The sequence below is a fragment of the Rhopalosiphum maidis genome, chromosome 3 (genome assembly GCF_003676215.2).
Source record: "Rhopalosiphum maidis isolate BTI-1 chromosome 3, ASM367621v3, whole genome shotgun sequence".
Taxonomy (NCBI): domain Eukaryota; kingdom Metazoa; phylum Arthropoda; class Insecta; order Hemiptera; family Aphididae; genus Rhopalosiphum; species Rhopalosiphum maidis.
In genome coordinates this window covers 25,026,893-25,087,840 of record NC_040879.1, presented here as the reverse complement: position 1 = coordinate 25,087,840, position 60,948 = coordinate 25,026,893, and the positions used below count along the sequence as shown (strand labels likewise).

The following is a 60,948-nucleotide window of genomic DNA, read 5'->3' as shown; positions in this document are numbered from 1 at the left end:
TTTAGATTTGTACAAGGTTTTCCCGTTGTAAGAATATGTATTCGAACAATCGTCGCAATTTAGACGATGATTAAAATGTTCAATTGTTCAATGCAACAAATACAATTTATTTAACTACATATATGTATTTTTTTTTTTTTGGTTGTAAAATAACTTAATAAATTATAATAATTGTAATTAAATAAAAATAATAAATATTCAATAGTATAATAATATAAAACAAATTTTTATCTATGCATATTTTTGTTGTTTTTTTTTTTTGTGCATATTTTGCCAATTTTATCTCCTATAACTTCTCATCTCTAATAATAATAATATTTAAACATAATAAGTAGGTAGACAACTACATTATAATTTTTGAAAATAATTGCGTTAATCACCTGTTGTATCCATATTGCCCTAGATCTAAAATAAAAATAAAATGTTCCATTATTGTTTTATAATTATAATTACAATAGTTTATTATAAATTTATAACTAAAAAAATATAATTACAAATAAATATAAATATTATTACTTTTATGCTAAATTAAAACCCATTCTCTTTTTACAACTTATATAAAACTTTAGAACAAACTACTAAAAACTAAAAATGTTTAACAATTTTGATGTTCTATAAATTATATTATATATTAGCTATATTTTACCTTTAAGATACTGTTCTTTCCTCAAGAGTTGTTGTACCCAAGTTATCGGATCAAATTCTAAATCGCCACCATAATATGTTGGCAAAATATTTGGTGCAATATATTTATGCAAGGAATTGAAATTGTTTCCGTGAAAATGAATCTTTAAAAAAACTTTCAATATTATAAAGAATAAAATTACAAGAGAAAAAAAAACTAACCCGACATCGTAATTTTTCTTTCAAAAATGGTTTAATGATTGAATATACAGTGTATAAGTATAATGGTTCATTGATAAAATGAAATCCTTGAAACCTTAATGGGAAGCTATCCTTAAAAAATGAATCAATCTTAATATTAATAAATATTATATGACGACAAAAAAATATTTTTGAGGTGACTTAGTAAATATGAGCCATTGGTAGGAAAAATTAGGGCTATAATAGCTTTATTATTTTGAGTGAATTATACAATGTCATTATAATATTAAGAGAATAGTTATTAAATACTTAATAATCATTTTATTTCTAAGTCTTCGTTTTCGATATTCATCCTTCAACCAAGAATACAATTGTATATAGGATTTTAGAGCCCTCTACCGGTCCTATTAGTTGTCTCTTAAGACAAGTTTAGAGTATTCCAAGTCTATGATTATTCCATTATTGTTTCAAGAAAGGGATTCTACATTGTTAACAGTAAAATCTGGTTATAAGCTACCATCACCGTCAAAAATAATTAATTAGACATATATTTCTTCTACAGATTATTATACTTACTTCATCATGACTATATATAAATAAATAATTAAAAATAAATTTCAACATTAAATAAAGTACACGTTAGTCGGTTGTTTGGACTAAACACTCAAAAAGCTAAAGTACAATATTACTAGAGAAAGTAATATAAAAAATAATAATAGTAATATAATATAAACTGTTTCTTACTTGCACAACTTCAGCAGATTTTTTAGCATAATAAGGTGATAAATATTGATAATGTTTCAGCCACTTAAATCCTGTAAAATCAGCAATTGCAACCATACCAGCAAGTTGAGTTTTTGGATGTTCAGATATGACTTCCAAAATCATCAAGTTTATTTTAAAAACATCTTCTATGCTCATTCCAGATAAAACCTTTTCTAAATAATAATATTATGATATTATAATCATTGTACTACCTATATTATTATATTTATTATAATACGCGCTACCTATGCACATTAGTATACAATATTATTAATTGGTCCCAGAATAATATATTTATTGAAAATGTAATAAATAGGCATGCGTTATGCACTTGTTATCATTAAAATTTACAAAATATGCAAAAAAAAATGTTAATGTTTATTAAATTAAGACAACAAATTCTAAAAATATATCAAACAAATAAATTGTACATTAAACTTGTATAACCAACCCATTGGTTCATTATAATTTATAATATTTCAAGTATTCATCGTTATCAAAAACACATTTTTAAATAATATATATATTTTTATAGTATTTGTTATGTATCACATAAAAAGTTACAGTAAACTAGTAAAGATATGTATATACAGTTTCGAATAAAAACTCACGCCGGTTTTCGGAAAATATGTTCTTGAATCAAGAAAAGCTTAATTCTATATTATCCATCAAAAAGTCGAAGCTATCAAATCAGACTTAAAGTATACTAAGCCACTACATAGATTTCTAGGTAGTTTTTTGTTATTGGAATTACATTCAACATAATAATTATGTTATCTAGAGCTAAATATATTTTGGTTAAGCTATAGGTCTATCAATAAGAAAGTATTGATCGACTATTAAATAGATATTGAACTGTTGATAATAATTAGCCAAAAGGTAAACGAGTCGATATACGAGTATAAATAAATTTAAAAATATTCTAAATGTGCAAATAATATTATCTTAAGTTAGGTAAAAGTACTATAAGACTTCATTTTTTAAACTAATATAGCTAATATAATGTCTTACTTAAAATACATTAACATTAACTTCACTAATATTATAAATATAACCTACCCATTCTAAAAACATATATTTCTCGTCCGTGCTGATCCCTATGAGGTAACATAAAAACTGTCCCGCTTTCCAAAAAAAGGATATAATTGGATGGAACAATTAAATTGAATAATTTCGGATTCTTTTCTTTTGCCTCAAAATAATTTTGAACCTATTATTTTTCATAAAAAATAAAGCAATTTATTTACATTTTAATATTTCCGCAAACAAAATATTTAAAATATTTTAATTTTATAATTGATAATTTAGTTAAAAATCACAATTGTTGTCGTACGATAACTATTAATAAAGAAATAGTAAAAAATATTTTAAATAAAATTACATAAAATCTCATATTATGTAGACATACAGTCAATATGTACAATGTACATATATTAAAATGATAAGTAAATATTATAAAACCAATATCATGTACTGTACTGGTATGTCACTAAAATATTTATCATACAACAATAATATTATAAATAAGATAAAATATAAATATTTTCAGCAAAGATCAAAGAATCATGTTTAACTGTAAATAATCATGTTTTTCGCATAAATACCTAGATATATAACCACTGAATTTTAATAAAATTGATTTTAAAAAATATTTATTATATTATGTACTTTGATTTTTAGAATATTATGAATCATAATATAATTTATGACTAATAATAACTTACCAATTTAAATGCTTTGTTTACTTGAAATTTTCTAGCTCTTAAAAATTTAAGCATAAATGCATCATCCATTCTTGATTTCAATAAAATATCACCTTTCAAAATTAAACAGGCTATTTTAACAATCATATAATAATGATAGGTAATGTATACCTACATGTACTTATATTGCATACATTCAACTATTTGTATAAGTAATAAATACTATCTAATACTTAAATCTTAATAAAGTATAATATCTATTATTATATTTTATTGAAAGCAATGTAAACATTTTGGTACATATTGTATTGTATTTCATACCAAACAATACATAAACATAAATACCGAAGTAGGTACTTTAACTATATAAGTTAGTGTCTGCGATTAATTTCGGTTTCATGTTGAAATTTCATATGTACACTTTATATTATGTGAGTTTATATTTTCTATTAAAAGACTAATATTTTAGCTTTAACATAACCTCAATATAGATATCAATCTGTCAATCATAATAGCATTTGGGCACTATGGAAAATCAAGCCAATAAAATAATGATTGCAGTAAATTAATTAGATTTAATACTATATACCTTATTTGAAATTATAAAATGTTTTGAATTATTAAAAGTTGCCTTGTTTTGACTGATTGAATGATTTCAATCAAGTAAGTAATAATAATATTTATTTTCAAAACACTGCCTATTTAAAATCGCAATAATAAAATCATGTCACATTTGATTTTATTCAACAGTAATATTAACTTTTGATGACTTAGTTACTTTTAGAATACTCAAAAATATCAAATAATTAGTATTAAAACATGATAAATAGTTACCTTTTGTTTTAATTTTATACCTATAACACAACAAGATATTTATTATATAGATGTTATTAGTATAATTTTTCCTTATATTCAACTTATTGTAATAAATAAACAATTATGTAAAACATCTTATTACATACCTACCTGCTTATACAATAAAAATAATTTATTTTTAAATTTGTATATAAAAGGCAAAATAATAAAATTATCATGGTTATTTCCATAACCACTATAAAATTATAATTTACCACTTTTTTGAATTGTTAGGTAACGCAACCAATTACAATGTACTATATTTATTAACATGTTTAATTATTATATAGGTTTTGCATACCTTTAATTAATGTACGCAATTCATCAATGGCTAAATTTGGATCTGACGGCTCATTAAGTTCTTTTTGTAATTTAAATTTCATTTCGGATGAATTAATTTGGTTTTCTGACATTTCGTAGGTATTTAATAAAAGTAAATAAGTTTCACAATTGTATGAATTTTCAAAAACTCACTAAGTACAGTGCAAATTGAATGAAAAAATATGTAAAAGAAATATTCAATAATATTATAAACTGATCTTCAATCATACATTTTTGCAAAAATATAACACCGGAAATTGATGTGTATCTGTACGTCCTGTAAGTACCAATTAAATAAATACACGAGTATTATGTTTTTTTTTTCTAAAACTACTTTTTGATACATGAAGATTAAAAAATAGTCCATAATTAGTCTATAACAATTATTATTGAAAAATGTATTGAAACACACTACAATGCAATGTATATTATTATAAATGCACACTAAAAAATTAACATAACAGTAATAATAAACAATAAAATATTTCATAGAATTTTCGTATTTGGGACCCATGTTATAGTATTATACTATTAAACAAGATATTTTTTGATGAAATTATTATTAAAATAAAGAATAAAACATTATAAATATCATGATTGGTGTATTTGAGATTGAACAGTTAGGGCCCCTAAAAAATAAAACATACTCTAAAAAAACGTGTTAATAAATATTTGTAACGATTAAAAACATAAATTTTAAAATGTTATGTCGGTGGGTTACGTGAAAAATGGCCCTGTATCAAACGGATACACTGTAATATAATAAAATAATATAACGTTGTATCACGCATAACCCTCATTCTTAATTTGTATGTGCAGCGCTCTATTTTCACCACAGCTGGTATAGAGTCTGAAACATAATTCATTATAAATACAGGAGAGTTAACATTGTGTCGAATAAATATATTCTTGATTTTTTTTTTCGGAAAAAAAATGAAAAAAGTAAAAAAAAGTTTTTAAATTAGGTACAGGGATTTATTATTTCTTTTAAATTTAAAAACAGCCTTCTTTGTGACCCATCTGTCTACCAAAGTATCCGCAATGTTAGATTTTATAGAATATTTTATTGGGTTATTTTTTGTATTCAATTAATGTTCATGTATGATATAAAATACATAAACAGTGTTCAATCAAAGTTCATTCAGTCTCCTTTCTTGTTTGGTAAATTGACTATTGATGAAATACAAAAACGTCTTTGACAATTTGTAAATAAAAGCTGGTCAAAAGAGGAAAATGAAGGGATTGATTTGAATAGTACTGAAAAAAACGAATGGCTTAATAATTTTATTACTCTTAAAATTATTTTCAAAGTTATTCATTAGTGGTAGGTACTAGATACGTATTATTTGAATGCAATACATGTGACATACGTGTATTATAATTAACCGAGTTAATATCTATAGGCTGTTACAATCACGAAATTAAATTTTTTAATATTGTTTTTTCCTCGAAAATGCATAGAAAATATATTTGGATTTTTTTAAATCTTTACAAATATTTTGAATTATTTTATATGTATACTCGTAAATAATATTGTATTCTTAACATTATGCTCGGGATTGGACTAGCTGTATAAAATACCATTGAAAAAATTTATTTTAGCAACCTAAATGAATATATTATAAGCTAAATTATATTTTACTAAACATTTGTTTTCATTCGTACCTACTTCCAAAAAGTGATAAAAAGTGTATTTGAATAGGTTCTTTAAGTAATTTATAGCTATACCTTCTAACAACACGAAAATATTCGTCCAAGCCCTATACGTAAATATAACTATTGAAATCTAGATTAAATATAAGTATTAGGTAGGTATATAAGTACTAGGTACACTATAATATTATATTCATTCGTACTGTGAATACAATTTATTGTGTAAAAGACGATTTCAATTTAGGAGTTCACTTGTGTCATATGACGTTCTAACTCGTATAGATTAAATACACCGTTTAACGCCCTCCCTCCTTCTTATTAGGACGAGACCACTTAATTGACCCTTTCAGAGCAAACCGATTCCGCTCTACAACCAACAACCATCGAGTACGTCGTTAGTCGTCGTCGTGCGCGTTCTATTAATGTAATATTAGCGACTACCGGTAGGTAGGTATATTCTCCCGGCGCTCGATCGATTTATACAAACGTGTACGTAATTCTATAATATACATGGCCCTTATTTTTGTCGTCTAATCATCTATTCACGTCTTTTGCGAGGATACATATTTAATATATATGACACGCTTGAGTATAACTATATCAGATACCCGGTGGCCGGTGTAGTGTTGTATCTAGATATTTATTGTAATAATGCGCCAAACGACGTCGTATTTGAACGCTGCTGTTTTGTTTGCGTTCCTGTGGGTAACGATCCCGTCGAAACCGTGTCTATGCTACAGCACTGATTGTGATTTTACTGAGAGGTAGGTACATTTTTAAAAACGGTGACGCATATTAAGCGTTACGAGGGTGTCAGCTATAAAACGAGCTTTGTTTTATGGCGAAATATGCCTTATTTCAATCATTATAGTAAAGTGAAAACATATTTTGGGCCTATCGAAAGAATAAGTACTGGGTGGTGGGTATGATGTGCTTTTCAACAAATGGGCTTCACACTACCGAAGCCTAGGAAAAAACAAAGTTGCGCTACTCCACATAAATAATATACGATATTAACGAAGCAAAATCCAGTTATGACAGTTATGTATATTATGTGTTTAAAGTTACGATGAGGTCATCACAGTCAGCATCAATGAACCTGTGCAAGTTACTAAGTATAAATGGTGCTTGGACATACCACCCAGATGTCCAGACAATAAGCGAGAGTTTAGGACCGTACTCAGAAATATTGTTAGTAACCGGTAAACGGCGTTTTTGCATTTTAATTCCGTATTAAATTTCGTATTTTTTTTTTTTTTTTTAGACAGTGCCTAAAATGCGTAAAGTGAAGAGATGTTGCAAGGATCAAATTCAGTTATACGACAGTTGTGTTTCGAGATGTGCTGAAGACCAGTGTCCGAATATTCAATGTACACCAGGCACTGACAGATGTAAATGCAAATCAGGATACACGGGTCATTTATGCAAGCAAAGTTAGTATTTAATATTAGCAACAATTTTCAGTGGTCTTAATATACTGTTACGAGTCCATGGCTATACGGTATAGAAACTCTTATATAAATATTATATTATTTGGTGACACATATTCCGTTTTATAAAATTAATAACACAGGCGTGTGAAGGTCATGACGAATAGAAAACGATATATACCTACTATTTAATTCGAACATTTGGAGATGTTCACACGTCGCTCATTTCTTAGAAAAGTCGAAACTCGCGAAGACGGATATCGATACGAACGACGAGAAAGTTAATATTGATACGAGGCACCTTGTGTCAACGGAGTCACCACCACTATAACCATATCACTCTATTGCAAGTCGATCGTATATAAGGGTGACAGAGGCGAGAGCTCTGCAGATGGTTAGGGATATCTAAGATGACATTCCGAGGCAGGTCGTACACCACTCACAGTTTTATTTATCAGTCAGGTCGTAACACCGATCAGCGCTCTCCAACACCTTATTTTCACATATATTTGTATTATTGAATCAAGTTAAACGTATTATAAATATTTTACAAACACTTATACAAGTTTTCATTCCTACATTGATGCATGAATATTGACCTAAGTCGGGAAGTAACAATACTAAAAAACAATAATGCACGCGGTATTTTTTGAAATGTAAGAATGTACTTGATTATTTTGTAAGAACATTTCTAAAAATGTCCACACACAAATGATAATTTAAAATATTCATCATAACAATATAAAATACCTTTATATAAATATTTTTTTGCTTAGTTATAAGTTATAATTTTAATTTATACTATTCAAATATTTTCTTAATATAGGTAATAATTAATGTTGCATAATGAAATAATATAGGTAGCACTGTTGATATAATACTGCTATAATTAATATTATATTAATTATTATTTTTTTACGTACTGCAGCGTACTTTGCACTTTGTACAATTTAATTAGAATTTGGAACAATAACTTATTACAGCCTGTGGTTAGGCAATAATTACACTCTTAAAATCAATATAATAATCAAGACATTTATTAACAAAGTAAATATTATTTATATTATTTAAGTATAAAAACAAAATAATTTTAATTAATATAATGTCTTATTAACATGCCTATTACAGATCAGAAACGCTCAGCTTTATTTAAACAATTTTAAAATGATTGTCTTAACATGTTAAAGTACAATTTAAAGTGATCCTTTAGATTTAGACATTATTTCATATCTCTAATAACGTTAATTTTTAAAACATATTATGTATATAGGTACATATATTATAAGTATTCTTTTATGATATTTTGATTCAGACACACATAAAATATACAATAAATATTTGACTAAAAAAAATTATATTTATACAATAATCATAAAACTAAAAAATATTATTAACAATTCTGGTGTTTTTTTTAAATTTAAAAACATATAATACATAAAAACAATTGTATTTTATACAAAAATTATCAATATAGGTGAAAACAAAACAACTTTCAATCTTGAAGTTCATAAATTAATAAAATGTTATATAATAGAGATATCATAAAGTACACTATTATTTATGTTTAATAAAAAACTCCTTTTTTTGGGAAATTTGTGCATTTTAATGCCTAAGTTATAGCTAAGTCTACTAAACGCCGTATTTATTGGCTTTAAAACTTTTAATACAATTGTCTATCGTAATTCAATATAGTACATTCATATTTATATAAATATTTGTATGGTACTGCTTAAAAATAAATCGAAGGATAAAAAAAAAATTAAAAAATTAAAAATTAAAATTAAAATTTAAAATTTTATTATTAAATATAATAGATATGGAAAATATTTTTTTAAAGGTTAATATCAACAGAAATTACTTGTTGGTTAGATTACTGTTCATCAAAATCAATAAAGAAATATATAAAAAGAGAAAAACTAAACATCAGAAATAAAATAATATGTTACCATAGAGCAAAACCGTCGAAACCGTTTGGTCAAAATTGAACCATATTTTTAACGAACTCGGTGAAATTGTCTAGAGATGCAGTTAAAAGTTATAAAAAATATTATTTTAAAAATGAACATCAACATTAATATATTATACATTTATACAAATGTTCACAGTCACTTTATAATAAGCTGCAATTTTATAAATGTACATACAATTATTAAATTTATTTTTAGGATTTTAATTTTCCTAGCCAAGTGCCACAGTTAATTTAAAAAAAAATGGATGAACATCTAATATACGTTATATGAATAATTATCACAAATCATTTAAATTGTAATCGACGTGTACACGTTGAAATACACGAAATATTTAAAACCCACGGCATCTGCGAATTCGCGTGTTTCAGTGTGCGACGTCGGACGCTGGGGCCTGGGCTGTGCGAACTCTTGTGACAAGACCTGTCCGGATTGCGACCACCGCACCGGATGCTGCAAGACGGCCGCCACTGGATCGTCAATTTTCTGTGGCGGCGGCAGCGGCGCCGGTCGGTTGCCCGCCCGGCAAGCGGCCGGTGTAGGCGGCCGCAACAGCACCGTACGCAAAACTGACGAGGCGACGCCGGCGGTGGACCGTTCGGCGCGATTCCGGATGCTGAGCACTACCATACGACTCCAGACGGCCACGTGGGAACCCGCGGCCGTGGACGAGGCCAACGGGACGAGGATCGAAAGCGGCATCGTGGACGCGGGCACGCGAAAACCAGCGGCGGCGGCCCAAAACCATTCGGCTGCGGCGGCGGCGGCGGCGGCGGCTGAGACGGCGTGGACCCCTCTGGAGGCGACGGCGCTCAAGTACGACGAGCTGGTGACGAGGCTCATATGGATATTCGCCATGACGTTGGTGGCCATCGCCATGGTGTTCGTCATCATGTTCGTCGTGTTCTTCAACTGCTACGGGACGACGTCCAAACCGCGAGACGCTGACTCCGGGGCCGCCCGAAACCCGTGGCCGCAGCAGAGCACCGGCAAAGTTCACGGTATGCGCAATGGCCACACAGCCACAGAAGTGATGAGCACGGCGGCAAAGATAATATTATTCCCTAAAACTCGAAAGTTATTTATTGAAGATTTGGGTGCATAGAGGCGTTGATGATTTTTTTTTTTATACATTGTTTTTAGCGTGCGGATTGGTCAAAGCTTTAACAGTTTGCATTGTTTGCAATACCTTTTATTATATTATATAATATTTTATACGATGTTACCATTTACCACATAACACGAATGAAAATCCTATTCAATATTATATATTATAGTGATGAGTAACGGCAAATTATAAATTTATAAAAAAACACCACGATACGTGCAGCCGATGTCATAGCCTCTACTATACCCAGCGCCTGATTTACCAATTCATATAGGTCTAGTAAAATTTACAATTTTGGGCCCCAAATCATTCATTTCTATTTGCTTCAATAAAATTTAAGCATAATACATTATTTTTAGATTAATTTTAAATGTAATTAGTTACTTATAAATGAGTGATTGGATTATAGAATAACATTTTAAAAATATGATTATTTAATATAAAAAAAACACTTAACACTTTAATTGTTTTCAATTAATGCCTAATATGTATTTAACTAAGTAGGTATACAGATTAGAAAGTAACCTTTTTTTTAAATAAAAATTAGTATTTTGATTATTATTTATTACATTTATATATCAAACTAAATGTTTTTAAGTGTAATGTTTTAAGTCAAATTTGATTTCAGCTTTAAGGCCGTTGTTAAAAGCCATTATACTTTTTAACCCACTAAAATATTTAAGAAAAATCCAAACCTATTTTGTTTTCCTAACGTATGATAAAAGTATACGATTAATTATTGTAATACTATATACCTGGAGTTGATGGGCCCCTCTTATGAATGGACCTAGTACAATTGTCCTTGCTTAAATATGGCTATACCTATAAAACTAGAAGAACTTGTAAAATTATGTACCAAGAAGTAAGAACCAATTGAAAATGTAGGAAACCATGCTATTAAAAATTAAATTAAATGTAAAACATCTCTGATTAGGTATAAATATGAAATAAACTATATCACTATTAAACATAAATAACTATATAAAAAAACATATCATGAAATTACTTAGTGATATTACCTAATGATATATTATACATCAGTAGTACATATTTTATAAATTATATTTGTAATAAATAAATATTACTAACATAATAAATACAATGTTTTCGACTAAAATTAAAATCAATCTGCTGTAATACCTACTAAAAATACAATTAATTACTTTAATAGCAATATCAAAAAACATATTTCGTGAAATATATGTATAGTTAAATAAGCTACCCCTTACCTACCTTTTTTTTTTTAACTTGCTTATCTATGTGCGAGTAAAGTGACTGTATAAACGGCAACACCATCAATGGCGTTTTGCTCTCACTTACAATAGGTACTATCAGTCATACATTTTTTTTTTCTTTAAATAGAGTGCTATTCAAATATCAATAAAACTTTCTCGAGTATAAATGCAAAAATATCAAAAAACATTTTACTCATTGAAAACATGCTGCAGCCCTCCTCCTATGATTGCTGTACGTTTTTCGTTATATATTCTAAGTCAAGTTTTAAATTATTATTCGTTTTCATTAATCATTCCTGTTTAAATAGCGCTCGCTGTTACAGCATCGTTTTGCGTTTTCTCGGGATTTTTTTTTCTGTTATCTCTGTTGTGCACCACCGTGTACATTATTACTTAATAGTATTTAATTAATTTATTATTACCCTGTCTGGTTTTTCTTTTAAGCGTGTCAACTTTAGTCGTCTGCTCCAATATCGTTGATTATACTTTAAAAGTTGAAACACATTAATTTTCTTTTATACTATCTTTCTCCTTTATCGTTACCTCATTAAACATCTTCTATGTCTTCGATAACTATACCTATATACGCCCTTTGTTCGATTTTCCTCTTCGCTGCACAACGTTCGTAAATTATTATAATGTTCATTATTTTGTATTATCCTTAAAGACACCGGTTATCATAACATTTTAATTTATATATTTTATAGAGACATGTATCACAACACAAAACCTATGTCATGTGCCACCAGTTAGATATACAAAAACTCCTACACTATATACATGTAAGTAATAATTATTTAATATAATAAATATATCTTAAACCTAATACATGTAGGGCAGAGTGGCCCATCTGGAAATCTGGAATTTTCCAGATAGGCCGGTACTAACGGATACTATACTGGCCGGACTCCTGACATTAAAAAAAAAAAAATATTTATTTCATTAAATAGGTAACAAAATGAGTATATATTTTAATGAGCTTTATTACAAATAGTCTTAAAATGAAGTTTACGTGATATTAACGTATAAATTTAAAATTATGAATTATGATTTATGAAATATCGAATGTCGATAATTATTGTTATCTATGGCAGTGTTTCCCAACTTATTTTACTCGCGGAACCTTTGCAGAAGCTTGAACGTTTTGTGGAACCCCCAGTATAATTTTTGGAGCTATTCAATGTTAGAATAACAATTTAAATATTATTAATTAATTTATATTTTCCCAAATTTCTCACGAAACCCTTGACACTGGCTGACGGAACTCTTAGGTTCCGCGAACACCAGTTGGGTAATACTGATCCATGGTACCTATTTCCACTTCTTCGTAAATACGACTGCACGAATAGTGAGTACAGCGCATATACTATGGTATATCTATCGGTCTATTGTGTCAATTTTAAATTCTAATTATTATTATTATTTTATTTATTTACTAAATATTATTTTTTGATTCATTTTAGCTACCAATGTTGATTTACCAACTCATCCAGAAATATTTTGTCCAGTTTTTTCAGCTCCTCATTACACAGGTAATAATATTTAACTTTAAATTAATAAACGGTACCGACCCACCATATTTGATGTTATAAGTACCGCTACTAAAAAAAATAATGTTTTAAAGAATCGAAACGAAACTAACTTTTTTTCAAGAATTTGTATTTAAGTCCTAAACGTTTTTAAAAAAACATATAAGTTAAACAATTTAAAACACAATACGTATCTGTAACCGTTGATAGTTTATAGTTACTAACAAAAAATTATATAAGTTTATTTTAATAAAAAAATATTTATTTTGAATAATTTTGATCTCGGACTTTTTTTTACGGTTTATCATAATCTATTTGTACTTAAAATTCATAATAATTTAATTAAATCTTTGTTTAATGTTTTTAGGTGGATCGTCACTATATGATTCCCCACAACCATTGTACGAAATTTTATATTGAGCAATAAGTAAAAAAATAGATACCTATTATTTATAATTAATTTCTAAGAATTATGTATAAATAAGTAAGTAGTTTTCTATAATAGTGCAATAAAAAATCAAAATATTACATTAAAGATTTGTTGATATATATAAATTCAAATTTTAAAATTACTACCTTCCTAAATACCTAATACAATAGGAAAAATGTAATACTGTTTAAAAAAAAGTATGTTGCAACTTATAACGTATTGTTACTATGTGACATACATATGACCTAATCATTTTTTAAAAAACATTATAATATAATGGTAAAAATGTGTTTATTATATATTAAATGGAAAGAATTTAAATTATTTTCATTTTCAAACCTACACTATAAGGTACCTACTTACAAGATTAAATTTATCAATACATAATGTGTAAGTATGAGTATAAAACTAACAGTTTTGTTCAAAAATTATTACTTTTTAAATGTATGATGTAATATAAAGTTAATCAATATAATTTTTTATAGAAATGTCCTAATGTATAATATTATGAATCATTAATTCATGATACATGTACAATATACATTTTATATATTTATAATAAAATATCTATGTTCTATATATTATATTATATAAATGTGAAAATGGAAATATTTTTAAGGCATGTTCTCTGAAACTATTCATTCAAATATCTTGATTTTTTTTAATGAAAGAGTGCATCACAGAGCAGGTTTAACCCTATTTCTGATTCTATAAAATAATGAAAAATCGAGTTATTAATTTTTTAAATAATCGGAAAATACGGACATAAAGATTTGTCTTTCATTCGTGTTACAAATTATTAGTTATTATTATAAAAAAATTAACATTTTAGTAAATAGTTTATGTAGTATAATAGTATAAAACTTTTTCGTTGTTTTTTGTTTAAATTATTGAAATTTTATAAGTTGTTGGTTTTTTAGTCCAAAATAAAAAAGAAATAAAATATGAGTTATTCGAAAAAAAAATAATTTTAAAAATGCTGTTGTTAAATGGTAAAAAAGCAAACTTTGTACGCTATAAATAAACCGGGAAATATATTTTACAAGTGAAGATTAAATTTAATTACTCAACATTTTAGATCGTGAATCGTGATTGCAGTATGAGACAAGAGTTTGGTGACACAGACACAGTAAAGCATAACCTATACACTCTGAAATACACCAAAACTAAACTAAACTGTTTTATACGTTCATTATAATCATTTAGAATTAGCGAAAACTTTTAAATTTTTAAATAACCTTTAACTTTTCAAAATCTAAATTTTTTAAAAAACCTCAGTGTCTTGCCCCTTTCCCTCCGAAATATTGTCATCTTTTAATTTTATAATAGGTACTCTAGAACCAAAATTAAGTGAGTTCTACTTGGGCATGGACCAATTGCGTCTAACACAAAATGTTTGTTTAAGCCTTTAATGTCAGTATACCAATTGCGCTTGTATAACACATACTAAAATGCTTGAAAATTAAAACTTATTTATTAGTCAATTGATTACCTAGCTAATACCTACTGATTGTGACTGGGTATAATACATTTGATAACAGTATCGGGAATTTTATGAAACGAATTATAATGTATACATTATATGGTATTTAATTTTGAATAATCGACGATGAAAAGATAACTTGTAAAATATGAAAAAAAATTATTTATTTATTTCTGTTATATTATGTATTAATACTAATAGTTGGTCTATCGATCCTAAAATGTATAGAGCGCAATCTTATTATATAGGTACAATGTAAGTATCGAGATCCGCTGGAGGCGCTCTGAATTGGTATATAAAACAGTAATTAGGCGCAATTGGTAAACTGCCTTCTACTCAGATTGCGTAAACGTGTTATTCGTGTCGTACGTATGTAAGACGAAGACAACACATGCGGGTGCGACGTCTTCTTAAAAAAAAATTTAAATTTAATTAATGTGAATATTATATATTATTAATTGTTATTATTTATTTTTTTTCTATATAATTGGGGTGTGCCTTAGCACACCTGTAGATTCGCCTAATGTTAGCAGACTTATTGCTAAATTTAATAATTTGTAATAATATTCACATTTCGAAGCGAGATGTCCGTTCTATCTAGTACGGAAATGAATGAAGTCAGTTGGTGTAAAAAAAAAAAATGTATATCGACATATCGTCAGTGTTGGTCACACATTCACACCAGTAGATCAAAATTTGCAACGCATTCCTTATCAATCATATCCTCCTCAAAAACGTCTATTATATTATCGACTATAAAAGTAAAAACGGTCATTATGTATGGCACTAAAGCAGCTCTGTTGACTGTTAGTAACAACATCACATTTTTAAGATGATAAGACAGGCCAAAATTTTGGACGATCCATGTACCATAGGGCATAAAAAACTATAATATTATAGGAGATTGTGTGAATAGACCTTGAAGCGTGATTTGGCATGTATTCGTTGTCAACCTAGAAAAATGTTTAATATGTCACCGGACGTTAATTTATGTCGGTCAATCCAATTTATCTTGACGATGGACGGATCCTTTAAGTCTTATAGCTGACACTTAAACATATGCGTACAGACCGCACAATGTGTTCAAGTGTGCCCTTAGTCTATTATTATTACACGTTAAAAAAAATAAAAAAATAAATGTATTTAATAAATTATAAATTGTAATACTATACGTTTATACAGCAATTAGTCGTACAGATTTAGACAGGTATACAATTCGATAAATATTATAAATTGGCGTTTTTATTAAATATAATTATTAATATATAATTACATTATACTTTTTATGCAAAGTAATTGCATATTATGTCGTTACTTTTTTTTATACATGCAAAAACACTCGTACTTTATAGTATACTTAGGTGGTATTCACTATCACTAAAATATTAAATGAATAAAATAAACGAGCTTAATATATAACGGTTCTTAAAACATGATTTAGCCACTTATGTTGGGCACTTTCTGTGCACAGTAATATTTTTATCAATCCGACTTTAAAGTTTTACAATAAAAAAAAAGACAAGTAGGTAATCTTAACATCTTAACATCATTCAGACATTGCCGAGTACTATACCTACCCCGATTATTGTCATTTAGATGCCTATGTGCCTACGACCCATACGAGTCATCAAATAACGTTAAACATAACGCATTAGGTCGTTCATACAAATATAGGTTGATTATACATTTTAAAAGTATAATACGATTACAACCGCGTCGATTGAAATAAAAATTACGTAAACGTAATGAAATCAATAGGCACCTGCAACTATCACCTTTTAAAACGTATAATTTTGTTCAATAAGTACGTGTATTAATTAATAACTGGCGACGCGAGTTACTACTCTCGATTGGGGCAGTGCTCTCTATGACTCGTGATTCGTACCAGCCGTATGATCGGCGCCCGCACTATATATTGTCGAGAGCCGCGGTCATGTCGTCGCGGAAATCGATCGGAACGGCGGCCAGGCGGTCATCATCGCCGCCGCCGTTGGAACACCGTGTCGTAGTCGGCAGTATTATAGTTACCTACCTCTACCTCTACCGACTATCCCGTTTGATATTATATATTTTTATATTTTAATACGTTCGTCAGTTGTACTACTCAGTATTAATCGAAAGCCGAAGTCGTACGACAGTGACAACAATAATAATAAATAATACATATTATATCGTAGGTATAGGTTAGGTTAGGTACCCGTTTATACTTATATGACCCGCCGCACCGACTCGCCGACCGACAGACAAGCGTCGCGCTTCATTTACTAAGTAAATTATAATATTACATCGGTATTTCAGTAGTGATCCTAACAGAGCGAATGCATATTTCATAAAATCGTATAGTTCTGCGGTACTTACGACGTGTCAACAATAAGCATTTTACATAGGCATAAGACGTTAATATATTGTTATTCACCGCGAGTACTTGTGCATATAGCTAAGGTGGTGATCGAGGGCATACACCTATAATATCTACCGTATAAAACATCATATCCGCCTATTTAAAGCAATAAAATAATTTAACCGCAAATAATAGGTGTACATACACATATATTTCGTATTCGGGTGACCTAGCTCGGGGCAGGATAATTTAATATAAATAATATAGTCACGTGCGGCTTTCGTCTTAATATAATATTTATACGTCATTATTATACCTACTACACGACATTATTATTATTATTATTATTATTGTTACTGTCGTCGATTATTTAATGTAATATTACCGATGGTCTACAGTGTCTATACACGCGTGCGAATAATACTGTGGACCGGCGAAACGACATCGTAGAAAACAGTAGTAAATTATTTTAAGGTATAATATTTACTATACTCTGCGACAGTAGGTACACCTACTATATCTATCCATCTACAGTACAGCAGTCATGTGGCGGTAAGTGAAATATTTATAAACATTTTTTTTTTGTCCCTCTCCCTGCTGTATAGTTAAACAGGACACGGGTATTAACTATACGTTCGTACATATCATACGATTTATTATAACTCTGTCTGTGCCGCTCGTCACCAACACAGATTTCTATGACATATAATAACATGACGTACTTGGCGTACGAGTGAACAGCGTGTGTTATTCGGTATAGTATGAGAAGAAATCTGTGGTCGGAAGCAGGCGTCATCAACTGTCCGATTATCAATATAATAATAATAATAATCATATATTATTCGTCGTTCACGAGGTCGCGTCTCGGCCATTGCCTATCGTACACACATTATCGTATAATATTTATTACAATTCGACCGCGAACCACGGCACACTGAGCACACCTATAATATTATAATATATCATACATATTATTGTATTATATACCTAACAACACAAATACACAATATCATATTATACATTTGTACCAAATTATATTGCTTTGATGATGATGATGATGATGATGACGACGATGATAATAATATTAATATTATATACCTAAACGCTAACTAAATAATACTACTCGACTAGGAATGACGTATTGACGTCGTATTTTATACCGAAGCACCTTGCATGGTGATACATTATTATGTGTATATATATATTTATGCATTATTACAATAATAAATTGTTATCCGTGTCCATCCCACTCCCGCGTGTGCGGCGTGCGCGTGCGTGCGTGCTGCGTTCGCGTGTAATTGATAGTGTGCAGTACGTTTGTTTGAAAATCATTATCACCGAGTCGACCCGTGATACCAGTCGAGCCGTATTCTTATTTTTTAACAATGTTATTATTATTTACCGTTTTACTGTTTACCGCCGTCGTTCATTCCTGAAGATTCGTCGTCATCATCGCCGTCGTCGTGGTAGTAGTATTATCGCAACGTCGACGACTGGAACACACGTCTCCTTTGTCATTGCTTACCCGCCGCACGTTTGTGCGGACATTGGTGTACCGTCCCAAGACCTCCACTGTCGTTTTCCAACACTTCGCCATGTATTGTCTCTAGACACTACGATATAATCATAATATAAGGTGCATACATAAATATATATATTGTTGCCCAGTCGCCGCTATACCACATCGTCCTTGCACACCTTACAAGTGAGTACAACGAACGATACACATTATTTGGTACCTCTTGTATTATGTATTATAAACGGAAAAAGGCACCGTGTATCGACACTTTTCTCTTGTAACCTTAAACTTCATACACACCCTGTGCCATGCTATTCCTGTTTTTACTCGGTACGCTGTTTCATTTAAGTTGTTATCGATTTATTGTTCCACTGACATTGAAATTCATATCTACTAAGTGTATTCATCTTGCTTATTTTATCCTAATTTTGCCAATGACTTGCCATCGTTGGTGTTTATAAATTTTTCATTTGATAATTATTTTACTGGCGAAAGAATATTATATTTTAGTATCTTATTTATTTTTCAATAATAAAAAAAATGTCACCAAGCTGTTGTCACTATGATATTCATGTTTTATATACTTAGTAAATGATGTTAAACCAACTATTTATTACAATCAAAATTATCCAATAGCTTATTATGTAGGTAAATTCAACCATGCCCATGCATTGAAATACCTATTCATAGAAATATTGATTCCCATGCTAGATATTGTAGTTTATATTTAATTTTATAATTAAACCTATTTGTCAATAATGTTAAATTTTTCCATTAATTTCATATTATTCATGATCATCGAAAATATTAAAAATGAAAGTTTCATACTTAAATTCTGTACCTAGTAAATGAATAAAATGTTTTAATTGGAAAGTATTATCATACTAAAAAAATATTTCTTGCATCAAAGTCCATGCTTTAATAATTATCATAGTTACTAGTGTTATTTTTAAAACAGCAAATTATGCAGGTACCACACAATAAATAATGATTTTAACTATTTTTTAAATTCACCTAAAAAATAAATAGTATTGTTTTGTAAATACTTAATATTTATCAGTTTAGTGTCTTTGTACTTTGTAAAGTGTTTACCTATTTTTTCTTTAAAAATTAATAAAATAATACTTAATATTAAACAAAGTCAAACATTGATTTATAATTATAGTATTTCTACTTCTAAATAAATATAATTAGGTAGGTTACCGAATCATTTTTATGATTGGTCTTTCATAATGATATGAAGGTTAAAGTGAATAATAATAGCCGATACATCATTAAAATAATAATAATAATAATAATAATTAATTGTTTGGTAGTTACCTAATTAATAAACATTTTTTTTTTTTTTTTGTAAAGTTGTATTATTTATAAAAATATATAAGTAAAACCAACAAGTAATTATAATTAATAATACCAAGTAGCTTATACTTATATATAAAAATAAAAATTATAATTAATTTTTTTATTTATAGTGCCTAAAATATTAAATTATTTGTTATAAGCCTATATTAAATTGGCAAATAATTTGTTGGTTGGCTATATGTTGATATAGCTAATAAATAAATATATTATAGTTATGTACTAGATAAATACCTATTAATAAATCAATATACTAAAAAAATAAATCTATTAACATCATATAAATTAATTTGTGAAGTTTTATTTTTTGTGTTTTATCAAAATACGCCTCCAAAGGTTCATAGTCTAATTATTGTGTTACTGATGTTTATTATTACGATAATAACATTAAATGATATATAATATGTTTATTTTTATGTTAGCTTTTTCTACACATTTAGTACATAGTGTACATTCGGCACATATATAAATTTAGTTAAATATAATTGAATTATATTATATGTATATTATATAAAAGTAGGTAAAGCTACATATATATATATAGTTTTTATAAAACATTTGTAATGCATTCTTGTATTATATAAGTTTAAATTCAATTGTCAGTAAATAATATAAAATTAATTGCTTATTTTGCATAATATTTTTAGTTATTTTAAATTACTATTACTAAAAAATGCATCATAACGGTTATTTTTTTAGTATTTTTGGTATTAATAAACCTAAAATGACTTATTCATATGATAAAGTAATTTTTTACATTTACTTAATTACCTATCATTTTTTTTTTAGTATCTAACTTAATTTTTAAAAAGGTATAATTTAGATTTAAATAACACCTAAAAAAAAAAAGAAAAAAAGTATATTAGGTATAGCAAATTTTTCTTTTAATAATTGAATAAATATCTTGCAGTGAAGTGTATTTTTGTGTCTTAAGTTCTTTAATATAATATATTGAATTAATATTTTTTTTCAGTATGGAAAATGCTTATTTATTGTCTGCTTTCAAGACAATATCTTTATATATGACGTCATAACATATCCTGTATACTTAATATTACAACATCCATGGAATAAGAAGCATAAGTCCAAGCAAATAAAAGTATGTTTATCTTTTAAAATATATTAATATTAATATTTGTAATTTATTTTAATTTTTGTAATATTAAGTGTTTTTATTTACTAATATTTAATCATATTTGAAAGTACGGTTTACTACTCACGTCCCATCAAGTTTAATGTTATAATATCACTTATAATTGTTTTGTTAGTTTGGACTTTAAAAATATATTTTACAATTAAATACTTACTGACAAGGCCAAAACTGAAAAAAAATCAGTAGGGGGTCCTACATTTTTTTAAAAATATAAATGCTAAAAAATTCATAGTTACTAAACTATATTCACCACTAAAATATTTCTACTTTTAAAAATTTTGGGGGGAGGGGAGGGCTGGACCTTCCCTCAGTTATGGCCTTGCCTACTGAACACTGATGAATACAATTGTAATAGTCAAATCAAGTCAGTAATTATATTTTAACATTTATAAATCAATGACAATTTTAACCGTAGCCATCCAAATATCTTTATATTTATAGATACATTAAAGAATATTCAAACAGAAATTAACATAAAATTACTATGTATGCATAAATTAAATAGTTGCTTAGTAAAAAAATTAAAAAAAACTACTGTAATTATTAAATTAGCTAATACAAAATTACAAAGAACAAAAATTACTACATTTCATTCATTTTTTCATAAATTACTACATTTCATAATTATCACGTTATTACTCAATAAAAAAAAATAACCATCATGACGTAACCAATAATAATAATTTTAATAAAACTAGCATGACAAAATATTTTTTATACATATATATTATTTATTATAAATTAAAAATACAGATATTTTCAAAGGATAATTTAAATAGCCTTTACACGGTTGTCCTCTAGGTTACGCCAAACAGTTCTAATTTTTTTTATAAAATATTTTTTGGGGAATTAACAGTGAGTGTAATATAGAAGCAAAATTATTTTAGGTAAAATTACTATATTATTTTTTAGGATTTTACATTTGCCCTTAATACTATCATAAATATATAAACATATTAAATAATAATTATTAGGTTAGTTTTTACATTAAGTAAATTTAATAGAATTTTAAAGTAATATTCATTTTTAATATAAAATTATTTTCATTTTTTTCAGTCTGATATTACCAAATTTGATGATCACACAATTATCATTAAAACCTTAAGTAAACCTACATCTAATCATCTTACTCTAGTTAAAGATAAGATAGATACATTACAAAAAGTATTTCAGTATGCTGTACATAAATATAGTGATTCGTATTGCCTTGGAACTAGAGATGTACTTGCTGAAGAAGATGAAGTGCAAACAAATGGAAGAATTTTCAAAAAAGTTAGAATCTACTTATATTATGATTATGATTTTGTAAACTTTAATTTTGTAAAAAATAAATTTAATTAAAATACCTATACTTAATACAATTAATTCGTAAAAATCTAATTGATAATTATCTTCACAAATTTCTCAAAGGGAATAAATAATAAAATGTACATAAACAAATTTTAAATTTCTAAGTACAAGTATTCAATTTTTTTGATAGAATATGTTAATAACCTATTTGTTTTTTATTGCTTATTTAAAATTGTATATTTTATTTTATTTTTCTTAGAAACTCATTTTGTATATTTTATATTCTCTAGTCTATACCTATGTTACATATCAAACTAGCTTCAATCATGCTATTGCTCAATCAATATTTTTTCAATTTAAAATCATACTTGATGTTTCTTATATTATAATATAGACTCGAAAGCTTAGCTTATTTTAAAAATTTTAGTTTTGCAAAATGTCGTTTGCTTTTATAATTATTAATTATCATATCAAATCAAATTATCAAATAGAATTTTTTTTTTTTTATTATTATAATTACAAAAATAATAATAAAAAAATATTTTTAAAATATTTAATTATGACATTATGAGGTTACTTTGTATATAATATGTAAAAATAAAATTTTTTTTATAGTTTATTTATTTGATATAATCAAAATTTAAGATTTAACTTAAAAGTACCTTTAATTTTTTTTTAGTATGTCATGGGAGATTATAGATGGATGACATTTACAGAAGTAGATGAAGCATCTGATAATTTTGGAAATGCTTTAATTTCCTTAGGTCAAAAACCTAAAGAAAATATAGCAATATTCGCTGAAACAAGAGCAGAATGGATGATATCTGTCCAAGGTTGTTTTAAACAAAACATACCTGGTAAGTTATATATTTTAGCTAACAAAATTCTCGTTAATAATAATTTTAAGATATGTGAGTATAAATAGGTTAGGTTATATTATAAGACTATTTTTTTTCTATTTTAAATATAGTAAATAATATCAGTTATTATCATGCTTGTAACACAAATCATTTTTATATTCTTATTCTCAGTTATTAATGGTTTTTGTAAAATCTGTACAGCCAAAATAGCAAATAATTTTTATAGTAACTTTATATTTGATCTAAAAGTGTTAAATTTCATCTATATAACATGTGTTGTAAAAATGTAGTACTTAATATATAATTTATATAATAATATATTTATAATTATTATAGTTGTAACATTATATGCCACCCTCGGAGAAGAAGCAATAGCACATGGTTTAAACGAAACTGAAGTAACTATTGTTATTACGTCACATGATTTGTTACCAAAATTTAAAAAAATTTTACAACTTACTCCTCGAATTAAAACTTTAATCTACATGGAAGATCAATTAGCTATGACAAATACCAGTGGCTACAAAGAAGGAGTTGAAATATTATCATTTAAATCTATTTTGAAAAGGGGGTCAGAGTATACTGTTACAGGTAAATATTTTAATATATTTTTAATTTAAATATTTATTGACTTTTTAATTTTTATTATAGAAAACCATTTACCAATAAAAAGTGATATTGCAATTGTTATGTATACTAGTGGATCAACTGGCGCTCCTAAAGGTGTTAATTTATCACATACAAATCTTATATCAACGCTCAAAGCTTTTACTGATGCTATTGTAATTGATTACAAAAAAGATGTATTTATGGGATATTTACCATTGGCACATGTTTTTGAATTACTTGGAGGTAATAAAAACTAAACAATTAATTAGTGCTTTATTATATATATACTTAATACTTATGTGTACTCTGGTGCCAGGTTGCATGATCTATCACTTAATATTACTTAATATATTTTAATAAATCAATAGTATGCTAATACTTTATCCCTTAAACATGATTTAGTGACCTATGATTGGTCCGTTAAATTTTATTAAACCATTAAATTAACTAATTTGTCATGCAATTTAGTATAAAAATTGCATGTAAAATAAAATATTAGCCATTGATTATAAGTAATTAGAAACTAGTTAATTTTTTTTCAACATATTAAAAATACCAAATAATTCACTTTTTTGTCAGTTGTATATTAATACTATGTATTTTCATTTACATAACTATGTATTATTTTTATTGTTTTATAGAACTTGCTTGTTTATTATGTGGAATTAGAATTGGATACTCTACACCGTTAACCATGATTGATACGTCTAGTAAAATCAAACGTGGTACAAAAGGTGATGCAGCTGTATTACGACCAACCGTCATGACTGCAGTTCCCGTATGTATTTAATTTTTCAAAAAAAGGTTTTGTAATTTAAAAACTGTTATTTTTGTGTTAATTTGTTTGTATAGCTTATATTAGATCGTATCTACAAAGGCATTAATGAAAAAGTTTCCAGTGGAACGACATTACAAAAAACATTATTCAAATTTGCATTTGATTACAAAAGAAAATGGATGGAACGTGGATTTCAAACTCCACTTTTAAACATGTATAAAATACTGTTACTAACATAACATTTTCATTTATTATCACGTATTATTTTAATTTATCATTCTTATTGAAGGTTTGTATTTAAAAAAACAAGTGCATTGTTGGGAGGTCGTATACGTTTCATTCTATGTGGAGGAGCTCCTCTATCACCAGAAACTCATACTCTTATCAAAATTTGTCTATGTGAAGTTGTTCAACAAGGTTATGGATTAACTGAAACAAGTTCATGTGGATCTGCAATGAGCCGTTAGTACAATAATTAATGTTGTAAAATGAAACACTTTTAAAATATTCAAATTTATAAATAATTATAATAGGAGATGATATGACAACCGGTCGTGTAGGAGCTCCACTAACAGTTAATGATTTCATGTTAGTTAGTTGGGAAGAAGGTAGCTATAGGATAACAGATAAACCATATCCAAGAGGCGAACTTATCATTGGTTAGCTAATAAATTTATAGTACTAATTATAATTGAAAATATTTAATAATATAGATTTTTCTTAGGCGGAGACAACATATCACCTGGATATTATAAAAATCCTGAAAAAACAAAAGAAGAATTTTTTGAAAAAGATGGCAAGTGGTGGTTTAAAACAGGTGACATTGGTCAGCTGGAAGCAGACGGTGCTATTAAAATAATTGGCAAGTATTATTGTTGAACTGTTATTCTAAGTCATTGTTACTCACCAGTGTGTCACAAAGTAAATTAAATGACACAAAATATACTAACATTTTTTATACGATTTACAAAAATTAATAGTCATTTAATATAATTTCTTATATTTCAATTAAAAATAAGTTATCTATTATCGACATATTTTATTTCACCAATTCAAATTAAATATTACCCATTATTCTTATTTTTTTTATTATGTGTCGCAAAGTATGAAATATTTTAATGGTTTTTCATCTTGACACAAAGGTTGAAAAACACTGCTCTAAAATTTAAGTAAACATAAAAAATGTCTATATCATGTTTGTATGTTACAGATCGTAAAAAAGATTTGGTAAAATTGCAAGGTGGCGAGTATGTGTCTCTTGGTAAGGTTGAATCACAACTTAAAACCTGCCCAGTTGTTGATAATATATGTGTTTATGGAAATCCATTTCATATGTATACAATTGCGTTAGTTGTTCCCAACAGACATCACTTGAAAGATATGGCTAAAAAATTGAATATTGAAAATGTAAATGAAATTAGTATTGAAGAGTTGTTTGTGAATAAGATATTGAAGAAAGCAGTTGTCGATGAGTTAGCTGCCCATGGTAGAAAAAGTATGTAACCGTTGATTTTATCATTTTTAAATACTTGTGATTTTATTGTATGAATTTAATCTATTTCAGATAAACTTGAAAGGTTTGAAATACCTACAGAAATTATAATATGTAATGATGTATGGACACCGGACAATAATCTAGTGACAGCTGCGTTCAAAATCAAAAGAAGGGAAATATATGATAAATATAAAACCCAAATCGATAATTTGTATCAATGTTGATAACATTTATTCAAAAAAAAAAAAGAAGACCAAAACTACTAAATTTTATATTACTTTTAGAGTATATTTATTTTACCAAAAGCAATTAACTAATTTTATATTAATAGTATTTTAGGATGTATACATTAATAAATATATTGTTATTAATTCTTGCAAATTTAACTTTAGTTTGATATTTCATCCCTGTACAATGTTGACATAACTTTTTGTGTAATGTTGTCATTCACAACTTAATTGTTGTCATTTATGGCTACTGATTTGTTTGTGTTGATAATGCCATTGCATTGTTGTTTTGTTTGCTCTATTTGTTCAAATTGTTTGTGGTTACGTAAAATACAATTTTTTCTACGTTCTAAAAAACAATGATTGATTATAATTTTGTTTTTAAATATTTTTCATAATATGTTTTTGAAATTAGTTACTAATAATTTATTACTTTAATATTGTTAAGCGATAATTAACAAATGTGTACATTAAGTATTAAAATGTATTATTTGTATTTTTAATTACTGAATTGTATTAGTAAAAAAAATTAGTATTAATTATACACAATGACAGGTAAGAACGTGCTTTTTTAAACTCACTCTATAAGTTATAATTTTTAACTTATAAGTAATATTTTATGTTACATAAAATTATGTTTCACACATTTATGCAAATGTGTATATTTCAATGAAAAATAATTGACTAAGTTAAATTACTAAGATGACCAAAGCCAACAGGCAGTGCCGTAGTCAGAAGGGCTTCCGGGCTCAAGCCCCACCCCTAAAAATGTTAGACATGGCAATAATTTTATTAATTTAATTATCCTTTGTGATGATAAAGTAACGCCCTCTTATCACACTTACTTGATCTGAATTTGATAATATGTATAATTATATGAATTATATTGTCAGAAATGCAGTACAAACTTAATTTAATGTCATAATTGGCCATCAAAAATTAAGCCTTACCCCTCAAAAAAAAAAATCCTGGCTACGTCATTGCCAACAGTAGCCTCGCTATAGCATATATTTAAGGAGCAACATTTAGGCAATTTCTAATCTTTTCGTCACCGTCCGGGATTTGTGTTAGTCGTTAGTCGTAACGAATATTAGTGTGCGTGAGGTTCATGCGGGTATCGCTCAAAGTTTATTATAGATAATACAGGTTGTCTCATAGTCATATAAATAAATCGATCACCCCGCACCATTCCTTATTTACTTACATCACCCGAAGTACAAAATTTACAGCAGCGCATTGAGAAATGCTGTCAAGGTATGTATCTTTATTTTTTATGCTATAATTTTTTATTATACTTTGCTGATTTACTTATTTTTATTAATATCGATGTATTATTATTGAAAATTGTATTTTATTATTTAAGAATACACTATATGTGTAATAGTATTCATTATTTTTCGTTATTTTTTTGGACAGGTTCTTACTACACATTTATACCTATACTGGTATATTTAACTATATTTTTAAATTTTACAAGATGTATCTAGTTGTTAGTTGTAGTTACATGAAATTATAAGTAGCTACTCAACAGCTACTGTACTAAATTTTTTTGTTGATCTAAAATTGTAATTCAACTATTTGAACTTAACTAAAAAGTTTTGTTATTATAGTTATTACTTAATTAAGTAGAAATGTATATATATATTGGTAATGTGTGTAATTTTTTTTTTTATATTTATACATTACAGATGAATCAATTACAAAAATAAAAACTACATTATTGTCACAGATTATTTTATTATATAATATTTTGAAAATTAAACGATGTGAAGAAAATACCAAAATATGTGTCTTTTTACTTTTTAATACAAAAATATTACACATTTTAAATCCCCTTAATATTATTAGTAACTATACTAAATAAGCTATGTCGTATGGTAATTTTTAACTAATAATTGAACTAATCTTATACATAAAAAAACCTATAGAAACATGCAAGACAAATTTTATAAAATATATAGTGATGGCTTAACGCAACGGACACTAGATTAATATTTGACAGCTATTGCTCACATGATAAAATTATTTTAATTATTTGTAAGATTTTCAAAAATGTCATTTTTCTATATTTTTTTTACTCTCTAACAACAGTTTTATTACAAATTAGTTCAAACATTATTTAAAAATATTCATAATTTGATTTTTTAAGAATGATTTTATTTTTTTGTGTTAAAACAAGCGTGACTTTAAACATACAAAAACATGTATAATTTATTTTATGATCATAATATTTATATGTTGTTAAAGAAGATGCTTAATAATTTTTTTCTATGTTAAACTACTTAACTTTATTAAAGAAAGTAAAACAATTATGTTACAATAAAGAGAATGTGTTTAACTGTTTAAATTGACTTCTTTAGGTTAACATGTATTATATATGTACTAAGATATTTTTAAAAACCTTATATGTGTTTCAAGTAAAACGTATAGAAGTTAAATGCTCAAAAATAATCAAAAACCTTTCTGTTCCATGTCACCCGAAACTCAATGTGACTTTTAACACCCACTTTTTATTTATTTTTTGACCAAGATAGTTAAATTTCATTTTTTTTTGTTTTTTATGAAAATATATTCATTTATTCTGTACGCCTATTGAAAAAAAATATTATTAAAGTTGTAGAAGTCTGGGAAAGTTCAAAATCGTGTTCATTTCACCCATGTTGGTGGTAATAACCAAACATTTTGTATTTCGGCTGTTGTCACGGCATGGTTTCTCCCAATCCTATAATTTTATAATTGTTAAATGAGGCAACCTGTTTAATCTATAAACTTTGATGTTATGTTTATAAAATATCATTGGGTGTAATATGAAAAAGATAAATCATAAATCTTAGCTAAGTATAGGCGGAGAAAAGTGTTGCCTCCGTCGATTCTTACTGATGTTGTTTATAGGCGCGCAGTACCGTTCAACGAGGCTGAGTGGACCATCCGGCACGAGTTCACAAATGTAGGGAAACTTCTTCGAACAGTCTTCTGTTTCCCAATACCTGTTGCCCGTGAGAACCACGCACTCTTTCTTCGGTCTACCAGATTTTGGATGACTTGGCGCCCATGCTCTAAACGGTAAACAACTCAACGGTTCACCTTGACCACCGCGTGAAAATTTGAATACGTTATTAATATTATTATTATTAATAGTATAAATATAGTTAAAAAAAAAAAAAAAACTAAACATATTTATGAAAGTGGTGCGTGATCTTATTATTTTTTTTTTAAACTAAAGAAATTAAAATATTAATCAACATTTTAACAATTTTGAAATTATTTAACAATACTGATACTCTTGTAGTGTGCCAATCAGCAATTGATGTGCAGTGGTGGTGAAGCTATAGTTAAATAAATAAAATGGTGCAAATATTTTCAAAGTTTTAAATTTATTGATAAATTTTTAAAGTGTGATTAACAGTAAATTATTCTAAGCGTAATTTAATTAGAAAAATAGAGTTAAGTCACAGGGATTGATATCTGTGCTGTTAACTGACGTGAAAGTGCTCGTGCTGGCTCTGGTGGATCACGTCTGTCGGAGTCATCTCCAGGGCACTCTTATATAGTCGGTTTCCCCCTTCTTACTCCTCTTCGGTTCATTCTGGTCAACGGCTGTGAGTCATTTGTTGTTCACAAGTTGTTTACGAGGTTTAAGACTCACGCGAACGTGCGATGACCTAATTAGATTGTGGCAGGATGTAACCCTTTCCCTGTATGTCCATACATGGTATTCTCTGTCATATTACTACTGCGTAGATCTAATATGAACTAAGCTAATTCGTTGTTATTTTTTTTAAATTACAATAATTGCAGTTAGTTGGTAGTATTGACTTTTAAGAATATGTACACAGACCTATATAATATTAGTACCACCGGATTGCGAACCACTGGTCTAAGGTACTCAAGGTAAGTAGTATACTAATCGTAATGATATGCGCTTATATCGTATAAATGAAATAATTTCAGAAAGAGTTAAATATAATAAATTAGTAACGGTCGAGTTGCCGCACGCGGATAACAGTAAATTACAATAAGCTCAAAAAAATCTTTTATCGGTGATCAAGGGGACGATTTATATTACGAGGTCACACAGAAACGCCATACGTGTCTGTGACAATAAAGCGCAGGACGTGTGACTTTTCTCGTATGCCGACAAAGACAAGGGATGGCCCAATTAAGGTCTCTGTAACCAAGGATAAAGCCAGATCCTTGGAAACGCGGAGGCCTTTGATAGGGCCACCTACGTCTCTGGCTGTCTTGACCAAGTCGTCTCCCTCGCCAGCGAATGTTCACCTATGTTTTCACCAACATCTCTGGAGTCCGTTTCCGTCGTGCGACAACTAAACCCGTTCTTATTATACATTAATAAGTGAGTCTTGTTTGAAATATATATTTGAGTATATATTTGAATATATACGTTCAGTAATCTTATTTTACCTGTATCATTTCATTACATCATTGAAGTGCATACATATATACGTATATTCCAGTGAACCAGGTAAGGTGCATGTTGATAATATATCGTATTATAGTAATATTATAAATTAGACATATAGGTTGTATACAGTGTACAATAACTAAAATCCTCCGATGATCAGGAGGAAGGTAATAACGTAAAAAATTGATATTAATATATGATTAAATCACATATATATAGCATATGTTTAAAGTAAGAATAAATATCATATCTTTATTATACATCGATTTTTTACGTTATTCAGTACCTACTAGGTAGGTTTCTAAAGTTGAAAAAAGTGTAGAATTTTCACAAATTGTGTTTATAGTAAATGCATTACTTTTTTTCGGGTTGATTTTTTAAGTGCTAAGACGGGTTCCACAATATCAAGTTACGTTTTGTATGTTTAACAAGCCAGTTATAAAACAGTGGCGTTGACACTAAAAGAGCAATAGAGGCAGTTTTATCGGAGGGTAACATTCTTTTGAAGCTTTTAGCATTGTTTTAGGAACAAAAATTATTATTGAAATATAATTTTAGAGGTAAAATAAATATTCTGCATATGGGTGCTTTTTAGTAGCTATGCCACTGTCATAAAATTGTGTTACACCTTACACGTTAAGTATATTAAACTCTACACAGCACGGTATATAATGAAAACCATAAACATTATAATATTAACTATAGTCACCTATAGGTACCTGTGATGGTGACAAAGTCGTTTTCAAAAAATAATCCAACAAACGCTTTGCGGTTGTTAATAGTTTTGTTTTTCAAATCTGACGACACCAACGCGGACAAAAATGAAGTTCGAGAATCGGATACGACGTTTGCAAGATGGCCGCCGACGTCCTCACACGCAACCATTGCGTTAGAATAGTTCAAATGATTCGTCACCAATTCGAATACACCAAGGCCAGGTGCACAAGTATAGTTTACACTAGCTGTATTTTAAATTATAATTTAATAAGAATAAAACTGTTTAAAACTAAATACTAGAGGCTTAACAATATTGCTTATGCAAGAATCATCAACCATTCAAAATAAAAATTTAAATTACCAGCTCTAAACGTTATTTTTACTGCATAAGCCTATACATATATTTCTGTATTATATTTTAATTTTTAAATAAGCAACAGAAACAATTATATATGTAAAAATAAATTATGCATTCAGGGCCGGTCTGATGCATTAGCAAAATAGACAGCCACCTAGGGCAGCACTAGTTTAGGGGCGGTAAACTTCGAATGAACTGAATGAATTTAATTATTACATCAAACCCGCATTTAGCGAACACCTATTAATATCAGACACCTTTTATACTAATTGAAGAATAAATTGGTTATTTTTTTGTTTAAGATTAACAATGGAATCAATATAAGTATTAAATACTAAATGTATAGAGTAGATGGCTTAGGCCGATCTGCGGAGAGGATCTCCGAAAGAGAAGTCTAGATATATGTAGATAAATCGTCAGATAGTTCGAGAGGAAACGTCAAATGAAATAAAAATCGTCGAACAGGATACACATCGCAGAAATTATAGACGAAAACAGAACAACAATAAAGCAAGAAAAATAAAATAAATAAAGATTGAAAGAACAAAGTTGGTGATCATAACACATAGAAAGGTAATACATGCAATAAAAATGTAAAAAACAATACAGGTTCTGCAGATAGCAAAATTATATTTATTTACCCCGTGATGATAATTTTCATAGAGTAATAGATCAACAAATTATTTGTAATATTAACATTTAATGTCAAAGGTTTATAATAAACATTTTTTTTTGTGTATAATCAGTGCTGTAAAAACCGGGTGTGCAGAGTATGCACCGCCACTGGCCTTGTTTGTTGTTTAAACTTGGTTTTATTAAGTTTATTGTTAATATAATTGTACAAGTTGAAGAATAAATTTGTTGTTTTGTTGTTTTATTAAATATAAAATATTAGTAATAATGAATCAAATAAATGTCAGTGTTTATTTGTTATAAGCCCAATTATAACATAGCACAGTCGTCAGAAGAATCCGAAGTTATTGAAATTGTACTTTTTTATTGAAAAATATGGTATTGATAATTTTAATATATTTTCTTGTTTATTTAGGGCGAAGGTGTAGTCCCATAACCCATTCTCTCTGTTAAACATTTTAACTATGGGCTTGAGGTATGAGGTCACTCAATTTAATGGCCCTAGTTTCGTCTATGATCCTAGTAGTCATTATTAGTCTTAAAAAGAATAGCAAATACAAATGTATATTAAACTATTAAACATATAGAACGAAATTAGTGCTGTTAAAAAATTAAACAACGTGACAACGTCGGAACACTAATCTTACTCTAACATAGTAACATACACTCTACAATAACAGAAAAATACGTACATAATCTACTTATTTTATTATGCCCATATTTGTAGGTAGTTAAGATAAAATTATTATACACTCATAATATTTGTATCTAATAAAAGCTAAAAAGGTATAATAATTGACTTTACTCAAATGAATACTACAAAGTAAGAATTTTCTTCAATAATATTAAAACATTATAATATTATTGTATAACAATAAAATGGTCAACTATATGAATTTAATGAACTTATTACATACAACCTTTTTAATAAGAAATTTAATTTGACGTAATTTTTGATAAAATTCTATCCAAGCATTTTTTTGATATATGTAATGGCAAACTACGGTTTTTTTTTTATCATATTAATAATATTTAATAAATCTGACTCCAACAATGAAATGAAGGATCCAATGAACAATTCACATATTAAAATTTTGTTAGGAGATATAGTTTTATATAATTTTTATTCAAACATTTTTTTTATAACTCTATTTTTCCAACAAATATATTTGAATAACTAAAAATTATCAATTTGGTCAAAAAAATCAACACTGTTGTTCTTTATTATTTTTCATTGATAATAATAGACTTACAATAAATACTATACTTACATTTTTAATGGAAACTTTTACGTTCTACAATTAAAGCTCTATACATTTTTTTTCTAAGTATTATATTTATTTAGTTAGGTCGAAAAAAATAACAAAACTACCCTTGTTGGCTATTTTTCAACCCCCCAGGGGCACGGAAAGGGACCGAGTAGACACAACCAAAATTAACCAAATTTATTTTTTTATCACAATGTAAAATGTAATGGAGTTCTACATTAAAACCATAAATATTTTTTCTTATCTCTATAAATAAGGACCACCTTAGTATACATAATATATAAACATGGAATCACTTATGCTACTTATTTAATGATGTATGTACCTAGTTAGTATATGACAATGAAATAAATCTTTAAAAATATTTGAATTTAAGCAACACAAATACTAATATTGAACTATTTTTTATATTTTAATAAAATTATATCTTATAATTATTTATATTACAAGTACATTACTAGTTCAATATTTATAGGTTTCACGGTATATTATTTATTATTCAGAAAAGTGTGTTTTCACATTGTTACAGAGTAACTGAGTGTAATCAAAAATAATAATTTGCATACATTCATCGATCCTACTTAATGAAACTTAAATTTGATAATATTTTAAATAGTGAAAATGTGACTATTTTTGTCTTACTTGGTAATAAAGTTATCAGACATTTTTAATATTTATCTTTAATAATAGAGATATTTAATTCACTAAGTGAAACCCCTTTAGTTTAGCAATCATGAACAATGAAAATATAATTTTTATCACATTTATATTTCAATTTCAATAATTTGAAAAGATGCTTTTTGAATATAATCGTAATCGTACTTATATGTAAAAAATTAATAGTAAAAACAATTTAAAAAATAATGGAATTTTGTTTTAATTAATGATAAACAAAATATACACAAAAACAATAATTTCCCTAGGGCGTAAAAACATAAATACTTGATACCTAATATTATTAATAATGTTCATTACAGTTATAGATACTCACGCAAGGGTTTTGAGTACATGCTATAATAGTCGTACACCGATGCATTAGCAGTAAGTAGAAACGGGTGGAACTCTGGGCAATCAAAAACATTGCAAGTGGAACTCAATGTGGATACTGTACCTATATATTAATAAATAAAAACAAAACAATTGTGCATCATATTACTATATAACAGTTATGAAATCAAATAGGTTTTGAACGTGTGTGTGGTTTTAATGTAATGGTATACAATGGTTATGCAGATCCTACTTGAACAGTTGGCAATAAATAATAATCACAAATAAAGAAAAGTTGATTCATTTAAAACTTGGAAAAAATCACAATTTAGTGAGAAAAATTTGCTTTTACAAGTGAGAAAATTCTCCACTCATTCAGCAGTGGCTGTTTATTATTGATTTATATTTATTGCATTATTATTAATTATTCACATTTAATTCGAGTAATATAAAAAAAACAATGAAAACTAATGAAAAAAAGACAAATCTCATATCGAGAATGTTAATAAAGAATAAAAATAAAATCCGGCCAACATAAATCAAAGCCGGCTAAGAAGGGGGGGTAATGTGCCCTGGCACCAGACCCTGCCTTTTCAAAAGCCCCGTGTTTTTACCCAACTAAAATTACACAAAAATCGCCATATTATGATATGATCATAATAGAATCAATGTACTTTCGATCACATACTGTGATATAACTTATAAACAAATGATTAAATTCACAAACGAATAAGCAATAGGGATAAGGTTACTTATATGTTATGACGGATAAAAAATACATATTATTTCTTCATCATTTGATAAAACACTATCAATTTTTGATTTTTTATGAAAATAAAATTTCCAATTGTAATTGTGAAAATATACAATTAATTGTAAAATGTATCAAAAATACTGTAAACAAGTTTTAATACCTTGTGTTGTACCTTATTGTAATTCAACTACTTCGTAATAGAATTTGAAAGATTTCTGTAAAAATAAGTATGCAGGTTAAAAAAAATATTGGTCAAACTTCCACGGTGATAGGTGATAGTTTTTATTATGAACCAATCAATAATTATATAAGGATTTTAAAATATATTTTTTTTTACTTTCTAGGTTTTGTTATTTCACATTGTGTTATACTTTTAATACATTTAACTAAAGAGAATTGACGTAAATTTTTTAATACTATTTAATATTTTCGTTTAATAAATTTATTACGAACTCAATAATATTGTTTTAAGTTATGACTAAACTAACAAACTTACTACCACTTACCACAAGTATTACGTGTAGAAACATGTTGTATAAATTATGAGCACTTGAAATTTTTTATACTATTATACTAAGAAACAAAACATAGATGATGCGACATAAATCAATAAAACTATATCGGTGGTCCCTACACGTGATTACCATTGTCACCAAACGAGTCCAAATATACCATTGTACAATTATAATTGCCTCCGAACCTTCGTTGAAGTTTGCGTACGTGAATGCGAAAGCGTTTTTCGTCGCAGCCAATCGGACGCAAGACTCCAATTCCGTCGCATTCGACGATGCAACCGTCCGCATATTGGAAGCGGTGCATTCCTTTGTCAGGTGGTATTCGTGTTGCGGCCGATGCAAATGCCGCGAGCAGACCGACAACTGGTCGGCGCCGGTCTGTTGAACACAAACGACGAGGATCAAGACTGATAATAACGTCTCGTTATTCATTTCGCAGTTTAGAAACGAAACGTAACCGCCCACCCGTCGAAAATATAAATTATTGTAGATAACAAACAGCCCAGATTATTATTGTGTAAAATCCATTTAAATTGTAAGCACCGTCGTAGAGTACACTGGTTATGGGTATACTGCGGGAGCTTGTATGTTTCTGTACGATCTCATACTACTAGATAGATATCACCGCGATAAAACAATAACACACGCGAAATCCTATGTTGGGTCGTATGCACGGACCGTCGACTCTGTCTACGGCACAGTGCAGTCGTGCCCGAGTGCGCCCGATAATGCACGCTATTCAATTATTTAATAACACAATGAAAGTTATTGCTGTACACGCGACATTACAATATGGTTAAAGGAAACAACGTTAATTAGGTATAGTACCAATATGTGAACATTTAAGTGTATGTGTACCTATTGTGTATAAGAGTTATAAAAATAAAATTAAAATTTCGTATATAGAAAAACTTGTATACCCAGCAATCATCGAAACACATATGAGACATATATTATACTTCGTCGTAATATGTTTTTGATGTATATTTGATGTCTAAATGTATTTTACACAGATGTCTTGAATAGGTTAGAACGCTTTTTTGGGTCTACAAATAATCAATATTGAACGTCAAAGAGTTGACAACTACTAACACCATATACTACTGAAAAGACAAAGAAGAGATACATGTTATAAAAATATAATAAAATTCTAATAAATTGCATCGCAATACTACGTTTCTAATTTATATTTGAAGTGTAAATGTTTTTTTTTAAATTAATTGTGAAGTCTATAATATTTTAAGCATTTTAATACTTATTCGAAAAAACAGTAAACGATCGCTAAAAATTAAAATGGTTAAATGTTCTTAATATTTATTTTATTAATAAAGTATTTAACTTAATTTTGTTTTATATAAAACCAATAATAGTATGGAACGTTATAGCAACAAAAAAAGATGTAATATTACGAGCTCAACAACATGTAACATCATGAAACGTGATGGATGAACTACTATGTTATCCATTTAATTCCGGACATAAAATACAATTTGTACGTTGTAACGGGAAATAAGTTCTAACCGTTCAGAGTTTGTCGGACATTAGGACGCCTTGATCAAAAAAAGGGAAAATCCCGTTTTAAACAGAACATATGGTGAAACTAAGGTAGAGTAGACTGTGTCAACTATACATCTGAAATTTAAAATATTTACTATCTTCTTATTATTTAACTACGACTGCACCAACAGTGCACATCATTTGCGGAATTGGTATATGATGGTTATAAATATTTTAAAATTGTTACATTTTACATAGACATCGTATAGTGGCATTAGAGTCGTTGAAGAGTCACTTATAAATAGTAGTAGAGAAGAGTTAATCGATTTTATATATTGTTATCTGGACGTCTGTTTAAATGCAATAAATGTGTTTTTTTAGGCATTTCATGACCAAAATTATTAGGATAACATACTAGATTTCTATAAAAGGACAAAACACAATCATTACTTTTGTTCTGTTTGCCATCTATAATTTCTGCGATGTGAAACTTGTATGCCTAAACATATATCGTATTCAAATTAATTCTTATTCTCCCCATAGTTAATTGTTGATTTTTTTAAATTAGTGCGAATGCGGCACTGTCTATTGACTTCATAATGTTCAATTGATAATTATGAAAGAAAATAATGATTTTTTTTCTTTTACTATTATCAAAAAAAAATTGAATGGATTACATCTGAGTGGTTGTAGGGAAGATTTGATTGATTTTTTAATTTTTCTATCCAGAAGTCTGATTAAATGTAATAAGAGTGTTTTTTTGGGCATTTTATGATCGCCCTTAAAAGAACACCGTACTAGTTTTCTATAAAAGAACAAAACACAATTTGAACTTGTTTTCTGTGTTTCGTCTACAGTTTCTGCGATGTGAAGCTTGTTGGCCTAAACACATATCATATTAAAATTAAATCCTATTCACACAATCGTTATATGTCGGTTGTTTAGAATTAGTGCGAAAGCGGCACTGTCTGTTGAGTTCATAAGGTTCAATTGATAATTATGAAAGAAAATAATGATTTTTTTTCTTTTACTATTATCAAAAAAAAATTGAATCGATTACATCTGAGTGGTTGTAGGGAAGATTTGATTGATTTTTTAATTTTTCTATCCAGAAGTCTGGTTAAATGTAATAAGAGTGTTTTTTTAGGCATTTTATGATCGCCATTAAAAGGACACCGTACTAGTTTTCTATAAAAGAACAAAACACAATTTGAACTTGTTTTCTGTGTTTCGTCTACAGTTTCTGCGATATGAAGCTTGTTGGCCTATACACATATCATATTAAAATTGAATCCTATTCACACAATCGTTATTTGTCGGTTGTTTAGAATTAGTGCGAAAGCGGCACTGTCTATTGAGTTCATAAGGTTCAATTGATAATTATGAAAGAAAATAATGATTTTTTTTCTTTTACTATTATCAAAAAAAAATTGAATCGATTACATCTGAGTGGTTGTAGGGAAGATTTGATTGATTTTTTAATTTTTCTATCCAGAAGTCTGATTAAATGTAATAAGAGTGTTTTTTTGGGCATTTTATGATCGCCCTTAAAAGAACACCGTACTAGTTTTCTATAAAAGAACAAAACACAATTTGAACTTGTTTTCTGTGTTTCGTCTACAGTTTCTGCGATGTGAAGCTTGTTGGCCTATACACTTATCATATTAAAATTAAATCCTATTCACACAACCGTTATTTGTTGGTTGTTTAGAATTAGTGCGAAAGCGGCACTGTCTATTGAGTTCATAAGGTTCAATTGATAATTATGAAAGAAAATAATGATTTTTTTTCTTTTACTATTATCAAAAAAAAATCTAATCGATTACATCTGAGTGGTTGTAGGGAAGATTTGATTGATTTTTTAATTTTTCTATCCAGAAGTCTGGTTAAATGTAATAAGAGTGTTTTTTTGGGCATTTTATGATCGCCGTTAAAAGGACACCGTTCTAGTTTTCTATAAAAGAACAAAACACAATTTGAACTTGTTTTCTGTGTTTCGTCTACAGTTTCTGCGATGTGAAGCTTGTTGGCCTAAACACATATCATATTAAAATTAAATCCTATTCACACAATCGTTATATGTCGGTTGTTTAGAATTAGTGCGAAAGCGGCACTGTCTGTTGAGTTCATAAGGTTCAATTGATAATTATGAAAGAAAATAATGATTTTTTTTCTTTTACTATTATCAAAAAAAAATTGAATCGATTACATCTGAGTGGTTGTAGGGAAGATTTGATTGATTTTTTAATTTTTCTATCCAGAAGTCTGGTTAAATGTAATAAGAGTGTTTTTTTAGGCATTTTATGATCGCCATTAAAAGGACACCGTACTAGTTTTCTATAAAAGAACAAAACACAATTTGAACATGTTTTCTGTGTTTCGTCTACAGCTTCTGCGATGTGAAGCTTGTTGGCCTAAACACATATCATATTAAAATTAAATCCTATTCACACAACCGTTATTTGTCGGTTGTTTAAAATTAGTGCGAAAGCGGCACTGTCTATTGAGTTCATAAGGTTCAATTGATAATTATAAAAGAAAATAATGATTTTTTTTCTTTTACTATTATCACAAAAAAATTGAATCGATTACATCTGAGTGGTTGTAGGGAAGATTTAATTGATTTTTTAATTTTTTTTTTATCCAGAATTCTGGTTAAATGTAATAAGAGTGTTTTTTTGGGCATTTTATGATCGCCGTTAAAAGGACACCGTACTAGTTTTCTATAAAAGAACAAAACACAATTTGAACTTGTATTCTGTGTTTCGTGTACAGCTTCTGCGATGTGAAGCTTGTTGGCCTAAACACATATCATATTAAAATTAAATCCTATTCACACAAACGTTATTTGTCGGTTGTTTAGAATTAGTGCGAAACCGGCACTGTCTATTGAGTTCATAAGGTGCAATTGATCATTATGAAAGAAAATAATGATTTTTTTTCTATTACTATTATCAAAAAAAAATTGAATCGATTACATCTGAGTGGTTGTAGGGAAGATTTAATTGATTTTTTAATTTTTTTTTTTATCCAGAATTCTGGTTTAATGTAATAAGAGTGTTTTTTTGGGCATTTTATGATCGCCGTTAAAAGGACACCGTACTAGTTTTCTATAAAAGAACAAAACACAATTTGAACTTGTATTCTGTGTTTCGTGTACAGCTTCTGCGATGTGAAGCTTGTTGGCCTAAACACATATCATATTAAAATTAAATCCTATTAACACAAACGTTATTTGTCGGTTGTTTAGAATTAGTGCGAAACCGGCACTGTCTATTGAGTTCATAAGGTTCAATTGATCATTATGAAAGAAAATAATGATTTTTTTTTCTATTACTATTATCAAAAAAAAATTGTATCGATTACATCTGAGTGGTTGTAGGGAAGATTTGATTGATTTTTTAATTTTTCTATCCAGAAGTCTGGTTAAATGTAATAAGAGTGTTTTTTTGGGCATTTTATGATCGCCGTTAAAAGGACACCGTACTAGTTTTCTATAAAAGAACAAAACACAATTTGAACTTGTTTTCTGTGTTTCGTCTACAGCTTCTGCGATGTGAAGCTTGTTGGCCTAAACACATATCATATTAAAATTAAATCCTATTAACACAACCGTTATTTGTCGGTTGTTTAGAATTAGTGCGAAAGCGGCACTGTCTATTGAGTTCATAAGGTTCAATTGATCATTATGAAAGAAAATAATGATTTTTTTTCTATTACTATTATCAAAAAAAAATTGAATCGATTACATCTGAGTGGTTGTAGGGAAGATTTGATTGATTTTTTAATTTTTCTATCCAGAAGTCTGGTTAAATGTAATAAGAGTGTTTTTTTGGGCATTTTATGATCGCCGTTAAAAGGACAGCGTACTAGTTTTCTATAAAAGAACAAAACACAATTTGAACTTGTTTTCTGTGTTTCGTCTACAGTTTCTGTGATGTGAAGCTTGTTGGCCTAAACACATATCATATTAAAATTAAATCCTATTCACACAACCGTTATTTGTCGGTTGTTTAGAATTAGTGCGAAAACGGCACTGTCTATTGAGTTCATAAGGTTCAATTGATAATTATGAAAGAAAATAATGATTTTTATTCTATTACTATTATCAAAAAAAAATTGAATCGATTACATCTGAGTGGTTGTAGGGAAGATTTGATTGATTTTTTAATTTTTCTATCCTGAAGTCTGGTTAAATGTAATAAGAGTGTTTTTTTGGGCATTTTATGATCGCCGTTAAAAGGACACCGTACTAGTTTTTTATAAAAGAACAAAACACAATTTGAACTTGTTTTCTGTGTTTCGTCTACAGTTTCTGCGATGTGAAAACTTGTTGGCCTTAACACATATCATATTAAAATTAAATCCTAATCACACAATCGTTATATGTCGGTTGTTTAGAATTAGTGCGAAACCGGCACTGTCTATTGAGTTCATAAGGTTCAATTGATAATCATGAATGAAAATAATGATTTTTTTTCTATTACTATTATCAAAAAAAAATTGAATCGATTACATCTGAGTGGTTGTAGGGAAGATTTGATTGATTTTTTAATTTTTCTATCCAGAAGTCTGGTTAAATGTAATAAGAGTGTTTTTTTGGGCATTTTATGATCGCCGTTAAAAGGACAGCGTACTAGTTTTCTATAAAAGAACAAAACACAATTTGAACTTGTTTTCTGTGTTTCGTCTACAGTTTCTGTGATGTGAAGCTTGTTGGCCTAAACACATATCATATTAAAATTAAATCCTATTCACACAACCGTTATTTGTCGGTTGTTTAGAATTAGTGCGAAAACGGCACTGTCTATTGAGTTCATAAGGTTCAATTGATAATTATGAAAGAAAATAATGATTTTTATTCTATTACTATTATCAAAAAAAAATTGAATCGATTACATCTGAGTGGTTGTAGGGAAGATTTGATTGATTTTTTAATTTTTCTATCCTGAAGTCTGGTTAAATGTAATAAGAGTGTTTTTTTGGGCATTTTATGATCGCCGTTAAAAGGACACCGTACTAGTTTTTTATAAAAGAACAAAACACAATTTGAACTTGTTTTCTGTGTTTCGTCTACAGTTTCTGCGATGTGAAAACTTGTTGGCCTTAACACATATCATATTAAAATTAAATCCTAATCACACAATCGTTATATGTCGGTTGTTTAGAATTAGTGCGAAACCGGCACTGTCTATTGAGTTCATAAGGTTCAATTGATAATCATGAATGAAAATAATGATTTTTTTTCTATTACTATTATCAAAAAAAAATTGAATCGATTACATCTGAGTGGTTGTAGGGAAGATTTGATTGATTTTTTAATTATTCTATCCAGAAGTCTGGTTAAATGTAATAAGAGTGTTTTTTTGGGCATTTTATGATCGCCGTTAAAAGGACACCGTACTAGTTTTCTATAAAAGAACAAAACACAATTTGAACATGTTTTCTGTGTTTCGTGTACAGCTTCTGCGATGTGAAGCTTGTTGGCCTAAACACATATCATATTAAAATTAAATCCTATTCACACAACCGTTATTTGTCGGTTGTTTAGAATTAGTGCGAAAGCGGCACTGTCTATTGAGTTCATAAGGTTCAATTGATAATTATGAAAGAAAATAATGATTTTTTTTCTATTACTATTATCAAAAAAAAATTGAATCGATTACATCTGAGTGGTTGTAGGGAAGATTTGATTGATTTTTTAATTTTTCTATCCAGAAGTCTGGTTAAATGTAATAAGAGTGTTTTTTTGGGCATTTTATGATCGCCGTTAAAAGGACACCGTACTAGTTTTTTATAAAAGAACAAAACACAATTTGAACTTGTTTTCTGTGTTTCGTCTACAGTTTCTGCGATGTGAAAACTTGTTGGCCTTAACACATATCATATTAAAATTAAATCCTAATCACACAATCGTTATATGTCGGTTGTTTAGAATTAGTGCGAAACCGGCACTGTCTATTGAGTTCATAAGGTTCAATTGATAATTATGAAAGAAAATAATGATTTTTTTTCTTTTACTATTATCAAAAAAAAATCTAATCGATTACATCTGAGTGGTTGTAGGGAAGATTTGATTGATTTTTTAATTTTTCTATCCAGAAGTCTGGTTAAATGTAATAAGAGTGTTTTTTTGGGCATTTTATGATCGCCGTTAAAAGGACACCGTTCTAGTTTTCTATAAAAGAACAAAACACAATTTGAACTTGTTTTCTGTGTTTCGTCTACAGTTTCTGCGATGTGAAGCTTGTTGGCCTAAACACATATCATATTAAAATTAAATCCTATTCACACAATCGTTATATGTCGGTTGTTTAGAATTAGTGCGAAAGCGGCACTGTCTGTTGAGTTCATAAGGTTCAATTGATAATTATGAAAGAAAATAATGATTTTTTTTCTTTTACTATTATCAAAAAAAAATTGAATCGATTACATCTGAGTGGTTGTAGGGAAGATTTGATTGATTTTTTAATTTTTCTATCCAGAAGTCTGGTTAAATGTAATAAGAGTGTTTTTTTAGGCATTTTATGATCGCCATTAAAAGGACACCGTACTAGTTTTCTATAAAAGAACAAAACACAATTTGAACATGTTTTCTGTGTTTCGTCTACAGCTTCTGCGATGTGAAGCTTGTTGGCCTAAACACATATCATATTAAAATTAAATCCTATTCACACAACCGTTATTTGTCGGTTGTTTAAAATTAGTGCGAAAGCGGCACTGTCTATTGAGTTCATAAGGTTCAATTGATAATTATAAAAGAAAATAATGATTTTTTTTCTTTTACTATTATCACAAAAAAATTGAATCGATTACATCTGAGTGGTTGTAGGGAAGATTTAATTGATTTTTTAATTTTTTTTTTATCCAGAATTCTGGTTAAATGTAATAAGAGTGTTTTTTTGGGCATTTTATGATCGCCGTTAAAAGGACACCGTACTAGTTTTCTATAAAAGAACAAAACACAATTTGAACTTGTATTCTGTGTTTCGTGTACAGCTTCTGCGATGTGAAGCTTGTTGGCCTAAACACATATCATATTAAAATTAAATCCTATTCACACAAACGTTATTTGTCGGTTGTTTAGAATTAGTGCGAAACCGGCACTGTCTATTGAGTTCATAAGGTGCAATTGATCATTATGAAAGAAAATAATGATTTTTTTTCTATTACTATTATCAAAAAAAAATTGAATCGATTACATCTGAGTGGTTGTAGGGAAGATTTAATTGATTTTTTAATTTTTTTTTATCCAGAATTCTGGTTAAATGTAATAAGAGTGTTTTTTTGGGCATTTTATGATCGCCGTTAAAAGGACACCGTACTAGTTTTCTATAAAAGAACAAAACACAATTTGAACTTGTATTCTGTGTTTCGTGTACAGCTTCTGCGATGTGAAGCTTGTTGGCCTAAACACATATCATATTAAAATTAAATCCTATTAACACAAACGTTATTTGTCGGTTGTTTAGAATTAGTGCGAAACCGGCACTGTCTATTGAGTTCATAAGGTTCAATTGATCATTATGAAAGAAAATAATGATTTTTTTTCTATTACTATTATCAAAAAAAATTGTATCGATTACATCTGAGTGGTTGTAGGGAAGATTTGATTGATTTTTTAATTTTTCTATCCAGAAGTCTGGTTAAATGTAATAAGAGTGTTTTTTTGGGCATTTTATGATCGCCGTTAAAAGGACACCGTATTAGTTTTCTATAAAAGAACAAAACACAATTTGAACTTGTTTTCTGTGTTTCGTCTACAGCTTCTGCGATGTGAAGCTTGTTGGCCTAAACACATATCATATTAAAATTAAATCCTATTAACACAACCGTTATTTGTCGGTTGTTTAGAATTAGTGCGAAAGCGGCACTGTCTATTGAGTTCATAAGGTTCAATTGATCATTATGAAAGAAAATAATGATTTTTTTTCTATTACTATTATCAAAAAAAAATTGAATCGATTACATCTGAGTGGTTGTAGGGAAGATTTGATTGATTTTTTAATTTTTCTATCCAGAAGTCTGGTTAAATGTAATAAGAGTGTTTTTTTGGGCATTTTATGATCGCCGTTAAAAGGACAGCGTACTAGTTTTCTATAAAAGAACAAAACACAATTTGAACTTGTTTTCTGTGTTTCGTCTACAGTTTCTGTGATGTGAAGCTTGTTGGCCTAAACACATATCATATTAAAATTAAATCCTATTCACACAACCGTTATTTGTCGGTTGTTTAGAATTAGTGCGAAAACGGCACTGTCTATTGAGTTCATAAGGTTCAATTGATAATTATGAAAGAAAATAATGATTTTTATTCTATTACTATTATCAAAAAAAAATTGAATCGATTACATCTGAGTGGTTGTAGGGAAGATTTGATTGATTTTTTAATTTTTCTATCCTGAAGTCTGGTTAAATGTAATAAGAGTGTTTTTTTGGGCATTTTATGATCGCCGTTAAAAGGACACCGTACTAGTTTTTTATAAAAGAACAAAACACAATTTGAACTTGTTTTCTGTGTTTCGTCTACAGTTTCTGCGATGTGAAAACTTGTTGGCCTTAACACATATCATATTAAAATTAAATCCTATTCACACAACCGTTATTTGTCGGTTGTTTAGAATTAGTGCGAAAGCGGCACTGTCTATTGAGTTCATAAGGTTCAATTGATAATTATGAAAGAAAATAATGATTTTTTTTCTATTACTATTATCAAAAAAAAATTGAATCGATTACATCTGAGTGGTTGTAGGGAAGATTTGATTGATTTTTTAATTTTTCTATCCAGAAGTCTGGTTAAATGTAATAAGAGTGTTTTTTTGGGCATTTTATGATCGCCGTTAAAAGGACACCGTACTAGTTTTCTATAAAAGAACAAAACACAATTTGAACTTGTATTCTGTGTTTCGTCTACAGCTTCTGCGATGTGAAGCTTGTTGGCCTAAACACATATCATATTAAAATTAAATCCTATTAACACAACCGTTATTTGTCGGTTGTTTAGAATTAGTGCGAAAGCGGCACTGTCTATTGAGTTCATAAGGTTCAATTGATCATTATGAAAGAAAATAATGATTTTTTTTCTATTACTATTATCAAAAAAAAATTGAATCGATTACATCTGAGTGGTTGTAGGGAAGATTTGATTGATTTTTTAATTTTTCTATCCAGAAGTCTGGTTAAATGTAATAAGAGTGTTTTTTTGGGCATTTTATGATCGCCGTTAAAAGGACACCGTACTAGTTTTCTATAAAAGAACAAAACACAATTTGAACTTGTATTCTGTGTTTCGTCTACAGCTTCTGCGATGTGAAGCTTGTTGGCCTAAACACATATCATATTAAAATTAAATCCTATTCACACAACCGTTATTTGTCGGTTGTTTAGAATTAGTGCGAAAGCGGCACTGTCTATTGAGTTCATAAGGTTCAATTGATAATTATGAAAGAAAATAATGATTTTTTTTCTTTTACTATTATCAAAAAAAAATTGAATCGATTACATCTGAGTGATTGTAGGGAAGATTTGATTGATTTTTTAATTTTTCTATCGAGAAGTCTGGTTAAATGTAATAAGAGTGTTTTTTTTGGGCATTTTATGATCACCGTTAAAAGGACAGCGTACTAGTTTTCTATAAAAGAACAAAACACAATTTGAACTTGTTTTCTGTGTTTCGTCTACAGTTTCTGCGATGTGAAGCTTGTTGGCCTAAACACATATCATATTAAAATTAAATCCTATTCACACAACCGTTATTTGTCGGTTGTTTAGAATTAGTGCGAAAGCGGCACTGTCTATTGAGTTCATAAGGTGCAATTGATCATTATGAAAGAAAATAATGATTTTTTTTCTATTACTATTATCAAAAAAAAATTGAATCGATTACATCTGAGTGGTTGTAGGGAAGATTTGATTGATTTTTTAATTTTTCTATCCAGAAGTCTGGTGAAATGTAATAAGAGTGTTTTTTTGGGCATTTTATGATCGCCGTTAAAAGGACACCGTACTAGTTTTCTATAAAAGAACAAAACACAATTTGAACATGTTTTCTGTGTTTCGTGTACAGCTTCTGCGATGTGAAGCTTGTTGGCCTAAACACATATCATATTAAAATTAAATCCTATTCACACAACCGTTATTTGTCGGTTGTTTAGAATTAGTGCGAAAGCGGCACTGTCTATTGAGTTCATAAGGTTCAATTGATAATTATGAAAGAAAATAATGATTTTTTTTCTATTACTATTATCAAAAAAAAATTGAATCGATTACATCTGAGTGGTTGTAGGGAAGATTTGATTGATTTTTTAATTTTTCTATCCAGAAGTCTGGTTAAATGTAATAAGAGTGTTTTTTTGGGCATTTTATGATCGCCGTTAAAAGGACACCGTACTAGTTTTCTATAAAAGAACAAAACACAATTTGAACTTGTATTCTGTGTTTCGTCTACAGCTTCTGCGATGTGAAGCTTGTTGGCCTAAACACATATCATATTAAAATTAAATCCTATTAACACAACCGTTATTTGTCGGTTGTTTAGAATTAGTGCGAAAGCGGCACTGTCTATTGAGTTCATAAGGTTCAATTGATCATTATGAAAGAAAATAATGATTTTTTTTCTATTACTATTATCAAAAAAAAATTGAATCGATTACATCTGAGTGGTTGTAGGGAAGATTTGATTGATTTTTTAATTTTTCTATCCAGAAGTCTGGTTAAATGTAATAAGAGTGTTTTTTTGGGCATTTTATGATCGCCGTTAAAAGGACACCGTACTAGTTTTCTATAAAAGACCAAAACACAATTTGAACTTGTATTCTGTGTTTCGTCTACAGCTTCTGCGATGTGAAGCTTGTTGGCCTAAACACATATCATATTAAAATTAAATCCTATTCACACAATCGTTATATGTCGGTTGTTTAGAATTAGTGCGAAACCGGCACTGTCTATTGAGTTCATAAGGTTCAATTGATCATTATGAAAGAAAATAATGATTTTTTTTCTATTACTATTATCAAAAAAAAATTGTATCGATTACATCTGAGTGGTTGTAGGGAAGATTTGATTGATTTTTTAATTTTTCTATCCAGAAGTCTGGTTAAATGTAATAAGAGTGTTTTTTTGGGCATTTTATGATCGCCGTTAAAAGGACACCGTACTAGTTTTCTATAAAAGAACAAAACACAATTTGAACTTGTATTCTGTGTTTCGTCTACAGCTTCTGCGATGTGAAGCTTGTTGGCCTAAACACATATCATATTAAAATTAAATCCTATTAACACAACCGTTATTTGTCGGTTGTTTAGAATTAGTGCGAAACGGCACTGTCTATTGAGTTCATAAGGTTCAATTGATCATTATGAAAGAAAATAATGATTTTTTTTCTATTACTATTATCAAAAAAAATTGAATCGATTACATCTGAGTGGTTGTAGGGAAGATTTGATTGATTTTTTAATTTTTCTATCCAGAAGTCTGGTTAAATGTAATAAGAGTGTTTTTTTGGGCATTTTATGATCGCCGTTAAAAGGACACCGTACTAGTTTTCTATAAAAGAACAAAACACAATTTGAACTTGTTTTCTGTGTTTCGTCTACAGTTTCTGTGATGTGAAGCTTGTTGGCCTAAACACATATCATATTAAAATTAAATCCTATTCACACAACCGTTATTTGTCGGTTGTTTAGAATTAGTGCGAAAGCGGCACTGTCTATTGAGTTCATAAGGTTCAATTGATAATTATGAAAGAAAATAATGATTTTTTTTCTATTACTATTATCAAAAAAAAATTGAATCGATTACATCTGAGTGGTTGTAGGGAAGATTTGATTGATTTTTTAATTTTTCTATCCTGAAGTCTGGTTAAATGTAATAAGAGTGTTTTTTTGGGCATTTTATGATCGCCGTTAAAAGGACACCGTACTAGTTTTCTATAAAAGAACAAAACACAATTTGAACTTGTTTTCTGTGTTTCGTCTACAGTTTCTGCGATGTGAAGCTTGTTGGCCTTAACACATATCATATTAAAATTAAATCCTATTCACACAATCGTTATATGTCGGTTGTTTAGAATTAGTGCGAAACCGGCACTGTCTATTGAGTTCATAAGGTTCAATTGATAATTATGAATGAAAATAATGATTTTTTTTCTATTACTATTATCAAAAAAAAATTGAATCGATTACATCTGAGTGGTTGTAGGGAAGATTTGATTGATTTTTTAATTTTTCTATCGAGAAGTCTGGTTAAATGTAATAAGAGTGTTTTTTTTGGGCATTTTATGATCACCGTTAAAAGGACAGCGTACTAGTTTTCTATAAAAGAACAAAACACAATTTGAACTTGTTTTCTGTGTTTCGTCTACAGTTTCTGCGATGTGAAGCTTGTTGGCCTAAACACATATCATATTAAAATTAAATCCTATTCACACAACCGTTATTTGTCGGTTGTTTAGAATTAGTGCGAAAGCGGCACTGTCTATTGAGTTCATAAGGTGCAATTGATCATTATGAAAGAAAATAATGATTTTTTTTCTATTACTATTATCAAAAAAAATTGAATCGATTACATCTGAGTGGTTGTAGGGAAGATTTGATTGATTTTTTAATTTTTCTATCCAGAAGTCTGGTTAAATGTAATAAGAGTGTTTTTTTGGGCATTTTATGATCGCCGTTAAAAGGACACCGTACTAGTTTTCTATAAAAGAACAAAACACAATTTGAACTTGTTTTCTGTGTTTCGTCTACAGCTTCTGCGATGTGAAGCTTGTTGGCCTAAACACATATCATATTAAAATTAAATCCTATTCACACAATCGTTATTTGTCGGTTGTTTAGAATTAGTGCGAAACCGGCACTGTCTATTGAGTTCATAAGGTTCAATTGATCATTATGAAAGAAAATAATGATTTTTTTTCTATTACTATTATCAAAAAAAAATTGTATCGATTACATCTGAGTGGTTGTAGGGAAGATTTGATTGATTTTTTAATTTTTCTATCCAGAAGTCTGGTTAAATGTAATAAGAGTGTTTTTTTGGGCATTTTATGATCGCCGTTAAAAGGACACCGTACTAGTTTTCTATAAAAGAACAAAACACAATTTGAACTTGTTTTCTGTGTTTCGTCTACAGCTTCTGCGATGTGAAGCTTGTTGGCCTAAACACATATCATATTAAAATTAAATCCTATTCACACAACCGTTATTTGTCGGTTGTTTAGAATTAGTGCGAAACGGCACTGTCTATTGAGTTCATAAGGTTCAATTGATAATTATGAAAGAAAATAATGATTTTTTTTCTTTTACTATTATCAAAAAAAAATTGAATCGATTACATCTGAGTGGTTGTAGGGAAGATTTGATTGATTTTTTAATTTTTTCTATCCAGAAGTCTGGTTAAATGTAATAAGAGTGTTTTTTTGGGCATTTTATGATCGCCGTTAAAAGGACACCGTACTAGTTTTCTATAAAAGAACAAAACACAATTTGAACTTGTTTTCTGTGTTTCGTCTACAGTTTCTGCGATGTGAAGCTTGTTGGCCTTAACACATATCATATTAAAATTAAATCCTATTCACACAACCGTTATTTGTCGGTTGTTTAGAATTAGTGCGAAAGCCGGCACTGTCTATTGAGTTCATAAGGTTCAATTGATCATTATGAAAGAAAATAATGATTTTTTTTCTATTACTATTATCAAAAAAAAATTGAATCGATTACATCTGAGTGGTTGTAGGGAAGATTTGATTGATTTTTTAATTTTTCTATCCTAGAAGTCTGGTTAAATGTAATAAGAGTGTTTTTTTGGGCATTTTATGATCGCCGTTAAAAGGACACCGTACTAGTTTTCTATAAAAGAACAAAACACAATTTGAACTTGTTTTCTGTGTTTCGTCTACAGCTTCTGCGATGTGAAGCTTGTTGGCCTAAACACATATCATATTAAAATTAAATCCTATTCACACAACCGTTATTTGTCGGTTGTTTAGAATTAGTGCGAAAGCGGCACTGTCTATTGAGTTCATAAGGTTCAATTGATAATTATGAAAGAAAATAATGATTTTTTTTCTATTACTATTATCAAAAAAAAATTGAATCGATTACATCTGAGTGGTTGTAGGGAAGATTTGATTGATTTTTTAATTTTTCTATCCAGAAGTCTGGTTAAATGTAATAAGAGTGTTTTTTTGGGCATTTTATGATCGCCGTTAAAAGGACACCGTACTAGTTTTCTATAAAAGAACAAAACACAATTTGAACTTGTTTTCTGTGTTTCGTCTACAGCTTCTGCGATGTGAAGCTTGTTGGCCTAACACATATCATATTAAAATTAAATCCTATTCACACAATCGTTATTTGTCGGTTGTTTAGAATTAGTGCGAAACCGGCACTGTCTATTGAGTTCATAAGGTTCAATTGATAATTATGAAAGAAAATAATGATTTTTTTTCTTTTACTATTATCAAAAAAAAATTGAATCGATTACATCTGAGTGGTTGTAGGGAAGATTTGATTGATTTTTTAATTTTTCTATCCAGAAGTCTGGTTAAATGTAATAAGAGTGTTTTTTTGGGCATTTTATGATCGCCGTTAAAAGGACACCGTACTAGTTTTCTATAAAAGAACAAAACACAATTTGAACTTGTTTTCTGTGTTTCGTCTACAGTTTCTGCGATGTGAAGCTTGTTGGCCTAAACACATATCATATTAAAATTAAATCCTATTCACACAACCGTTATTTGTCGGTTGTTTAGAATTAGTGCGAAAGCGGCACTGTCTATTGAGTTCATAAGGTTCAATTGATCATTATGAAAGAAAATAATGATTTTTTTTCTATTACTATTATCAAAAAAAAATTGAATCGATTACATCTGAGTGGTTGTAGGGAAGATTTGATTGATTTTTTAATTTTTCTATCCAGAAGTCTGGTTAAATGTAATAAGAGTGTTTTTTTGGGCATTTTATGATCGCCGTTAAAAGGACACCGTACTAGTTTTCTATAAAAGAACAAAACACAATTTGAACTTGTTTTCTGTGTTTCGTCTACAGCTTCTGCGATGTGAAGCTTGTTGGCCTAAACACATATCATATTAAAATTAAATCCTATTAACACAACCGTTATTTGTCGGTTGTTTAGAATTAGTGCGAAAGCGGCACTGTCTATTGAGTTCATAAGGTTCAATTGATAATTATGAAAGAAAATAATGATTTTTTTTCTATTACTATTATCAAAAAAAATTGAATCGATTACATCTGAGTGGTTGTAGGGAAGATTTGATTGATTTTTTAATTTTTCTATCCAGAAGTCTGGTTAAATGTAATAAGAGTGTTTTTTTGGGCATTTTATGATCGCCGTTAAAAGGACACCGTACTAGTTTTCTATAAAAGAACAAAACACAATTTGAACTTGTTTTCTGTGTTTCGTCTACAGCTTCTGCGATGTGAAGCTTGTTGGCCTAAACACATATCATATTAAAATTAAATCCTATTCACACAATCGTTATTTGTCGGTTGTTTAGAATTAGTGCGAAAACGGCACTGTCTATTGAGTTCATAAGGTTCAATTGATAATTATGAAAGAAAATAATGATTTTTTTTCTATTACTATTATCAAAAAAAATTGAATCGATTACATCTGAGTGGTTGTAGGGATGATTTAATTGATTTTTTAATTTTTTTTTATCCAGAATTCTGGTTAAATGTAATAAGAGTGTTTTTTTGGGCATTTTATGATCGCCGTTAAAAGGACACCGTACTAGTTTTCTATAAAAGAACAAAACACAATTTGAACTTGTTTTCTGTGTTTCGTCTACAGTTTCTGCGATGTGAAGCTTGTTGGCCTTAACACATATCATATTAAAATTAAATCCTATTCACACAACCGTTATTTGTCGGTTGTTTAGAATTAGTGCGAAAGCAGCACTGTCTATTGAGTTCATAAGGTTCAATTGATCATTATGAAAGAAAATAATGATTTTTTTTCTATTACTATTATCAAAGAAAAATTGAATCGATTACATCTGAGTGGTTGTAGGGAAGATTTGATTGATTTTTTAATTTTTCTATCCTGAAGTCTGGTTAAATGTAATAAGAGTGTTTTTTTGGGCATTTTATGATCGCCGTTAAAAGGACACCGTACTAGTATTCTATAAAAGAACAAAACACAATTTGAACTTGTATTCTGTGTTTCGTGTACAGCTTCTGCGATGTGAAGCTTGTTGGCCTAAACACATATCATATTAAAATTAAATCCTATTAACATAAACGTTATTTGTCGGTTGTTTAGAATTAGTGCGAAACCGGCACTGTCTATTGAGTTCATAAGGTTCAATTGATCATTATGAAAGAAAATAATGATTTTTTTTCTATTACTATTATCAAAAAAAAATTGTATCGATTACATCTGAGTGGTTGTAGGGAAGATTTGATTGATTTTTTAATTATTCTATCCAGAAGTCTGGTTAAATGTAATAAGAGTGTTTTTTGGGCATTTTATGATCGCCGTTAAAAGGACACCGTACTAGTTTTCTATAAAAGAACAAAACACAATTTGAACATGTTTTCTGTGTTTCGTCTACAGCTTCTGCGATGTGAAGCTTGTTAGCCTAAACACATATCATATTAAAATTAAATCCTATTCACACAACCGTTATTTGTCGGTTGTTTAGAATAAGTGCGAAAACGGCACTGTGTATTGAGTTCATAAGGTTCAATTGATAATTATAAAAGAAAATAATGATTTTTTTTCTTTTACTATTATCAAAAAAAAATTGAATCGATTACATCTGAGTGGTTGTAGGGAAGATTTGATTGATTTTTTAATTTTTCTATCCAGAAGTCTGGTTAAATGTAATAAGAGTGTTTTTTTGGGCATTTTATGATCGCCGTTAAAAGGACACCGTACTAGTTTTCTATAAAAGAACAAAACACAATTTGAACTTGTTTTCTGTGTTGCGTCTACAGCTTCTGCGATGTGAAGCTTGTTGGCCTAAACACATATCATATTAAAATTAAATCCTATTAACACAAACGTTATTTGTCGGTTGTTTAGAATTAGTGCGAAAGCGGCACTGTCTATTGAGTTCATAAGGTTCAATTGATCATTATGAAAGAAAATAATGATTTTTTTTCTCTTACTATTATCAAAAAAAATTGAATCGATTACATCTGAGTGGTTGTAGGGAAGATTTGATTGATTTTTTAATTTTTCTATCCAGAAGTCTGGTTAAATGTAATAAGAGTGTTTTTTTGGGCATTTTATGATCGCCGTTAAAAGGACACCGTACTAGTTTTCTATAAAAGAACAAAACACAATTTGAACTTGTTTTCTGTGTTGCGTCTACAGCTTCTGCGATGTGAAGCTTGTTGGCCTAAACACATATCATATTAAAATTAAATCCTATTAACACAACCGTTATTTGTCGGTTGATTAGAATTAGTGCGAAAGCGGCACTGTCTATTGAGTTCATAAGGTTCAATTGATAATTATGAAAGAAAATAATAATTTTTTTTCTTTTACTATTATCAAATAAAAATTGAATCGATTACATCTGAGTGGTTGTAGGGAAGATTTGATTGATTTTTTAATTTTTCTATCCTGAAGTCTGGTTAAATGTAATAAGAGTGTTTTTTTGGGCATTTTATGATCGCCGTTAAAAGGACACCGTACTAGTTTTTTATAAAAGAACAAAACACAATTTGAACTTGTTTTCTGTGTTTCGTCTACAGTTTCTGCGATGTGAAAACTTGTTGGCCTTAACACATATCATATTAAAATTAAATCCTAATCACACAATCGTTATATGTCGGTTGTTTAGAATTAGTGCGAAACCGGCACTGTCTATTGAGTTCATAAGGTTCAATTGATAATCATGAATGAAAATAATGATTTTTTTTCTATTACTATTATCAAAAAAAAATTGAATCGATTACATCTGAGTGGTTGTAGGGATGATTTAATTGATTTTTTAATTTTTTTTTTTATCCAGAATTCTGGTTAAATGTAATAAGAGTGTTTTTTTGGGCATTTTATGATCGCCGTTAAAAGGACACCGTACTAGTTTTCTATAAAAGAACAAAACACAATTTGAACTTGTTTTCTGTGTTTCGTCTACAGTTTCTGCGATGTGAAGCTTGTTGGCCTTAACACATATCATATTAAAATTAAATCCTATTCACACAACCGTTATTTGTCGGTTGTTTAGAATTAGTGCGAAAGCAGCACTGTCTATTGAGTTCATAAGGTTCAATTGATCATTATGAAAGAAAATAATGATTTTTTTTCTATTACTATTATCAAAGAAAAATTGAATCGATTACATCTGAGTGGTTGTAGGGAAGATTTGATTGATTTTTTAATTTTTCTATCCTGAAGTCTGGTTAAATGTAATAAGAGTGTTTTTTTGGGCATTTTATGATCGCCGTTAAAAGGACACCGTACTAGTATTCTATAAAAGAACAAAACACAATTTGAACTTGTATTCTGTGTTTCGTGTACAGCTTCTGCGATGTGAAGCTTGTTGGCCTAAACACATATCATATTAAAATTAAATCCTATTAACATAAACGTTATTTGTCGGTTGTTTAGAATTAGTGCGAAACCGGCACTGTCTATTGAGTTCATAAGGTTCAATTGATCATTATGAAAGAAAATAATGATTTTTTTTCTATTACTATTATCAAAAAAAAATTGTATCGATTACATCTGAGTGGTTGTAGGGAAGATTTGATTGATTTTTTAATTATTCTATCCAGAAGTCTGGTTAAATGTAATAAGAGTGTTTTTTGGGCATTTTATGATCGCCGTTAAAAGGACACCGTACTAGTTTTCTATAAAAGAACAAAACACAATTTGAACATGTTTTCTGTGTTTCGTCTACAGCTTCTGCGATGTGAAGCTTGTTAGCCTAAACACATATCATATTAAAATTAAATCCTATTCACACAACCGTTATTTGTCGGTTGTTTAGAATAAGTGCGAAAACGGCACTGTGTATTGAGTTCATAAGGTTCAATTGATAATTATAAAAGAAAATAATGATTTTTTTTCTTTTACTATTATCACAAAAAAATTGAATCGATTACATCTGAGTGGTTGTAGGGATGATTTAATTGATTTTTTAATTTTTTTTTTATCCAGAATTCTGGTTAAATGTAATAAGAGTGTTTTTTTGGGCATTTTATGATCGCCGTTAAAAGGACACCGTACTAGTTTTCTATAAAAGAACAAAACACAATTTGAACTTGTATTCTGTGTTTCGTGTACAGCTTCTGCGATGTGAAGCTTGTTGGCCTAAACACATATCATATTAAAATTAAATCCTATTAACACAAACGTTATTTGTCGGTTGTTTAGAATTAGTGCGAAAGCGGCACTGTCTATTGAGTTCATAAGGTTCAATTGATCATTATGAAAGAAAATAATGATTTTTTTTCTCTTACTATTATCAAAAAAAAATTGAATCGATTACATCTGAGTGGTTGTAGGGAAGATTTGATTGATTTTTTAATTTTTCTATCCAGAAGTCTGGTTAAATGTAATAAGAGTGTTTTTTTGGGCATTTTATGATCGCCGTTAAAAGGACACCGTACTAGTTTTCTATAAAAGAACAAAACACAATTTGAACTTGTTTTCTGTGTTGCGTCTACAGCTTCTGCGATGTGAAGCTTGTTGGCCTAAACACATATCATATTAAAATTAAATCCTATTAACACAACCGTTATTTGTCGGTTGATTAGAATTAGTGCGAAAGCGGCACTGTCTATTGAGTTCATAAGGTTCAATTGATAATTATGAAAGAAAATAATAATTTTTTTTCTTTTACTATTATCAAATAAAAATTGAATCGATTACATCTGAGTGGTTGTAGGGAAGATTTGATTGATTTTTTAATTTTTCTATCCTGAAGTCTGGTTAAATGTAATAAGAGTGTTTTTTTGGGCATTTTATGATCGCCGTTAAAAGGACACCGTACTAGTTTTCTATAAAAGAACAAAACACAATTTGAACTTGTTTTCTGTGTTTCGTCTACAGTTTCTGCGATGTGAAAACTTGTTGGCCTTAACACATATCATATTAAAATTAAATCCTATTCACACAATCGTTATATGTCGGTTGTTTAGAATTAGTGCGAAACCGGCACTGTCTATTGAGTTCATAAGGTTCAATTGATAATCATGAATGAAAATAATGATTTTTTTTCTATTACTATTATCAAAAAAAAATTGAATCGATTACATCTGAGTGGTTGTAGGGAAGATTTGATTGATTTTTTAATTTTTCTATCGAGAAGTCTGGTTAAATGTAATAAGAGTGTTTTTTTTGGGCATTTTATGATCACCGTTAAAAGGACAGCGTACTAGTTTTCTATAAAAGAACAAAACACAATTTGAACTTGTTTTCTGTGTTGCGTCTACAGCTTCTGCGATGTGAAGCTTGTTGGCCTAAACACATATCATATTAAAATTAAATCCTATTAACACAATCGTTATATGTTGGTTGTTTAGAATTAGTGCGAAACCGGCACTGTCTATTGAGTTCATAAGGTTCAATTGATAATTATGAAAGAAAATAATAATTTTTTTTCTTTTACTATTATCAAAAAAAAATTGAATCGATTACATCTGAGTGGTTGTAGGGAAGATTTGATTGATTTTTTAATTTTTCTATCCTGAAGTCTGGATAAATGTAATAAGAGTGTTTTTTTGGGCATTTTATGATCGCCGTTAAAAGGACACCGTACTAGTTTTCTATAAAAGAACAAAACACAATTTCAACTTGTTTTCTGTGTTTCGTCTACAGCTTCTGCGATGTGAAGCTTGTTGGCCTCAACACATATCATATTAAAATTAAATCCTATTAACACAAACGTTATTTGTCGGTTGTTTAGAATTAGTGCGAAAGCGGCACTGTCTATTGAGTTCATAAGGTTCAATTGATCATTATGAAAGAAAATAATGATTTTTTTTCTATTACTATTATCAAAAAAAAATTGAATCGATTACATCTGAGTGGTTGTAGGGAAGATTTGATTGATTTTTTAATTTTTCTATCCAGAAGTCTGGTTAAATGTAATAAGAGTGTTTTTTTGGGCATTTTATGATCGCCGTTAAAAGGACACCGTACTAGTTTTCTATAAAAGAACAAAACACAATTTGAACTTGTTTTCTGTGTTTCGTCTACAGCTTCTGCGATGTGAAGCTTGTTGGCCTCAACACATATCATATTAAAATTAAATCCTATTAACACAACCGTTATTTGTCGGTTGTTTAGAATTAGTGCGAAAGCGGCACTGTCTATTGAGTTCATAAGGTTCAATTGATAATTATGAAAGAAAATAATGATTTTTTTTCTTTTACTATTATCAAAAAAAAATTGAATCGATTACATCTGAGTGATTGTAGGGAAGATTTGATTGATTTTTTAATTTTTCTATCCAGAAGTCTGGTTAAATGTAATAAGAGTGTTTTTTTGGGCATTTTATGATCGCCGTTAAAAGGACACCGTACTAGTTTTCTATAAAAGAACATAACACAATTTGAACTTGTTCTCTGTGTTTCGTCTACAGTTTCTGCGATGTGAAGCTTGTTGGCCTAAACACATATCATATTAAAATTAAATCCTATTCACACAATCTTTATTTGTCGGTTGTTTAGAATTAGTGCGAAACCGGCACTGTCTATTGAGTTCATAAGGTTCAATTGATAATCATGAATGAAAAAGATGATTTTTTTTCTTTGACTATTATCAAAAAAAAAATTGAATCGATTACATCTGAGTGGTTGTAGGGAAGATTTGATTGATTTTTTAATTATTCTATCCAGAAGTCTGGTTAAATGTAATAAGAGTGTTTTTTGGGCATTTTATGATCGCCGTTAAAAGGACACCGTACTAGTTTTCTATAAAAGAACAAAACACAATTTGAACATGTTTTCTGTGTTTCATCTACAGCTTCTGCGATGTGAAGCTTGTTAGCCTAAACACATATCATATTAAAATTAAATCCTATTCACACAACCGTTATTTGTCGGTTGTTTAGAATAAGTGCGAAAACGGCACTGTGTATTGAGTTCATAAGGTTCAATTGATAATTATAAAAGAAAATAATGATTTTTTTTCTTTTACTATTATCACAAAAAAATTGAATCGATTACATCTGAGTGGTTGTAGGGATGATTTAATTGATTTTTTAATTTTTTTTTTATCCAGAATTCTGGTTAAATGTAATAAGAGTGTTTTTTTGGGCATTTTATGATCGCCGTTAAAAGGACACCGTACTAGTTTTCTATAAAAGAACAAAACACAATTTGAACTTGTATTCTGTGTTTCGTGTACAGCTTCTGCGATGTGAAGCTTGTTGGCCTAAACACATATCATATTAAAATTAAATCCTATTAACACAAACGTTATTTGTCGGTTGTTTAGAATTAGTGCGAAAGCGGCACTGTCTATTGAGTTCATAAGGTTCAATTGATCATTATGAAAGAAAATAATGATTTTTTTTCTCTTACTATTATCAAAAAAAAATTGAATCGATTACATCTGAGTGGTTGTAGGGAAGATTTGATTGATTTTTTAATTTTTCTATCCAGAAGTCTGGTTAAATGTAATAAGAGTGTTTTTTTGGGCATTTTATGATCGCCGTTAAAAGGACACCGTACTAGTTTTCTATAAAAGAACAAAACACAATTTGAACTTGTTTTCTGTGTTGCGTCTACAGCTTCTGCGATGTGAAGCTTGTTGGCCTAAACACATATCATATTAAAATTAAATCCTATTAACACAACCGTTATTTGTCGGTTGATTAGAATTAGTGCGAAAGCGGCACTGTCTATTGAGTTCATAAGGTTCAATTGATAATTATGAA

At 28.7% G+C, this 60,948-nt stretch overlaps 4 protein-coding genes across 4 annotated transcripts; 2 read left to right on the top strand and 2 right to left on the bottom strand.

The window, feature by feature from the left end:
• Positions 1 to 370: 370 nt before the first annotated feature.
• On the bottom strand, positions 371 to 4,561 carry LOC113559005 (clavesin-2-like). The gene is made up of 7 exons (XM_026964594.1): positions 4,450 to 4,561; positions 3,315 to 3,406; positions 2,650 to 2,800; positions 1,570 to 1,763; positions 847 to 957; positions 647 to 788; positions 371 to 405 (listed from the first exon to the last, which is right to left on the bottom strand). The coding sequence occupies exons 1-7, from the start codon at positions 4,559 to 4,561 to the stop codon at positions 377 to 379; spliced, it is 831 nt and encodes a 276-aa protein (XP_026820395.1). The 3' UTR covers positions 371 to 376.
• Positions 4,562 to 6,505: 1,944 nt separating this feature from the next.
• On the top strand, positions 6,506 to 13,909 carry LOC113557475. Its single transcript, XM_026963018.1, has 7 exons — positions 6,506 to 6,886; positions 7,187 to 7,313; positions 7,387 to 7,555; positions 9,891 to 10,520; positions 12,570 to 12,644; positions 13,326 to 13,394; positions 13,759 to 13,909. The coding sequence occupies exons 1-7, from the start codon at positions 6,774 to 6,776 to the stop codon at positions 13,809 to 13,811; spliced, it is 1,236 nt and encodes a 411-aa protein (XP_026818819.1). The 5' UTR covers positions 6,506 to 6,773; the 3' UTR covers positions 13,812 to 13,909.
• Positions 13,910 to 18,189: 4,280 nt separating this feature from the next.
• On the top strand, positions 18,190 to 27,057 carry LOC113556303 (long-chain-fatty-acid--CoA ligase 4). Its single transcript, XM_026961160.1, is given in 14 exon segments — positions 18,190 to 18,197; positions 21,497 to 21,534; positions 21,537 to 21,622; positions 22,733 to 22,948; positions 23,646 to 23,823; positions 24,163 to 24,417; positions 24,478 to 24,678; positions 25,077 to 25,213; positions 25,288 to 25,427; positions 25,503 to 25,675; positions 25,747 to 25,872; positions 25,938 to 26,075; positions 26,424 to 26,708; positions 26,778 to 27,057. Coding segments are annotated over 14 exon segments (2,136 nt in total). The 3' UTR covers positions 26,933 to 27,057.
• An 80-nt stretch (positions 27,058 to 27,137) lies between these two features.
• LOC113556304 lies at positions 27,138 to 37,090 on the bottom strand. Its single transcript, XM_026961161.1, has 5 exons — positions 36,776 to 37,090; positions 35,326 to 35,445; positions 32,078 to 32,320; positions 29,813 to 30,019; positions 27,138 to 27,284 (listed from the first exon to the last, which is right to left on the bottom strand). The coding sequence occupies exons 1-5, from the start codon at positions 37,020 to 37,022 to the stop codon at positions 27,163 to 27,165; spliced, it is 939 nt and encodes a 312-aa protein (XP_026816962.1). The 5' UTR covers positions 37,023 to 37,090; the 3' UTR covers positions 27,138 to 27,162.
• Between the last annotated feature and the right edge of the window lie 23,858 nt (positions 37,091 to 60,948).

Bases quoted from the DNA above. Each gene is read 5' to 3' on its own strand.
- LOC113556304 (XM_026961161.1), bottom strand. From the start codon at position 37,022: ATGAATAACGAGACGTTATTATCAGTCTTGATCCTCGTCGTTTGTGTT. The intron at 30,020-32,077 runs GTACCTATAGGT...GCGGTGGTCAAG, and splicing joins CGACTTTGTCACCATCACAG to GTGAACCGTTGAGTTGTTTA. The intron at 27,285-29,812 runs GTAAGAATCGAC...ATTGTTTTTTAG, and splicing joins CGCGCCTATAAACAACATCA to AACGTAGAAAAAATTGTATT.
- LOC113559005 (XM_026964594.1), bottom strand. From the start codon at position 4,561: ATGTCAGAAAACCAAATTAATTCATCCGAAATGAAATTTAAATTACAA. The intron at 3,407-4,449 runs GTATGCAAAACC...TAATTTTGAAAG, and splicing joins ATTGCGTACATTAATTAAAG to GTGATATTTTATTGAAATCA. The intron at 406-646 runs GTAAAATATAGC...TTTTTATTTTAG, and splicing joins GAAAGAACAGTATCTTAAAG to ATCTAGGGCAATATGGATAC.
- LOC113557475 (XM_026963018.1), top strand. From the start codon at position 6,774: ATGCGCCAAACGACGTCGTATTTGAACGCTGCTGTTTTGTTTGCGTTC. The intron at 7,314-7,386 runs GTTAGTAACCGG...TTTTTTTTTTAG, and splicing joins GGACCGTACTCAGAAATATT to ACAGTGCCTAAAATGCGTAA. The intron at 10,521-12,569 runs GTATGCGCAATG...TATATTTTATAG, and splicing joins GAGCACCGGCAAAGTTCACG to AGACATGTATCACAACACAA.